General features: G+C 39.9%; 2 protein-coding genes across 2 annotated transcripts; both read left to right on the top strand.

The window, feature by feature from the left end:
• Window positions 1-12639: 12639 nt before the first annotated feature.
• Window positions 12640-48554, top strand: LOC149287559 (MAGUK p55 subfamily member 4-like). The gene is made up of 20 exons (XM_089492685.1): window positions 12640-12721; window positions 13291-13412; window positions 13689-13766; window positions 14896-14976; window positions 15780-15911; window positions 16431-16512; window positions 19152-19237; window positions 24428-24499; window positions 26633-26829; window positions 27377-27441; window positions 28055-28072; window positions 36439-36477; window positions 39004-39024; window positions 40227-40265; window positions 40714-40884; window positions 43143-43223; window positions 43527-43620; window positions 44589-44697; window positions 46916-47050; window positions 48366-48554. The coding sequence occupies exons 1-20, from the start codon at window positions 12640-12642 to the stop codon at window positions 48552-48554; spliced, it is 1893 nt and encodes a 630-aa protein (XP_089348811.1).
• Window positions 48555-52079: 3525 nt separating this feature from the next.
• On the top strand, window positions 52080-61962 carry LOC149287558 (transmembrane protein 237-like). The gene is made up of 12 exons (XM_089492760.1): window positions 52080-52117; window positions 52683-52714; window positions 54201-54257; window positions 55148-55243; window positions 58812-58920; window positions 59240-59400; window positions 59875-59998; window positions 60077-60268; window positions 60358-60431; window positions 61108-61201; window positions 61517-61638; window positions 61895-61962. The coding sequence occupies exons 1-12, from the start codon at window positions 52080-52082 to the stop codon at window positions 61960-61962; spliced, it is 1167 nt and encodes a 388-aa protein (XP_089348886.1).
• Window positions 61963-69824: the final 7862 nt, after the last annotated feature.

Below are 69824 nucleotides of genomic sequence, written 5' to 3'. Positions count from 1 at the left end.
GAAACCTTAATTCTTCGGTGAATTTCTATCATCCTTACAGTGTTACAGATGGAATGCAGAAGTACCCATATTTCTTACCAATGCAGGATGGTATATCTTAGCAAAAATATATTTGTAGACGTACATTAAATCCAAGTCTACATTTTCAAAGCAGTTTGCCATATTTACCTTAGTGATGGGAGAGTGCAGCAATCTTATTGATATTTTTCATTTGCATTGGTGTAAATTCTGTTTCATGACATAAAATAAATGTCATTGCCGGTGAACGTCAGACCTCAATTTAAGCCAGAACTTTTGTCTGGCATTCAAGCTGCTTTTGGACAACAGATCCCATAATCCATAATTTAAATCGTACAACCAAAAGAGTTGTACTAGAAAGTTTGATTGTTCTTGTCTTTAACTCCTTACTGGATTTGGAAGAATACATTACTTGTGAAATACTGAGGCAAAATATGGGCAAAAAATAATAAAAAAATAATAATTGAATTATTTATATATATGTGGTGTAGTTATTTCACATTTGTTTTAAACCAAAATGGCTTTACTAACCATTTATAGAATTAAAGGAATACATACAAAATAAGATACATCTAAGTATTACTTTCAATGTCTACAAAGCTGCTATTCTAGAATAGAACTACAGGGATGGTAGCTTCAGTGACAAACCCCTCTGTAATAAACAAGGTATTGTTTTGTCATTTATTGTAAAGCAAATTAGAAGCAAGTTTGTGGTCACTTAGAATCTACTTTACCTGATAATTTGCAGCTACTGGTAACTCCTGCCTTGCTTGTTGTTTCTGTAAGTCAAACTGTTACATACTACTTGTTATGTCCTGTCTACCCCTTGTACAGCGCTACGGAATTTGATGGCGCTATATAAAAAAATTAAATAATGGAGGTCTTTTTGTGGCTGCTTCCTGTATATTTGCATTGATATATTTGATCAGATACAGCAAAATGCTGTAGCTGTAAACATCTGTGACAATAGACACTTTTTTAATATACATTGCACCAGAAGTATAACCATAATTCCAGTTTTGCTGCTTATGTCTTTCATTTTCTAGTAATGTGCTTGAGACTAATGTAATGTATTAGAACTTCCTTGCACTGAAAGCATTATTCACTACACAGTGGTGCAAAGTATTACACATTGAATGTATATGTAGGGATACATGCATTTTTTCACGTGTAAATTTACACACAGGTGTAAGTGTAAATCTTTATGAAACGGAAATAATGTGTGACTAAGTTACTATTTAAATACATTATTTATATTGAAAATTGTTATTTTGATGAAGGAGCCACGTTGGCCTAATCACTATTAATGACAACTAAGGAATTAAGGTAAATAATTGAAGTTAATGTAATATAGAGGCATTTATAAAATGTGGCAGTGGCACCACTTCCCATCACTCAAACCATAAACTAAATGTTTATGCTGTGTGGGCATGATTCACAGTCTGGCTGCTTCTATAGCCCATCTATTTATACCCATTGTATAATCTGGGTAAAGAGTAAGACACATTCAGATTTGTAAGATTTTAACCTACACAGTATTTAGTATATTTTTATTTGGCTATAAACAATGTTTATGGTGTGGTTGTATAAATCAACATGATATGTAAACAAACCACTACACCAAAGAGTAAGTGTACTTTTCGTAGGGTCTCAAAGGACTGTATCTTTTGGTGTTCAATCAGTAAAGTGGAAGTGTGCAGGATAATTTCTCATTAGCTTGGCTAATTTCGTAATCTTCTCCTCTAAAATGATCTAGATTGATGCAAACCTAATCATTGAAATTTCTTGACAGAATTCTCACACCTTAATTGAAATTGGCATCAGAAAGGGCTTCATATAATTCATAATGTCAAGACAGAAGTTTTTGTAGAAATAATGCCAGAGCAAGAATACAAGAAGCCCACGGAAAATGTTTCCTTTTTAATCAAATTAAGGAACAGTGGTGTCATGTATTTGCATTATGTAATGTGGCATAAGACAAGACGTGAACACATTTGGTGGTATATGAATGAACCAGCACTGGTACTGCGTCTGCAGGAAAATAGTAGGTTTAAAGTCTTAAAAAGTGGTTGAAAGGAAATACATTTCAAATAAAGACATGTACATGGAGAAATGTAATTTTATGCTTTCATTTATGTATTCATGTTTTCAAAACCCTCATAGAAAAATAAAGGCATTTTTATTCAATGTGTTTTTGTTTGAAATTTGGTCAGATAATGCCATTTTATATATATGCCTTTTAATCCCCTATATGCCACTCTGCCTCCCAGATATGTTTTATACACCCATATATGCCACTCTGCCTCCCTGACGTGCATTTTAACCCCCTATATGCCACTTTGCCTCCAGAAAACCATTGAAACCCGCCCCCATCCCACTCTTAACCCCCCGACTTACCAGTGCATCCCTTTACTTATGACCCGTGTTCAGACTCCCTGGTGTCTAGTGGGGTAGCTGGTGGAGGTCTGTGCGATGCAGACTTCTGCTGCTGGTGGCTAGTACTTCTGCCGTCATTCGATGCCATCGCTAGCATGGGTCTGTTTATATCCCAGCATGTAAAAAATCCCTTTGGTTTCAATGGGAGCAGTTTACTGCCACTGATTGGCTTATTGAGCTATAAATCAGTGACCGGAAATACTCTCATTGATTTAATTGGAAGGACCGCCACTGATTGACAGCTTTAGCTGTCCCTTTGAAAACACTGGCCATACCTTTTTTGTTTTTAAAACCCTGTTACTGTTTTGAAAATAATTAGATGGAAGAAGCTAAGTTATGAAGTTATGGCTTAGTGACACATTGTGGTCAGCTAACTAGTTCATTTCCTAGCCTCCTTCTTCTCTCATCACACACTTAATAAAAGAAAAGAGAATCTAGACTGCAAAAAAAAATTGTCTATATATTTGTAGGCAATTTTGTTTGCGCAAGTTACAGTTTAAGAAAATACCTCACACACACCATGACAGCAATTGCTGTCTTTTAAAGATTTAGGCTAGGTTTCCACTTGGGTTTTTGTCCTTGCGTTATTTTCTTGATAAAAAACGCCAGGAAAAACGCCAAGAAAACTGCCACTGCATTTTCCTGCCTTTTGGCGTTTTTTTCTGGAGTTTTTTCTGGCGTTTTAGCCTTTCTGTGGAAATTGCTTTTTTGACCTTAGGCTGTTTTTCCAGCCTTTACACGTTAGAATTTTCACCCAGCTAAAATAAAATGGCAAGTATCTGCCCCCTCCTGATGTCATTTCCTTGGTAGAGTTCTACTTAAACGCCCCGGCGGACCCTTTTGTCTCTTTTCTGTGGTTTGTAAGGCGTGCTTTATTCCGAATGTCTGCTCCTCTAGGAAGATTGGCCCCAAATGATGGGCAAATTGTTTGCTGTTGCTTTTGGCACGCAGGATCCAGTTGGATATGTTTGTTTGTAATGGCATGTTTGTCCCAAACGGTGTAAAGTTCAATATGAACTTTGTTTTGTGTAAAACTGTTTGTTTCCAGCCTATTTCTCGTGGGACACACAGATACTCGGCCCATCCTCTGCATTGTAACTGTGGAAAAAAACGCCATAAAAAACGACAAGGCAAAACCCACATGGCTTTTTTCATGGCGTTTTTTCTCTCCCATAGACTTCTATTGGAGAAAAACGCCAAGATTTCCTTGCAAAAAACGCCAGTGTCAACATGCTGCGATTTTGAAAAACTGCCACAGAGCCCAAAAAAGCAGAAAAACGCCAGAGAGGACTGAAAAAACGCCAAACAGAAAAACGCCAAGTGGATATGGCATTGTGCGATTTCCTATTGAAGAACAGCTAACATCTGGCTGCAGCGTTTTTTTAGTGTGGCTGAATTGGCGTTATTATGGGTGTTTTTTGCAAAAAAAAAAGTGGAAACCTAGCGTTGGAGCCACAGCCTGGTGTCTCTTTACTTTTGTGACGGGACCGACCTGTACCCCGACTGGGTACTCCCGCCAAACGTTGCTTCCTCCTGACGGGACACCAACAAGTAACCCCTTCAGCACCGGGCAGAACCAGCGTTGTAGATAGAAGGAGGGACGTCGCTGCACCGAAGCCGCATTGGCACTGTGGCTATCCGAAGCTTAGCTACACAGTGTGGCTACAGCCCACCCCAAACATCAGGCAACACTCATGTTGAGGTGAAAGCAGGACTCATTTATTAAAACCAAAGACAGAGCTATATATACACAAGTAAGAAAAGGGGCAAGACAAATATCACATGATCTAATTACCATGGCAGGAAGGAAGTAATTAGATCAAATCCTGCAACACAATATCCGGGGGAAGGACAGAATGACATGAGACGTAAATAATTACATTAATTGGGGACGTAGACGTGGAATGACGATAGACATATAATTGGCTTAAGACAGACAATGGCCAGGACACAGGGATAACAGGAGCTCACAGGATTAACAGCTACCTGTTGTGTAATTGATAATTAGGTATGCAGCAGTGACACCTAGTCATACCTACAGGGGGTCTTAAGACAAGGGCTAACTCACAATACCAGGGGAAACACTTCACACTTATACAATTAACAATACACAGACAATCAGCCTTCTTCCTACCACAGGATGTCCAGCTGACGTTACAGTTCTGATACTCTGAGTGCTAAAACATGGGGTACATCAGCAGACTGAACCCCTGTATCCACACACAGAAGTCTCTACAAGGCCTGGGCCCATAGTCGATAGGGAGGAGGCTGGCTCTCAGGCCTCTCCAGGGGCCCCAGTGATGGAGGGTTCTGTCACACTTCTCCCCCTTCCAAATAGGACTGACACAGGAGGAAACCCCAAACGGGTTGACTCCGTAGTCAGTTAGTTCACTTAGCCCATCAATGCCCTCCCGAAACTGGTGCCCCAAATAATCTGCCCCTCCAAGAGCAGCACTCCCCCGCCCCACCTCTGACTCTCCAGAAAAATACAACTGCCGCTGGAGAGAAGTGCCTACAGCACCTTCTCTCTGGAATCTTCCCAGTCGCTGGGGAGTGATGATGCCTGCATCTTCTCCCTGGGGCTCCTGTTGTCGCTGTGGTGATGGGTTGGCAGCGCCATCTCCCAGGTCATCTGCCCGCCACTGGGGAGGAGGGAAGACACCCTCGGCTCCCTGAACTGGGATCTGTGGCTGGGAAGGGAGGACAGGTTCCTCCACTTCCGAATCTGTGAGCTGCTGCTGGGGAGACTGGCCGTCTGCGCCATCTCCTGTGCACTCACTTGACCGCTGGGGAGTGATGCCACCTGCACCCCCTCCTTGATGCTCCTTCTGCTGCTGGGAACATGGGCCGGCTGTGCCGTCTCCCGGGTCATCCGTCAGCCGCTGGGGAGGAGGGACGACACCCTCGGCTCCATCGATTGGGATCTGCCGCTGGGGAGATGAGCCGGCTGCGCCGTCTTCCAGTTCATCTGTCAGCCGCTGGGGAGGAGGGACGACACTCTCAGCTCCCTCAACTGGGATCTGCCGCTGGGGAGGGAGAACAGGTTCCTCCGCTCCCAGAGTTGTGAGCTGCCACTGGGGAGACTGGCCGGCTCCACCATCTCCTGGACACTCGCCCACCCGCTGGGGAGTGATGCCGCCTGCATCCCCTCCCTGGTTCTCCATCTGCCGCTGGGGAGATGACCCGACTGCGCTGTCTCCCGGGTTATCCAACAGCCGCTGGGGAGGAGGGACAGCACCCTCCACTCCCTCGTGCTCCTGCTGCCGCTGGGGATGTGGGCTAGCTACCGCATCTCCCTGGATTCCTGTTGTTGTTCCAGATACGGGGCAGAGGCCAGGGGCTCCCCACCCTGTTGTCGGCGCTTCAGCTGGGGGTTGTGGATCTGAGCGAACTACCCAGCATTCGGAGGACCCCGGTGGGAAGACCGCAGCCTCATCCCCCCATCCTGGGTTAACATCCTCGGATGAATAATCGACAAAATCCATGGACACTGGGGCATACTGGTGAACACGGTCAAACAGTTTTTTATATGCTTTTTCCAGTTCCCACTCCTGTGTAGTTAAAAAGTCAAAATCACCTCTCAGTGCACCTGGGAGGTCCAATTCCCTGAAATCTCGGATGTCCATAATCCGCCACTCCACTGTACTGCCGAAATCCAGGTCCTCCTGAAGACTATCCCATAACAATCCTAGGCCGCCAAAGTCATAGCCCTCCGTGGGCTCTGTACCTTCCAGGCACCAACCCGCCTCGGCTGCATACCATCGTAACGCCCTGTATCCGTCATCCCACATCATCTCGGTTTGGACCAGCCCGTCTAACTCGGACACCCATTCCTCCCTGGGCTGCTTTCCCAGCAACGGCATTCGTGCCTCCAGCTGGAACCAGTAAATGTCCTCGCTGGTTGGGAGGCACTTACCCAAGTATTCCTGTTCCCATCGCAGAGTCTCCCACCAGAGTTGCCGACGGATATGATCCCTCCACCGCAGCTCGTCCTCAGCGGATACAGGTCCATCGGGTTGGGCCCGTGCCTCCTGCATACGCCGTCTGAACTCCAGTTCCATAGCTGAGGATCCTGGCGTTGCTCCTTCTCTGCCCGAAGGGTGACCAATCCTGGTGCTTTGGATGTCCCCGCTCCGGTGTGAAAGAGGAAACTTCCGGCCCCGGAAATCAGACCATAACAAATTTCTTTAAGGAAGCATCCCACCGCTTGCCACCAATGTGACGGGACCGACCTGTACCCCGACTGGGTACTCCCGCCAAACGTTGCTTCCTCCTGACGGGACACCAACAAGTAACCCCTTCAGCACCGGGCAGAACCAGCGTTGTAGATAGAAGGAGGGACGTCGCTGCACCGAAGCCGCATTGGCACTGTGGCTATCCGAAGCTTAGCTACACAGTGTGGCTACAGCCCACCCCAAACATCAGGCAACACTCATGTTGAGGTGAAAGCAGGACTCATTTATTAAAACCAAAGACAGAGCTATATATACACAAGTAAGAAAAGGGGCAAGACAAATATCACATGATCTAATTACCATGGCAGGAAGGAAGTAATTAGATCAAATCCTGCAACACAATATCCGGGGGAAGGACAGAATGACATGAGACGTAAATAATTACATTAATTGGGGACGTAGACGTGGAATGACGATAGACATATAATTGGCTTAAGACAGACAATGGCCAGAATGGCCAGGACACAGGGATAACAGGAGCTCACAGGATTAACAGCTACCTGTTGTGTAATTGATAATTAGGTATGCAGCAGTGACACCTAGTCATACCTACAGGGGGTCTTAAGACAAGGGCTAACTCACAATACCAGGGGAAACACTTCACACTTATACAATTAACAATACACAGACAATCAGCCTTCTTCCTACCACAGGATGTCCAGCTGACGTTACAGTTCTGATACTCTGAGTGCTAAAACATGGGGTACATCAGCAGACTGAACCCCTGTATCCACACACAGAAGTCTCTACAAGGCCTGGGCCCATAGTCGATAGGGAGGAGGCTGGCTCTCAGGCCTCTCCAGGGGCCCCAGTGATGGAGGGTTCTGTCACAACTTTTACTTGGGGTATTTAGTCAAATACAATACCAAAGTAGAAAAAGGTAGAAAAAGTCACGTAAGCTTATAGGACCTAAAAGGTTTCTTCTTCAGAAATGTGTTTTACTTGCATTTCAATATATAGTGGTTGAGATTCCTACAACCAAGGACTTTAGGTAAAATGTACACGTTGATGCTTTTTTTTTGCTTCTCTTATTGTTTAATTTCAATGAAGGTCTTCTTTGTGAATGTGTGCTGTTCAGTTCAGGACAGTATCTGCTGAATATACTGTATTGTCTCCAAAATGTAGCTATAGTATTATTATTTGTTATATATAGCATCATGTTCTGTAACCCTGTACAATGGGTATTGGACTACTTGGCTGGACTAGCCCCCTGGCCTTATATTTTACAAAGTTAATAGGCATGTTGAAATAGCACCTAAAAACTAAGGTCTATAAGTTTTGACATATAGCTTAAGAACTATGATGACTTGTATGTCCAAGTGCTACAAATGTATTTCTTCACAGTGATCATTGTGGCTGTGTTAAGGAGGTAGATGTTTTATGGTACTAGTACTGTGGCTTAAAACAAAGCTGATTAAGTCTTCCTTGAGCATTTCTACGTTGACGAGGACATGGTGGGATTAGCCACTATGCTGCTAACACGTTTTGCACAGTTCTAAGTAAAGCTTAGGGGATATGGTGATTCATCTCGCTGTGTATACAGGCAAGAATTTTCATCTGAATGCTTAATTACATTCTAGGCTTTATGACATCTGATCATCTTCAAGTCTTAATAGAGATATCTGAAAACACACAGGTAAGGAAGGTTAAGTCATGAAATCTTCCAACTTTTGTTCCTCTTTAAATTCATAATAATGAGATTGTGACAATAGAACACTGAGGGTTATGCATAATGAGAATTCTTGTGCAACCTTTTAGCATTTTGTACAAGATTTGCTCTTTATACAAACATCCAAGTGTTTTCATATCTGGTGAATGTCAGGCAGTAGTTTACCTTGCTGTTTGTTTGTAGAAGCTGTGAGCTAACAGAAGAGAATCAATAATTTAACTAAGTAATTGATTCCCTTCTACATGTATAGACATTCCACATACTAGAATGTGACACCTCGCATGTCCTGACCAGCAACATGTGAATTTATATATATGTGTTTGTAAAAGAAATGAGCATTGGAGAATGAAATAATGCCTTTTTAATTGACTAGCATTATCTTACATTTATTTCCAGATCGTACGTATGTTTTAGCATGTCTATCATTAACTTTTGTTTCTGTAAATCCAAATTCCGTTATGCACTGCTTGTGATGTCCTGTTTTTCCAAGGAACAGTGCTGCAGAATATGATGGTGTTGTATAAATCAATAAATTATCTACCATGTTTAGGCTCTGGCATAAGCAGAAGAAGTAATTCTGTACCGTGCAAAAAAATATTAAAATTTTTATTACAAGTTATCAGACTGATATACTGATATTTACATTGTAAAAGTATGAGCCTTTACAGTCAGCAACGAAAGTGTAGGGCACTACATGTTTTACTCTATAAAATGCAATACTCATTTCTCACAATGTACGGTAATAATAAAGTACCTCTAGAAAAGAAACTCTCCTTCAGAGTATAACATTCTGTGTATATACCACATAATTAATCATACCAAACTTGAGCTCTATGTAATAACTACAGAAATCTAATTTCCCCTCGGGTGATAAAACAGTTAATATAGTGTTGTGGTGGGATCATTTTTGACTAAACCTAAAAGATAAGAAGATTAACCCCTCTTAGCAAAAAAGGGGGGTGGGTGATTAACACTTTCATTGTCTGCATTACTAAGAACACAAACTAAATCTCATCTGTTTCCATGGAACAGAATGAAATCATATATGTAGAGTATACCAATTCCACACTTCTTTAAGTATTTTTATGCACTATGTTCCTATGAAGCGGATATCAAGAAGATATCAAGCAGACACTTTTATATGGATTCCAGACAGTGCTAAATTCACATTGTCTTACTTTGTAGCAAAACAACTGTTTGTTTTTTAGTGAAGCTTTAAGGTCAACATGTTTCATACGGACATTTTGGAAAGGACCTAGAAATACTGAATTCGACAGCAGATAAGAACCATTTGGCCCATCTAGTCTTTCCATTTTCCTCCAGTAAAACCTCAACCGATCCTTTATCTACTTAGTAATTACTTTAGTTGATTACTATAATTTTTGATCACTACAACAATTAGAGCCCCCAAAATATAGGTAAATAAATTTACTGCTAGCAGCTTCACATCATTATAGGAAGGAATGCATTAATTTACCGTGAATGCGTGGGTATATCTATAGGACAATCACATCACCCTCCAGTATCTCAAGGACAATCAAATCATCCTCCAGTAAAAACCCAGGGCCGGACTGGGACTGAAAAGCAGCCCTGGAAACATTTGGAGACCGGCCACATACAGTTTATCTCGCAGTCGAGCGCTTATACCCTCAAGAACCCCTTATACATACCCGAGTCACACTATTTGCCATACAAAGAGCTTTAAAACATTATTTTTGTCACATTATTTGTATTAAAATGCCAGAAAGCAAGTGTTAAAAGGCCCTAATAAATGAAATACATTAGACATAATGGAATCAAAACATTTGCTACTGATGAAAAAGTTCCATTTTATTCAGTGGAACAAAACAGTGATCACATTATTTTTCACGATATTCTTGTAAGAAACTTTTGACTATTAATACCACCACAACTGTTCTAGCGCTGCATCATCCAAAGAATACCTCATCCCAGATACATTATTATTATTATTATTTTTTAATGCACACAGTTCATGGTGCAAAGTGGTCTGCCAGTATGTTTAAGTAAAAGGTCCTCTCTTAAGGGGGAAGGACTGTGAAACCAAAGGGAATAACAAACTAAATTGGGTTTCACTCTGAAGATCCCAACCACCATTCAAGTTTCTGCGATTGATCCTTTGTGATAAAATATGCAGATTAAAATAAGAGTAAATAACACAATGTCTTTACTTTTCCTCTCACTCATTTCTGGGCCTAGAAAGTTTTGTCCTCTGAAGTGACTACAAATTCAGGAGGGCGTTTTATCTCTGGATAAGTAAACATTAAATAAATCAGTTTATTACTACAGTAAGTACAGTGCACACCGACACCCAGACATACACACACCAGGACAGCCTCTACCATACTGAAGCATAAAACACTATGTTCTACGCTGCTTTGTCATTAACTCCCCCTGTCATTAATCCCCTTGTGTATTGATGCCGCAGCCAGGCCCTCCTTTAGTATTGATTACTGTCTTCCCCTCACAACACAACCTTGGGTATTGCCCCATTTGTGCATTTATTTCCCCACACCCTTGGGTATTACCCCCCCCAGCATTGATTTATGTGATACCCCAGCTAACCCCCTCCCTTGATGCCCCTAACACTTTTGTGAAGCACACTTGTCTATTATTGATGCCCCCCCCACTGCCATGTGTTTTACCCCCAGCCACCCCTCCTTTTGTATTATTTAATTAAAAAATTTAATGAAGGCAAACCCCTCTCCTTTGAATATGGGTCTGCTTTCCCCTTTAACCCCATTACTATATTTTGGTAATACTAATACCGGTACTTAAAGTTTAGTGTTTTTTGTCCTGCTCTCCTCGAGGACGTGACAGTCCTTTCCCTGTCACGAGGAACACTTCTGTGAGGCTGAGCCCGCCTCCTTGAGTGTCACCGCGCCGCCCTATGGCCGTGCCGCAGCTCTTCGTCCCACCCCACAACATGTTTCACACAGCCGCCATGTGGCTGCAGCATAAGACAGCCGCTGAGCGGCTGCGAGCAAAATTGAAAGTGGCCACTGAGCGGCCGTCACGCAATGCGCCACCCAATGGCCTTCGTCCCACCCCCACAAAAGGGGACAAGAGCAGCGGCAAGGCCATTGGGCGGCGCGTTGTGTGCACACCAGCCGCTTTAATTTCATTAGTGGCCGGTGGAGGCGGACTGGCGGCCGCGCAATGGCCGCTTTGAACTTTCCTCGCAGACGCTCAGCGGCTGTCTTACGCTGCAGCCGCACAGCGGCTGTGTTGAACGTGTTGTGGTTTGGGACAAAGAGCTGCGGCACCATCAGCCTGCCTCCACCGGCCACTGATGAAATTAAAGCGGTTGCTGTGCACGCAACGCGCCGCCTAATGGCCTTCGTCCCACCCCTTTTGTGGGGTGGGACGAAGAGCAGCGGAAAGGCCATTGGGTGGCGCGTTGTGTGCACACCAGCCACTTTAATTTCGTCAGTAGCCGGTGGAGGCGGACAGGCGGCCACGCAATGGCCGATTTGAAGCTTGCTCGCAGCCGCTCAGCAGCTGTCTTATGTTGCAGCCACATGTGTTGTGTATTTACAACACTTACGGCCGCTTTGAATGCTGGCCGACCGGGCGGAGCGGCCCACGGACTGGCCGGCCCACCGGGAAATTTCCCGGTATCCCGGTGGGCCAGTCCGGCCCTGTAAAAACCTGAAGAATATGATTTAGTATCTCATATTCCCCCACACCCTGTGTGCCCATGTTGACCAATGTAACTTTACTACATACTTTGTAAACCACATTATATATGTTTAACTGTGTTCTGTAAAGTAGTACACTATAGATAACTTTATATTCTTAACTACAGGTTGAACATTCAATTCCAAGACATTAGTATGACAGATGCAACCAAAGCCTAAAAAGAATAAAGATGCTGTAGGTGATAAGAAGTGGCTGGAATGGAACAGCTGCTTTCCAACTTGAGCCCCTAAAAACAAATGCTGCTCTCATTAAATTCCTACATAAAATCTCTCAACAATTTTATCTTACCAAGCTTGATGCTTTACCTCTGTTTGTTATACATATGTTTTAGTTGCTATTTCACTTAGTACATATTATCCCCTCTACTCTTATGGCCACCTTTCTACTTACTGACAAACTTCAACAGAGTGGATAACAAAATGATCTTTCTGCATGTTGGTCCTACTATATTGGTAAATCTAGAGCATAAGCATATATTCATTTTTGGTTTATGCCTTTCCTGTAACCTCTATTCTCACCCTTTCACTCAGCGCATTATTTCTCTTATTATGTAGCATTTGAATGGTTTACCCACAAAAGGCTGGAGAAACTCTAAGGATGAGAGAGACAATGGAAGTTACCCCTGGATGTCAGCAGGAGAACGGTACAGCTTAGTCACTAGGAAGCAATAAAAAATATTTGTATTCTACATTAGCTCCCATGAAAATGATTTATACATAACAAGGAGCATGCAAAGTGTCTGTATAAAGCCACAGAAAGGGCACATTTTTGGAGTTTATTGGTTCCTATGGGATATTTACAGACATTTCTAGCTCAAAGCTTTTTGCTGTCTACTTCTGTACGGAACATCAAATAAACATGAAACGTGAAAATGATTGTGTGTTCATTTAAAAAATGTTCATTAAAATAAAAAACAATATTCTGCACTCTGCAGGGTTTGAGCACAATTTGGTCTGGGACAAGCCCTTCTATGATTTATACCTATATATATATATATATATATATATATATATATATATATAGATATATATATATATAGATATATAGATAGATAAGTGCCAATATCAGGGTTTAAGTATTACTATTAACTACTTCTGGGCAAGTTCCTTACATTTTTCCAGTCATATCTACAGCAATTGTGTTTTCCACGTAGACTACCATTGTTTTCTGAACGTTCAGCAAAGTTGTGACCATCTCTTATTTCCCTGAAAGGTCTGTCCCAGGTGCTGAACATGGTTCTCGAAGAGTTAGGGCTGTTCTACCACAGAGATGTGAATGGGATTGGTGTACTCTATAGCTTGCTCCAGGCTCCCTGGCTCCAGGCCTTATTAAAGGTAAAGATAGAACAGGACCTGAAAGACAAGGATCATATTATTAAATCTATACGGACCCCTTTATGTGACACCTACACTATTGTTTGTCCATATATGAATGCTATATACGTCCTCATTCAAAGTGGTAATATGTAATGTTCCATGCTATGTGAGATTAATGAGACTGGACAACGACGGGGTCATAATTCACTCAGTTTGTGTCTATAGTAAATTAGTCATGTCAATAATATATGGAAGTTAGCGAGTTTCTTACTGCTGTTCCATATTATACTGCAGGTACATGATTGTCTCCACCAGTACATAAGGAACCGGCCGGCACCTGTTGTGACCAAGGCTCGTGCTCTTACCAATGAGGTCAGTGCTTTGCAGAGTATATTATGGAGTGAATTTCAAACAGAGTCTTGTACAAAGTGTTTTTGTATGTTTCTGTATTTCCAAAATTCTCTTCTGACAATGTAATGATTAACAATTATGCTTACTATGAATATTTTATTTGTTATATTCTTTCTTTGACAATTTGCTCTTCTTATGCTCTAGGACACCACTTTTTCTTTTAGCCCAGTGCAGTAATAATAATAATCCTATTTTTGTAATTAGAGGGGTGGGTAACTTTTGGCCCAAGGACTTGCCACTTGTCACTTGGGGTCTCCAGGGGAAAAGGGCTGTAGCCAAGTGGATTGGGGTTAGCATCCTGTCTACCCCCCAGTCTACTTGGAAGATCCCTGGCATTTCTACAGCACGCCTTATCAAGAGGAACAGTAACATAGTGGTCCCTACATCACATTAAGAAGACCATAATCAACCAAAGATATCTATTTTTTATTACCTTAGAAATATTTATATGTATATTAACAACAATTATAGAGGTAAACGTACAGAATGAACAGTGTGCTTACCTCTACCATAGCAAATGCAAGTAGCATCTCCCCCACACAACTCTGGTTATGCTGTTCACCATTCAGGAATTCCATACATTAAGGTCAGCCCAGTGATGGACATCTTGCAACCTGGTACTTGACCTCTACCTCAATTGTCTGAATAGTAATATTTTTTAAGTTTGGAATATAATATAGTGTTATTTTTAGATTAAAAAAAAATAGTTAACTATATTGTTTTTTGTTTAAATGTCTATGGATTTACAAAAAGGGTATACCAAGCTAAAACATAGTATGTAAGTATATATATAAACTACAAAGTAAATAATAATAATAATAAAAAACTATAAAATAAACCAAAATTAAAAAGGTTCTAGCTCACTCCAAGTGGCAAACTCCCCAGGCTTTCTTGTGTTTTTCTTTGACAGCTCTATAGGGCTTTTTATCATTGAACTATTTTATAATGTATAATCCATTTGTATATCCTTTTGTATAGAGTTTGTCAATGCATTGTATGTATTTTGATTTTGCCCAGTGTATACTAAATAACAAGTTGCCATTCTGTGTTAAATATATGTTCTAAAATCAAAGAAGCTTATGGTTGTCAGGTTGTAGACATATTGCGTGAGTGCCCTCAGTCAACCGACACGCGAGAGCTGAAGAAGCTTCTAAGGGGAGCACACTTCAAGGCAAGTGAATAAACAATTAATAAGCCATTTCTAAATGAAATTATAGAAATAAGAATGTACTTGATTGGTAAAAATGCAAAAGATAAATGCAGTCACGCAGGTAGATTTGATGGAATTGTCTCTGAGCAGATTTTACAAATGTGATGATAAATTACACAGAATAAAAAAACTGTTGTGTGGCTTTGGAGTTAGAGAATGACACTTCTGCTTGAAGTGATTTCTCCTCCTCCCTGTTTCTTCTAAAGCAGGCAATGTACTTAAGTATATAGATATTCAACCGAATTGCGCAGAGAACTTAAAAGACGAATACAACATTGAAAATAAGAAAATTAAAAGAAGTATAGTGTAGTATTAGTACACTTGGATATCTTCCCCTCAATAGTAAGATACATACTCACAAGCTGTCAATACTTCATCAAGGCTTGAAAATCAACGGTATGAATATTCTGTTCCTACTGGAAAAATACACATTAACACAACAATAGAGAAGTTTTCTTCAAGATAAAATGAGTAAACAAGACATATCTGTATGTAAATGGTACCACTCATCTCCATCACTATGCAGCGTGACCTTCTAAAAAGTGGAATAAATAAAGTCATGCGCCTCACAAATTAAATAGAATCTACTGGTGCCTTCATGGTCTCCACACAGATAATACACAGCTCAGCAAAAAATACAATTCAAAATTATGTTACAGTAGGGGATTCTATTGTATGGGAATTCAGGGGGAATTCAGGAATTTTCCACCTATTGCCTCAACATAAATCTGCCCCTAATTAATTAATCTTTTTCTCTCGCCCAGGCGCTGCTGTCTGCACATGATACAGTTGCCCAAAAGAATTTTGAGCCCATCCTCCCACCATTACCAGATAATATTCCAGAAAATGAAGAAGCGATGCGCATTGTGTGCCTGGTGAAAAATAAACAGCCTCTGGTAAAGAATGATATTGTTAAGTATATTGTTTTTAATCAGAATATTCACGATCCTTAGAGCTGAAAAAAACCACGTATACAGCATTTAATTGAATTCAACTAAATCAAGGAAAATAGGGCCTCATATACAGAATTATCTATGTACATACATACATACACACACACAATATATGACATTGCATTCTAAATACATAAACATTAATATGTCTTCTGGAAAGGCTTTCCACAAAATTTTTCTGGAGGAAATTGTTGTCCATTCATTCAGTAGAGCATTTGTGAGGTCAGGCACTGATGTTGGATGAGAAGGCCTGGCTTACAATCTCCGTTCCAGTTCATCCCGATGGGGTTGAGGTCAGGGCTCTGTCCGGGCCGGTCAAGTTCTTCCACACCAAACTCAATCAACCATGTCTTTATGAACCTTGCTTTGTGCAACACAATATGGACAAAAGTATTAGGACACACCGCTCATGTTACCTATACTTCTTCCTTTTAATGGTTTTCTTCCCTCATTTTCTCAAAGGGTGCCACCATTAAGCGTCATGAGATATCTGGTGAGATCATTGTCGCTCGTGTAATCCATGGTGGACTAGCTGATCGAAGTGGTAAGAAGTACTTTTTACTGCTATTAGTGCCCATTTTTATTAGCAGTCATTGTTCGATATCAATTTTAGGAATAACTAACATTTTTTTTATCAAGGATAAAATTAAATCTCAGATTCTATGATAAATAAACGTGTATAATTTGAAGATCAGGGATAGGCAAAGTATCCGTAAGGCTTGTGAAGTGCCATAGAATCTCATTAAATTGTCCACCACACATTTCAGTAAATGTCCACCTTGAGTAATGTACTTGCCTACCCCTGGTGAGGATTAAGCAGCATACAACAGTAACTGATAACAGATTATACTATCAGGAAGATGGGGCCTGAGTGCTGCAAGTTTGGTTTCTTTTATTGAATATATAGAAAAGATGAAAGAGATACCTTGCCCTGCTACACATGAGTTAGAGTAAACCTTATGTGGCAAACTCTCTCTATATAAATATATCTCATATTCCTATTGAATAATTATTAAACCATGTTAGCATTCTACAAGGTCCGTCTAAGAGTTTTATCACATGAATTAAATGCATGTTCTTTGTGGTCATGTTTCACCCATACCTAATAAATATGTATATATGGCAAAAAGGAAATATTACCATTGTCCAAGAACTCCTATGTATCTAGCATTCATAACCCCTGATCTCTAGATCTATGTATTCGATTTCTTCTTAGACTTCAGGTATTGGCAAGGAAGTAAAGAAGGAACTGCTTTTTAAATGACTATGCATATATTTAAAACAACTATGTATGTATGTCTTAAATATTTTAGTTTATCCTCCTGCTTATAATTGCAGATTTGACTTTTGGTTTTCATTTTGTCCGTTATTCTGTTGTTACTGTTTAGGCTTTGATTTCTGATTCCTGAAATTGGTCTCTGGTAAAGACCACACATTTCCTTTACACTGACCTAATGTAATTTATTATGTTTAGGGCTGCAACTAACGATTATTTTCATAATCGATTAGTTGGCCGATTATTTTTTCGATTAATCGGATAAAAAAATTAATGTACATTTTTCATTTATTTAAAATAATTTAATAAACAAATGATGTTAAATACAAAACTGATAAAATGCATTTCTTGTCTTTATTTCCCAACCAGCCCCCCCAATTTATGCACATTTGAGCACAGGCTTGCCACGCTGCCTCCCAGACATGCCACGCTGCCTCCCACATATGCCACTCCACACTGCCTCCCACATATACCACTCCACGCTGCCTCCCACATATGCCACGCTGCCTCCCACATATGCCACGCTGCCTCCCACATATGCCACGCTGCCTCCCACATGCACATTTGAGCCCAGGCTTGCCACGCTGCCTCCCAGACATGCCACTCCACGCTGCCTCCCACATATACCACTCCACGCTGCCTCCCACATATGCCACGCTGCCTCCCACATGTGCCACGCTGCCTCCCACATGTGCCACTCCACGCTGCCTCCCACATGTGCCACTCCACGCTGCCTCCCACATATTCTACTCCATGCTGCCTCCCACATATTCCACTCCATGCTGCCTCCCACATATGCCACGCTGCCTCCCACATATACCACGCTGCCTCTCACATATGCCACTGTGCCTGATACGCCTTATACCCCCTGATACACCACTCCATCCTCCCCAGACATGCCACGCTGCCCTCCCCACATATGCCTTATATATCGTATATGCCTTATACCCCCAGATATGTCACTCCATCGTCCCCAGATATGCCTTATACCCCCAGATATCTCATAGTCCCCTCAGAGTCACAGACCTGTTCGCATCACACTGACACCATACTTTTATAAATAAGTACTGGGTTAATCTTCACTGCCCCCAGGATTTAGATTCCCCTTAGTCTGCCCCCCTTTACCTCTAACTGTGCCTTAAGTTAACTTTATTAAATTAACCCTCAGTCCTCATCATTAAATTAACACTAAACACCCCATTAACCACAGCATCCCCTAAATTAACCCTAAAGACCCCCATCAACCACAACAGCCCCTAAATTAACCCTAAACACCCCATTAACCACAACTGCCTCAAATTAACCCCAAACACCCCATTAACCATAACTGCCCCTAAATTAACCCTAAACACCCCATTAACCATAGCTGCCCCTAAACACCCCATTAACCATAACTTCCCCTAAATTAACCCTAAACACCCCATTAACCATAACTGCCCCTAAATTAAACCCCACCTCCCCTAACTTTCAGCAGCCCAAACTTTCAGCAGTTGGCAACGATTTTCATTATCGATTATTATCGATTTTATCGATTAGTTGTTGCAGCCCTAATTATGTTCATCTAAGGAAAATCAGTGAGTGTTCTATCCATGTATTATTAATACATTGACTGAATTACACTCTTACTTATCTTGCATCTATTTTAACTATAAAAAAAAACTATACCGGGTCTATGCTTGGGAAACATCCTTCAGATGAAAATAATTTTTTGAAGTTGTTCACCAATGGGTTTGAAGAAGCGATTTGTTCTAGTACAGCACTGACTTTTTCTATCAATTAGATAAATGAGAACTCAACTCACAGAATCGAGTAATTTTATGATTGGATGTTGTTCACATTATCAGAAAAAAGGAAGCATGTTCATTGTACTATACAGCAAACACAAAGTATGTGTTTTTCTCCACCAGGCTTGTTGTATGCAGGTGATAAACTGGTGGAGGTAAATGGAGTTCCTGTGGATGGACTGGAGCCAGAACAAGTCATCCAAATATTGGTGTGTATGTCTAGAGTAGATATTGGTCCTTTAATCATTTACATCCTGGACAATTTAAAGCAGTGTATTGCTAACCTGAAAGCTCAGAAGATTAAAACATTAATGACCACTTTCATGACATTTCAATATATACATTTTGTTGGCTTTTCTGAGATGAAAAGATAAGAAAAATATAACCATTAAGTCTGAGATGCAGGATAAAAGGGATTGACAAGAAAAAAATACCGTATTTACACATGGATGCCTAGAGATACATCACTTTTTCAACCCTTAGATAATAGGCTTTTATCAAGGTAAAGAGATAAAAAGCAATACAAAGGATAGTATGAATATATATATATATATATATATAATGTAAAAGGGTGAAGCCGTATTAGTCCAGTAGACACGAAGAAAAATATTGCACCCCGGTAGGACATCATTTCACACAAAACAATCACTCCATCCAAAACCTAAAAATTTAAGTACTCAAAGGAAATTTCAGAGACTCTCAGGAAAGAAAAACATTTGAGATGAAAATGATTACACATTTTAACACCATAAAAGAGGGACTTAATGTGGATTCTGGTTTCCTTACACACTACCAGAACTTCATATGAACTTCATCTAGTCATCCAATGTCTAATTGCTGTTATCTTTGATGTTTTACTGTGGTTATTGGTTCCCTAAGTTTATTTGTTCTGTCCCTGGGTTATCTCTCTACCTCTCTGCATTTCTCACCTCCAGACCTATTATTAATTACGACACCCCACTCAACCCCCCCCCCTTATACCATCACTTGTTTTAAGTTGTAACCTCTATCATGTTGATTAGTATTGCTTCAGACCTGATGAAGGGAGGATAACTCTCGAAAGCTTGTCTTTTTAATATTATGTCAGTCCAATAAAAAAGGTATCACCGCATACTGTGCAATACTCTATTTTTTGACATCGTATATATATATATATATATATATATATATATATATATAAGAATGCAAAAAAACAGAATGTTGCAGAATCTTGTAATACCTTTTTTATTGGACTAACAGTATTTAAAATAATAGACGAGCTTTCGGGAGTCCTCCCTTTATCAAGTCAAAAGCATTTCTGACCAAGCAAGTGAAAAACACAGTTTAAAACTGACCAGTACATTTTCTGATACAGGGTTAAAACAGGGGTTAAAACAACAAGGTAGAGAATTTGCAGACAAAAAACTAAGAGGGTCGTAAATAGTAAATAGTGGCATATACTGCACAGATAAGGCTAGAGGGGGAGCAGGGGTGAGCGTGTAGGAGAGAGAGAAGAAGAGAAAGAAAAAAAAAAAAAAAAGAAAAAAGCACAGGTTATAGGAAGTTTTGATAGTGTGCTAAGAAGCTCAAATCCACATTAAGTCCTCTGTTTTTACAATCATAAAAATGTATCATTTTGGCTTCAAATGTCTTTCTTTCTTGGGTGTTTTTGAAATTACCTCTCAGTACTATGGAAGATACTGCATATAGCCGTTTAACAAAGCAATTCTTCAAAATCACCACAAAGGAAACACAGCTCAACAGTGACATATACTTCTTATCTCACTGTAAGAAAAGAAGGCTCATCCCCAATGGACTGAGGATCAAAAATCCAGTCGCTACAACGCATAACTCACAATATGCTGAAAACCTCTGCAAACGCACCAGTGAGAAACTTAGGAATCACCTTATCCACCTACTATATAAGAAAAAAACAAGCATTCAAAATGAAAAACAATCCCTGCTTCAGAAACTACGGGGAATGAACATACACACGACTGTAAAAGTGGAAAAAGAAATGCAATATTTCAACGCCAAACAAAAGAGAGAGCTTTTCATGAAGAAAAACAACAAACTTAACAGGCTTTCCCAAAATGTCAGCAAACGCCATACAGAGGGAGAGACCAGGATCACCACTAAAGCACCCAGAGCACCTGAAACAGCCGATGGTCTCATTACTAACCCGGACTACAACACAAACAGCTCAGGAATTATAAATATTTCAGATTACGAACTGTCCACACCTGAGATATCTGTCCTCTCCAAAGGATTATCATTTTGTCCAAGTACAAAATTAGATGACATTGAACTGTACTCAGACCTGGAAGAATTTTTTAGGAGACTACGATTAAAAGAGTTCTTTCACAATAAAGAGAAAACAACCACAACGCCGGATTACAATATCAAGAAAAAGAACTCTCAATTCACTCCAGCACCAGGACGCAACAGCAAATTGGACAGTTACATTGAAAGTTTCCGGCTAAGAACTGCATCCTTAGTCACAAAGCAGCACCATAATAAAATCAGAGCTAATCTTTCACCAATAGAAAGAGATGCAATCAAGGATTTAAGGAATAATCAAACCATCACAATCAAACCAGCGGACAAGGGAGGAGCAGTCGTTATTATGAACACCCAAGATTATATAGAAGAGGGAAACAGACAATTATCAGACAGCACATACTATAAGAAACTGATCAAAGACCCCACCAAGGAATACACTGCCAAACTGAGGAAGCTGATCAGATCTGTCCCAGAGGAACAGCAAAAAGGATTGGAAACGTTCATACCCACCAATCCCAACATAGGGACATTCTACATGCTTCCGAAAATCCACAAACCAGGGAACCCAGGCAGACCTATAATAACAGGTATGGACACACTAACCGAACCAATTTCAGGCTTAGTGGAAAATATTTTAAAACCCTTTGTTAAAAACACTAGGAGCTTCGTACAAGACACCACTGACTTCCTTAACAAACTCAGTCAAATTACAAACTTGCCTGCCAATTCTATACTTGTAACCATGGATGTGGAATCTCTATACACCAACATCCCACACGTAGATGGAATTGAGGCCTGCTCTCTGTTCCTCTCAGAACATACTCATAACCAGAAATACAGTCCTCAAGCCATTACTAAACTCATAGAATTCATCCTCACACACAACTACTTCAGTTTCAACAACAATATATATCTGCAAACCATGGGCACTGCCATGGGGACGAGAATGGCACCACAATATGCCAATCTATTTATGGCTGACCTGGAACAACGATTCTTGGAAACACAACTTCACAAACCCTACAAATATTATCGCTACATTGATGATATTTTCATTGTCTGGACGGACGGAAAAGAAAACCTCAGAGAGTTCCATAACGCATTTAATAGATTTCACCCATCTATCAAACTCAAAATGGACTTCTCCACAGAAAGTGTAAACTTCTTGGATACAACTGTCACAATAAACAAGGACACACTACATACATCCCTATACAGAAAACCTACAGACCGATCCAACTACCTGCACAAATCCAGCTTCCATCCATCCCACACAAAGCAAGGCATCATCCATAGCCAAGCCACCAGGTACCACCGCATCTGCTCCAACACTGATGACAGAGACATGCATCTAAAAACACTGTCTGAGACACTCAAACAAAAGGGATACAAACCTAGGATCATCAATAAGAAAATTAACTCTGCTCTACAAACACCACGTGAACACCTCACGCATACCTCTAGTAGCCACATACAATCCTGCCCTAGAAGAAATCCGAAAAATCATCAAGGATCTGCAGCCAATGCTAGCAGAGGATGTGGTGTTAAAAGAAATTTTCCCTGAACCCCCCATCTTGGCCTTCAGACAACCAGCTAATCTCAAACAAAAGCTGGTGAGTAGCAAACTACATACTGAAACTACACACACAGATAATGGAAGCAAACCATGCAACAAAGCCAGATGCAAACTTTGCCAACACATCTGTACCAGCAACACAGCCACCCACAACAACAAGACATACAATATTAAAGGATCATACTCATGCACTTCACAAAATGTTGTATACATGATTCAATGCACCAAATGTACTATAGGGTGTTACATCAGTGAAACCTGCCAGCAACTCAATAAAAGGATGAATCTGCACAGATACTCCATCAATCATCATGATGAAGAAAACCTTTGCACTCCAGTTGGGCACCACTTCACCCAAACCGGTCACTCCATACATGACCTTAAAATCAAAACACTGAGAGGTAATTTCAAAAACACCCAAGAAAGAAAGACATTTGAAGCCAAAATGATACATTTTTATGATTGTAAAAACAGAGGACTTAATGTGGATTTGAGCTTCTTAGCACACTATCAAAACTTCCTATAACCTGTGCTTTTTTCTTTTTCTTTCTCTTCTTCTCTCTCTCCTACACGCTCACCCCTGCTCCCCCTCTAGCCTTATCTGTGCAGTATATGCCACTATTTACTATTTACGACCCTCTTAGTTTTTTGTCTGCAAATTCTCTACCTTGTTGTTTTAACCCCTGTTTTAACCCTGTATCAGAACATGTACTGGTCAGTTTTAAACTGTGTTTTTCACTTGCTTGGTCAGAAATGCTTTTGACTTGATAAAGGGAGGACTCCCGAAAGCTCGTCTATTATTTTAAATACTGTTAGTCCAATAAATAAGGTATTACAAGATTCTGCAACATTCTGTTTTTTTGCATTCTTATACACTGGACTAATACGGCTACCCCAAACTACAGTATATATATATATATATATATATATATATATATATATATCAACAGAAATGTATGTATATAAGGGTGTTTAAAAAAAAATCCTCAAACGGAAGGTGGGGGAGCGCAAGGTCTTTAACATCCACCAGCTCCGTGATGTCATCCAGTGGCAACCTGTGAAGCTTTGGTGAACTCCATGACCAAGAGGGTTAAGGCAGTGCTGGAAAATAATGGTGGCCACACAAAATATTGACAATTTGGGCCCAATTTGGACATTTCCACTTAGGGGTGTGCTCACTTTTTTTTGCCAAGGTTTAGACATTAATGGCTGTGTTGTTATTTTGAGGGGACAGCAAATTTACACTGTTATACAGGCTGTACACTCACTACTTTGCGTTGTAGCAGAGTGTAATTTCTTCAGTGTTGTCACAGGACAAGATATAATACAATATTTACAAAAATGTGAGGAGTGTAGTCACTTTTGTGAGATACTGTATATTCAGTATTACACTGTACATATGAAGTGTGTGTTAATGGGATCTATAAGCAGTCAGTGTGTGTATGTATGTTAGTGTGGGTAGGCATGGGGTTCCCTACAAACGTTTACAAGGTGACTCTAGTATTTCCTGATAAACCACTACTTACCAACTGATTGCAACTATAAATATCCCAATTTACAGGTTCATTCAAAAGGGACTATTGTATTCAAGCTCATCCCAATCGGTGACCGTTCTGTCAGCAGCAATACAATGGTAAGACTACAGAAGGCAAGAAAAGGTATTTATATAAAATATACATAAAGTGACAAGTAAAAGTAAACCACCCGTTTGGAATTACCTGGTTTTCTACTTTAATTGTTCAGAAAATGTGATCTGATACATATCCTGCATAGTATAGACAAACACAATGTGCATTAACAATGCTAATGTTTCATGTATTTATTGAGCAATACACTCAAACACACGTTTCCAATAGTTTTGGATCAAACCTGCAGAACTTTCAGGAGGAACGACTCTCTTGAGGTCATTCCACGGCATCTCTAATGGATTAAGGTCTAGGCTCTGACTGGACCACTCCAAAAGGCGGATTTTCGACTTTCTGTAGAATATTTATTTTGATGTTTAGGGTCATTGTCCTGCTGCATTACCAAACTTCTACTAAGCTTTAGCTGGTTGACATCCTGTATGATACTTTAATAAACTTGGGAATAATTGCAAACAGAACACAGGTTTATAAAAAAAAACAAGTTATAAATGTGTGGCACAATTATTGGCACCCCTATGAATTCATATGAGGAAAATATGGTTGACATATATTTTACATCTTGTTGTTCACCTGGGTGACCAGGAAGTTGTTCAAGCATGACTTCCTGTTTCACAGGGGTATAAATATTAGGTGACACTTGGGCAAAACTCTTAGTCATTCATTGAGTATAGCTGTGATGTGCAGCAAAACGTTTTTGAGCTTCGCGAAATGGGAAGCGAACTGGAAATGTTATGAATCAACCTGGAAATCTGTATTTGCAATTAGTTGATATTGAGGAGAGCAGAGTATTTTTGTTGATTTTTTGCAAATAAGGTCAACAATGATCATCTTTTGCCTCTATATCCACTTTATACATGGATCCCTTTAAGGTAAATGCCCGCTGTGCAAGACAGCCTTTAAACAGAACCCGGGTTAAGAGGTGCAGTAGCCAGATCACCACTCATGGACACTCAAGGTGATCATTGATGACCTTATTTGCATTTGCCTACCCAGAATTCTTTGTGATTGTGGCAGCACATTGGTATTTCTGGGGAAAAAACAAACCTTCTGACTTGTCTGGTAGATGTGGATGAATGTTTAATACTTCTACTACCCATATATATATATATATATATATATATATATACACACACACACACACACACACACCAATCAGCCTTAACATTATGAGCACTGACAGGTTAAGTGAATAAAAATGATAATCTTCTTATCATGGCACCTGTCAGTGAGTGAGATATATTAGGCAGCAAGTAAACATTACGTCCTCAAAGTTAATGTGTTAGAAGCAGGAAAAATGGATGCAGCTCCAAAACTGCAGCTTTTGTGTGGGTTATTAAAAGTGGTCCAAGGAAGGGAAAGCGGTCAAACAGTGACAGAGTCATGGGCAGCAAAGGCTCATTAATGCACGTGGGGCGAAGATTGGCTCATGTGGTCCAATCCAACAGACAAGCTGTTGTAGCTCAAATTACTGAAAAAGTTAATGCTGGTTCTGATAGATAAGGTATAAAAATGCACAGTGCATCGCATATTGTGCTACATAGCCACAGACCAGTCTGTGTGCCTATCCCGTGGGAATTTCAGGCAAGGGAGATTGTTAAAGTGCATCGTGCAGACGTGCCGGCAGCGGAGGTTGTTTACGCGCATCGCTGCAGCCGGTGAACGTCTGCACGATGCGCTTAGACAAACTCCTGTGCCGGCACTCCACCCGTGGAAAGTGCTGGCAGGGGAGGCTGTCTCAGCGTATCGGAGAGTAGGATGCAGGTCCCCTGCAGCGCTGTGGGGGATCTGTATGCTAACCCTGCTGCCTGCCCGGCGCCCGGAACTGCATGTCCCGGGCGTCTGGCGATACGAATTGCGCATTCCTGCACTAGACCCCGAATATAGGCTGCACCCCCAGTTTAAATACTTAAAGTGGGGGGAAAAGTGTGGCCTATATTCGGGCAAATACGGTAATACGGTATACCAACAGAATAAATGTAATGTTATACAGGGGACTAACTGCAACCATGTGAAACCATAGTATCACATTAAATTTATATTAATAATTTATCAATTACATAATTAGGTCGCTCTACTTTTATTTTAATGTATATAAATATATATTTTTATTCATAAATCAGCTTTTTGTCCGTGCGATGGCAGATTACTGGCCCCAACAGGATCCAGCCATACCCTGTGCAGATGCTGGACTGCCCTTTAAGAAAGGAGAAATCCTACAGATTGTTGACCAGAGTGATTCTTTATGGTGGCAGGCAAGAAAAGCTTCTGATCTCAGCAGGTGTGCTGGGCTCATTCCATCTAACCATCTGCTGAAAAGGTAAACCACAAGCAGCAGAAGAGGCATAATGCACTTTTACAGATCTGCTCTCACTACCTCTTTATTGACAAAATGTGTGCACACTGAAAATATGACAGTGGAGGTTTTACCAGAGAGAGAATGTAGTTGCTACATCTCCTTTAGGGAGTATGGCCCTAGAAGAAGAAGATTGAGACCTGGTGTTCCTTCTGTGGCACAGGCACAGTCACCAACTACACTGATATTCCAATACAGTGCAAGACAGGAAGGATGGTTAGAGATACATTAATTATGTAATATACAATAAAACCTCCAGATCTTTCAGGTAGGATCATGGTGACACAGTCAAGTTGATGAAGGTATTAAGTAAAGTGAGACAACAATGGACTAAGACATTCTTGTTATTGATTGACAAACCCTACCAGTGTCTGCTGCCATGACAACATGTAATAATTTGGTTTCTAAAATGATGTATAAAGAACAACGAAGATGGTATGCATGATTTCACAGGCCTAAGCTAGAGATGTGAATTATGACTATTAAAATTGTAATTTTTTTATGTATACAGAAAACAGAGGGAATTTTGGTGGTCACAACCGTATATGTCTCATTCCTGCCTTAAGGCCTCACAGTGTGAGTACCTGGATAATCTGGACATTATTTTTAGTGTCCTGTGTAGATTGTAGGTTCATAGGTAATTCTCCCTCCCATTACAAGTTGTTAAATTTGTTTGCCAATTATCTGTAATCTGTAGGAAAGGTGGGTAATGTATCCTCAATACAGGCATGAGTTCCTTTTTCAGTTCCCAGTTGTTGGGAGTGCAGCTATACCCCATATTAACGTACACAAGTGATGCACTACCTTTTTCATTCATCAATGCTACATGCACTATAATTGTGAGGTTATTACTACCACAACACTCAAAAGGCACTAAAAAAAACCCCAAAAGAACCTCAAAAGATGCTCTGACGTTATACTGTTATATGTCTTTTCTCGTAAACCGAGCCTATATAAACAGGGGAATGGTTGTGCTACAACTATGTCCTTAAAGTGAATGTCCTTAAAGTAGGGTATGCCTGTATTGCAGATACGATAACCCCAATAACCTGTGTTACCTTTGCATTAATCCATTCATTTTACAAAAATAACTGCAGCCATATGTATTTAAACAATGGCTGAATTTGGTAACCATTTTGATGGAAAAAATATATATTTGTTTTTTAAACTGCTGGATTCATTGGAACAGTGAGTACAATTGGAGAAGGTAATTAAGTGACTATTATTTTACAGTTGTCTTTGCAGTTAGTTTAATGTGTTTTGGTTAGTGTCCCCAGCTCCTGAATAAATCATCTCTGTCTTCTTTTCATGAAAAATATAAACCCTGTATTTTAAAATCTTGTTTCCATTTGCCAGTTGAAAAGTATAGTTAAATGATACCATTTATTGACTTACTGAAAGTTTCATTGCAAGCTTTTAAAATCAAGTTGTTAGGTCACTTAATACAAAAGCATAGTTCACATGTTTAGAAAAGGGCAAAACAAACACTGGGATATTGGAGAATTTTCTCAGCAGTAACCTAGCTGGTCTAACAGAGATCTAATAGATGGATACAGTTCAGTCAGAGCATCTTTGATCAGTTTACTCCCTGGTTAGAGGGGCCAAAAAGTCATTTGACACATGTCAGGTCCATGAAGGTGTCAGATGTTAGCAAGAATAAGTTAGTTGTACTAATTCACTGTTTGTAAAAGGATTATTAATTTGTAAGGTTATGTCAGGAGATGAATTTGCATTCGTGTCTCCATTGAGGCCAGTGAGTAGGGCATTAATTTGAAGTCTAATATTTTTCTCTCCCTCTGGGTGTGGAACAGTCCCATCAGTACTAAGAGTTTCACGTCCTGTATGCTGCGCCCAGGTTGACAAAAGTGCTCTCCTATTGGTGTATCTATATTTTTATGGTTGATTGTTTGTCTATGGGAATTAAACTGTTTGTTTAATGCTTGTCCTGTTTCTCCCACATACATTACAGCTGGGCATTTCACTCACACCAAACCATGTTCGATGATTTTTATGTAAAATGGCAATTGATTTTGCGGTGCAAGTGTGAGCCTGGTATTAGTATTTTATCTGTGGATGTGTGCACAGGTCTCATATCTCTTTTGTTGGCAGGGAGAGGTACCATTTACTATTTGTCTGTAAATGGTGCTCCTCACCATCCGTTGTTTGAGGATGAGAGGCTTTTTTAATGAAAGTAGTGGGGGATGTGGGATCATTGTCTGGAATTTTTCATCAGTGTGTAGGATTACTTGTAGTTCCCTCAAGATCTCGCATAGGGCTTTCATTTGTGGATTGTAGGTGACCACTAAGGATACTCGATCTCTTTTTTGTGACTGCTCGTATCTCAGGAGATTTTCTCTGGGGATATTAATGGCTTTCTGTATTTGGGAGTCTGTGATTTTCTTATACTGTACCCATGGTTGATGAACCCTTTCCTGGGATTCAGAATATGTTTATCCCAGTCCATAGATTTGAGCAAATGTGATTATATATTATGACTTGACAGTAGATGATTGAGTTTTTGGTATGTCTGGGATGGAAACTGTTGTGTTTCAGGTAGGTTTGTCTATCTATTAGTTTGCGGACTGAATGGACTAGTTCTTAACGTAAATGGTAGTTTCTAGGAAGTGGATGTTTGTGTGAGAGTAACTCAGTTTCACGTTTATGTTGGGATGGAAGGCATTATAGTCTTCCTGAAATCTGAAATCCTGTACAGATAATTAGGTTATTGTCTGTGTGTATATATATATATATATATATATATATATATATATATATATATATATACCAGTGGTTTGGTGTGGCAGTTGAAGATGTAATCCTCCTCTAATTTGGCAATAAATAGATTGGATTATTGTGTGCCATTCATGTGCACATTGAAGTAGCCATTTTTGGGGGATGAAAGCCCTGGCCAAATATGAAGTAGTATGAAGTTGAGTATAAACTATGTTAGTTGTGTTAATGGGTTTCATTCCTATGTTTTTCTGCTTCATGTATTTGTGGCATGCAGCTATACCATCAAAATGGGGAATGTTGGTGTAGTGGGATGCTCCTGAAGTTGGACATGGTGTTTGTCATCAGAAAGTTGTCTGTGTGATTCTTTTATGTAATCCTTAGTGTCCATAATAACCACAACACCCCCCTGGTCCACTGGTTTAATTGTAATATCTTGGTTGTTCTTCTTCTAATAGTCTTCTTTTCCTTAATGGTTAGGTTAGCAGTCTGTTTGGTTGGTTTCTCTAATATTTCCTAGCTGGGTCCGTGTCTAAAGCTCTCAATATATCGGTCAAGCGTGAAGGTTTTGGAGTCCAGGTGGGGGTATTTGTAGGTATATTGCTGAAAAAGTTATTGAGTCTGAGTTTTCTCAAGGATTCATCCATGTCAATGCACAGTTTTTTTGGGTTTTTTTGCACAGGTCTTGTTGGGCAAAATTATAGACCTTTATAGAGTACAAGACAGTTCATCCTTGCTTGGAGTGTAAGTGGAGAGGTGGATAATACCTTTCCTTACGAAATTCTTCAGCTTCATTTCTGCAGGGTGGCACTGGCAAAACAGGAGAAAAGTATAGTTAAAATTATACCACAGTTCACTTGTTTAGGAAAAGGCAAAACAGGGAAGGGGTGGGGGTTACATAACGTGACGCATGCAAGCTTGTATCAAGCGGTGGAACCCTGGGGTAATGCTCTGGATGTAGTGGAGATAGCACATCCTATCATCCTCTAATCTAAGTGACCATGGGGAAACCCAGTTTAACACAAGGTTTACTTAAGTGGCAGTTACAATGTTTGTCATCTACCACCCATGCTTTAGATTCCTGATACCACCATCATATAGAAAGTAGAGGAGAATGCTAACGCAATGGGAGCAATCTTGAACCCAAAGCAACATTGCTGGTAATCTGGATATTGGCCATAACAATATTGAAGAAAACAAGTTTCCTAACAAAAAATCTTAATTACAGTTACACTGTTAAATTTAATGAAATGTGCTATTTCTAGAGAAGCACTAACACGAAGGAGGCCTTTTTAAATGTTTCTAATTATTCAGTGTTTTCAGGTCTTGATGGGCAATCTTATTAAGTTTTGCACAACAATCTCTTTCTAATAATACATCTAGGATTAAGGATTAAGGATTTCCTACTGAAATGTAATTAGAATGACTAGCATGGTGATAATCATAATTACCAACTGACTTTATATTATTCTGGACTGAAGCAACATTAGCAAACAAGCAAATTACAAAGTAATTAGAGTAGAAGATATTATTTGTTGTGAAAAAATAAAGAATACTTATTTTGTGCAGCACACAGGGGCGTACCTAGAGTATTTGGCACCTGGGGTGGATCCTGTATGTGGCACCCCCCCACACACACACACTTTAAAACTGCATAGCTTCTACCATTATATACCGGCGCAGACACTGAAGGTGGTACAGCATAACACTTACTGTTATCATTATATACTGAGGCAGACATCGACGGTGGTACAGCATAACACTTATCACTATATACTGAGGCAGAAATTGACGGTGGTACAGCATAACACCTACCACTATATACTGAGGCACACATTGACGGTGGTACAGCGTAATCCCTATCACTATACATTGAGCCAGACATTGACAATAGTGCAGCATAACTCCTATCACTATATACTAAGCCAAACATTGATGTGGTGTAGGCCTACCACTTCATTAGTAGTAGGGATGCACCGAAACAAATTCTGGACTGAAACCGAAAATGCAGCATTTACCTGGCCGAAACCGAATATGACCCCCCCACACCATAAAAAAAAATCTAACACTTTTATTTAAAGTAAGTAACACACCAAAATAGGACAAAACAATAAAATAACAATATTAATATATATATATATATATATATATATATATATATATGATTGTTAACAGCAATCACATTCCTATCATGCCCAGGCATACCCAGATTCCAGGATGTACTCGCAGACTTGGCATGTTAGGAGTATGATTGCCCTATCTACCCCTTCTTACTCCCTTTTGTCCTACCTAACCCTTCTCACTCCCTTCTCCCTATCTACCCCCTATCCCCCCGTCTCACTGCCTTCTCCCTATCTACCCCCTCCTAACTCTCTACCCTCTCCCCCTTTGAAGTTCACTTACCTTTCAGGAGTCCTGCGGTGGGGGTGCAAGGCCTCTGTCTCCCAGCTCTGCCACTGTATGGAACAGTATAGAGTGATGGGAGTTATGATGTACTAGAGCATAATTATATAATGAAAAATACATTGGAAATGGTACAGCATAACACCCATCACTCTCACACACTTACCAATCCGCACATATACCAATCCGCACACATACCAATCCACACACACACCAATCCACACATATACCAATCCACACATAAACCAATCCACATATATATCAATCCACACATATACCAATCCACACATATACCAATCCACATATATACCAATCCACACACATACCAATCCACACACATACATACCAATCCAGACATATACCAATCCAGACATATACCAATCCACACATATACTAATCCACACATACCAATCCACACATACCAATCCACATATATACCAATCCACACATATACCAATCCACACATACCAATCCACACATACCAATCCACACATACCAATCCACACATACCAATCCACACATACACCAATCCACACATACACCAATCCACACATATACCAATCCCCACACATATACCAATCCCCACACATATACCAATCCCCACACATACCAATCCCCACACATACCAATCCACACACATACCAATCCACACACATACCAATCCACACACATACCAATCCACACATATACCAATCCACACATATACCAATCCACATATATACCAATCCACACACATACCAATCCACACACATACATACCAATCCAGACATATACCAATCCAGACATATACCAATCCAGACATATACCAATCCACACATATACTAATCCACACATACCAATCCACACATACCAATCCACATATATACCAATCCACACATATACCAATCCACACATACCAATCCACACATACCAATCCACACATACCAATCCACACATACACCAATCCACACATATACCAATCCCCACACATATACCAATCCCCACACATACCAATCCCCACACATACCAATCCACACACATACCAATCCACACACATACCAATCCACACACATACCAATCCACACATATACCAATCCACACATATACCAATCCACACATATACTAATCCACACATACCAATCCACACATACCAATCCACACATACCAATCCACACATACCAATCCACACATACCAATCCACACATATACCAATCCACTCTCACTCACTGAATGTTTCCTACCTTTCCTCTTTTCTCCTTACAGCTTCTTTTCCTCCTCTTCGCTCCTCTTCTTCAGTTCTTCTGTCTTCTTCCGGTTCAGTGGGTGCGGCTTCAGTGTTGTGCGCCGGGATCTGACAACAAATCCCGGCGCACAGCAGCTGTTGCCGCGCGGATCGCAAGGGAGCGATATCGGAGGTCTTTAACAGACCTCCGGCTCTCTTGAGTGATTTTAAGCCGGGTTCCCTTGCGAGCCTGCTCCTCCAGCGGCGGACATTACTGTCCGTCTCTGGAGGGGTGCCGGGTGCCTGCAAGCTGGCTACCCCCTCCTAACTCTCTACCCTCTCCCCCTTTGAAGTTCACTTACCTTTCAGGAGTCCTGCGGTGGGGGTGCAAGGCCTCTGTCTCCCAGCTCTGCCACTGTATGGAACAGTATAGAGTGATGGGAGTTATGATGTACTAGAGCATAATTATATAATGAAAAATACATTGGAAATGGTACAGCATAACACCCATCACTCTCACACACTTACCAATCCGCACATATACCAATCCGCACACATACCAATCCACACACACACCAATCCACACATATACCAATCCACACATATACCAATCCACACATAAACCAATCCACATATATACCAATCCACACATATACCAATCCACACATATACCAATCCACATATATACCAATCCACACACATACCAATCCACACACATACATACCAATCCAGACATATACCAATCCAGACATATACCAATCCACACATATACTAATCCACACATACCAATCCACACATACCAATCCACATATATACCAATCCACACATATACCAATCCACACATACCAATCCACACATATACCAATCCACACATACCAATCCACACATACCAATCCACACATACCAATCCACACATACACCAATCCACACATACACCAATCCACACATACACCAATCCACACATACACCAATCCACACATACACCAATCCATACATACACCAATCCATACATACACCAATCCACACATATACCAATCCCCACACATATACCAATCCCCACACATACCAATCCCCACACATACCAATCCCCACACATACCAATCCACACACATACCAATCCACACACATACCAATCCACACACATACCAATCCACACATATACCAATCCACACATATACCAATCCACACATATACTAATCCACACATACCAATCCACACATACCAATCCACACATATACCAATCCACTCTCACTCACTGAATGCTTTCCTACCTTTCCTCTTTTCTCCTTACAGCTTCTTCAGTTCTTCTGTCTTCTTCCGGTTCAGTGTGCGCGGCTTCAGTGTTGTGCGCCGGGATCTGACAACAAATCCTGGCGCACAGCAGCTGTTGCCGCGCGGATCGCAAGGGAGCGATATCGGAGGTCTTTAACAGACCTCCGGCTCTCTTGAGTGATTTTAAGCCGGGTTCCCTTGCGAGCCTGCTCCTCCAGCGGCGGACATTACTGTCCGTCTCTGGAGGGGTGCCGGGTGCCTGCAAGCTGTCTTCTTCCGGTTCAGTGGGCGCGGCTTCGGTGTTGTGCGCAGGGATCTGACAACAAATCCCGGCGCACAGCAGCTGTTGCCGCGCGGATCGCAAGGGAGCGATATCGGAGGTCTTTAACAGACCTCCGGCTCTCTTGAGTGATTTTAAGCCGGGTTCAAGGGTTGAACCCGGCTTAAAATCACTCAAGGGAGCCGGAGGTCTGTTAAAGACCTCCGATACCGCTCCCTTGCGAGCCTGCTCCTCCAGCGGCGGACATTACTGTCCGTCTCTGGAGGGGTGCCGGGTGCCTGCAAGCTGGCTACCCCCTGATGAGCGGCACCCGGTGCGGACCGCCCCCCCGCCCCCCGCTAGGTACGCCTCTGGCAGCACATTATTTTTCAAGGATGAATAATATCAGTAAGAAGAATCCCAGAATCGGTTAAGCAAGAACATCTGGAATCCTTCTTAGTCAAATATTTTGCCCTTTATAGATCTCCAGAGAAACTTGATCCAGACCCTTTGGATTGCTATAATAGACCCCCAAAGCCCAAAGTTGATCCTTTATACCCAAGAGATGTCATAGCAAGATTTTCTTCATATTATACAAACAATTTAGTAGTGCAAGCTGCACTGTAAAAAACAATTAGAACACAGCCAATTGAAGAATCTTGGGATATACTTAATTAGTAAATAAGAAATTACTTTACTCCTAAGAAAATATGTATAAGTGGCTATTCCCCACCACCATTTTGGTATGCTATAAAGACATTAAGTAGCTGAAACTCTGGAGCTAAACTTAATCACTAAGTTTTAAATATTTTTTTTTCTTTTCACACAATTCTATTACATTTATATTAATTTCACTATAGACTTTAATATAATGTTTCATATGTACCACTTGTTAAGGATTCTTAAATGGGTAAACTGTACTAATTTTATTAGTGATAGATTATACTTCTCTGTGGAGTTAATTAATCAGCACAATTACTTGATGACACTAGAGGTTTTGATGATTACGCAAATGATTATGATCGCACTCTACATTTATGACCTTCCCCAATTGATGAACATTGAATAAAAAATTGATTGACCGTTATTAGTAACGGTTGAAACAAATTATTTTCTTCTACAGTTTGTAATAACTAAAAATTGTAAATAAAGAAGATAAAAAAGGAGAAAGGAACAAAACAAACACAGCGGTATTGGAGCATTTTCTCAGCAGTAAATTAGCTGGACTAACATAGGTCTAATAGATAGATACAGTTCTATCTACAGTATCTATTAAGTATCTATCAGATCTATTTTAGTCCACTAACATAGTCCAGTATTTGTTTTGCCTTTTTCTAAATGTGTTAACCGTGCTTTTGTATTTAGGAAATTCTGTTTTAGTGTCATTAATGCCTGTTGAAGGTACCTAACAACTTGGTCTTTAAAGCTTGCAATTAAACTCTCAGCTAAAAAAATTATATCATTTTAACTATACTTTTCTCCTGTTTTTTCGACGGCTAACACGTTACAAACATTTTGACCATTTGCCAATTGACAGTCCTTAAAACAGAGACTGACCTGCAGCATATTTGCCTATGGAGAAAGTCCACCCACTGCATCCTGTAATGTAAGCAGTTTTGCCTGTAGATGTAGGCTCTGACCATCAACTTTTATAATGTTTTTAATATTTTTTAAATATGTTTTTTATATTTTCCTCTTTATGTTGCAGAGGAAGATATGAAGATTGATGAGAAATTTGTGGAAGCTGGTAATTATCATTATTTTTAACAATTTAAAGGACTACATCATATTTTGTATTCATGAACAATGATTGCAAAGCCATATTAGTCATAAGGGCCTGTCCTTTTTAAGAAGACAGAACAGGAGGGGCTTAACTATTGTTTTTTACTTCTAGTGCTAGGCCAAAAGGAGGATGCCAGGGCAATATTAAAAATATCCATTGTTTTTAATGAGTTTGTAAATTTCTTTACTAATTTTCTTTTTCTTTGCACTGTAGTGCAATATTGCCTAGTGCAATATGGATAGAGATCCCTTTGAGGATCTCTCTTATATTTTATGGATGCCAGTGATCAATGAGCTCCCTATATAGTTTATTTATTTGACTTTTCTTATATATTTAATTTAAAAAAAGTCAAACTTGAAGAGAATACACAATCATGTAATCAGGAATTTTAATGCCAACAATGTAGTGGCACTCACACTAAGCACTGTGATACCCAATTTGTTAGCAGGAAGACAGTAATGTTGGGGAGAGTCCAGGCTGTCATTATGTCTATAGGGTAGTGAACAGTTGAAGAACTTCCCATTTTGAACATGCCCCACCACTCACTGTGCTTTGTGCTTTGAGTCAAACTTAAAAATTGAAGATTTGAGGGGTTTTGGAAGTTATTTCATATTTCAGGCACTCTGTAGAAGAAAGTGACTTGATCTGCTTCTATCTGATAATGTAAGACTATGCCAAAGTTGCTGAAATTAGACCAGAGGCTGTAGGAGGTAATCTGGGTCTAGTTTTGTCATATCCCGCTGTCTGCTACACTTATGTCATAGGTGACTGCCAGCCTTAAAGTGTCAGGGCTACCTAGTCTTCCACAGTCTGGCCCTGTTAGGAATATTTTGTTTTTAGTGATCCATCTTTCAACTTCTGCAAATTGGTGATGAATACAGCTTCAAGTTGTGGAATGTTTATTTTTATAGTGTAGCTCAGACCTGGTCAGCAAGATGGTAACATGCATACTGACACAAGGCCAGATTATGGCACTTGGGGCCCTGGAACAGTTAAACATAAGGGTCCCTCTTGCTCCTCCTCTCGTGAGGTACTTTTCACATCCACTGCTTTCCTTCTGGATGTCCTTCATAGCTAGTCCTTCATCCTTCCTCACTGACCCTGCAGTACTGTGGCCTCTAGCTACCTCACTGTGCACCCAGAAATATTGTCACCTTCTGGGAGGGGGGGAAATGTCAGTAAGGAAGCGACAGTCCACATCCTGCAAATACTGTAGCCTGTAGTTCCCTCACTGTGCTGTGCACCCATAAATGCTGCCACTTTCCAGGATGGACATGTCAGTGAGGAAGCTACAGGCCACATCCTATAAATACTGTGGCCTGTAGCTCCCTCACTATGTGCGCCCGAAAATGTCTTCACTTCACCATGCGCATTGTTAACGAGGGAACGGCAAGCCACACCCTATGAGTACTGTGGTATGTAGCTCCATCACTGTGCTGTGCACTCTGAAATGATGTCACTTTCTGGCACGCAGTGTTAGTGGGGGGCTACAGGCCACATCCTGTAAGTTCTGTGGCATGTAGCTCCCTCACTGTGTCAGCAGGGGAGCATCATTGCCAGTGCTGCATTGCATGAATGGTATGGGCTTCTCAAACCCTTGGGGCTCTGGAGCAATTGCTCTGTGTGCTCCACCATTAATCCGGTCCTGTACTTACACTTACTGCTGCTCCATCAGCAGCTCGGGTCCTACAGTGAGAAAACACATGGCTGCATCTTGTGGAAGTATGAGAATGTAACTTGTGGTAATGTATAAGCAGTTCCAAGCCACAGACCTTAAAGTACCATGACCGCTTAGTTATGTCAATTCCAGCCCTGGTGTAGATTATAGTGTCTTCTGCAAATATGTGCATAGTGAAAGCATTTGTTGACTGTATGTAAGTTATTTAGAACTAGCGAAAAGTAAAGGGTCCCAGAACAGAGCCTTGTGGGAATCTATAAGTAACTTACCTATGGGGGGGTGGATTTACTACAGTAATCAATATGACCAAAACCACCTTAGTGAGTGATCACTAAAACCTGTTTTTTTTTATTTTTAAGCTAGATCCAATCCTTTTAAAAACCCTAGGAAGGTAAAGTTGCTGACTATTAGGAGAACATTAATTGTGAAGAGATTTAAACAAATATTAATGGCATCCTGCCATAGAGGAATTTTAAGAAATAGATTTTATTTTTTGAGAATCTTTAGTTTTCCTTACCCTTTTTTTTCTAATGAGGTCTTTTGTCTATAGTGTGGTGGCAGATTAGTTCTTGTTCTTGTCTAGATTGTATTCCCTTTTGTTGACTGGTTTTATCAATGAATGTAATTGGCTCAAATGTTCACAGCTCTGACCAGTTTCTTGGAATTTCCATATAAATTATCTTGTTATAAATTCTGTTTTCAGGAAAATATATGATGTCCATCTTCAAGGATCTCTAACGATGTTACTTAATACTAATAATGTTTTTTCAATGCTATTTATCACCCACCTACACATGTGAACGGGAATGAAGATGAAGAGACATTTGAATCTGGTAAATATTTTTTTTTCCAAAACAAGTATATAGTAAGGGTAATGTGACCATATTCATACTGTCTGTTGTATAACTTTTTATGTGTCACTGGAATCTAATTGGTCTGAGTAACCCCAAACATGTATGCAGTCACTCTTCAATCACTGCCAGTTTAAGATCATTTTGGAAACATAAGAGAACCCTATTGCTGGTATGGTCATTACCATGATACCAGCAATTATGTTTTGAGCTTGTTTCCTGAGTCTTTAGTCAACACCATGGTCAAACAAAACAATTAATTGCAGTTTCAGAGGATGGTAATGACTTTAGATACATAATGACATTTAGATAAAAACGTGTTGCCATTAACCATTACTGCTTTTAATAGGAGAGGTATCCTGGAATGAACTCTACTAGCTCAACTTTAACACAAACTAATATACAAAATGCGACGCAGTGTCGAAACATCCTAGACAATTCCATATCCCTGAATGTCCATATTCCACAAGATTAAGAAGGTAGAAAGGAAAGCAACTGGAAATGGCAAAAAGTCTTATATGTGAAAAAAAATGCTATATAGCTAAAATCTCTTTCTTTTAATTTGCAATCTTATCAGAGGAATTAAAAGGAGGTAATGTAAAACTAGCCACAACTTTGATTTCATTTAATTTTGTGATCTATTGATTAATGATTGTTGCATATATTTATTAGGTATTTAGTTTTGTCGGGCATCTGACTATGAATGGCGTTGTGTGACAAAAATATCAACACTTTGGGGCTCCTTAAACACCAATTCATCTCAGCCCCTTTTACTGGAGTAGCTTAACGGGCACGGCCATCTATAATGCATAGCGCAGTTAGTCAATTTTCACCTCGTGAATACGCCTTTATTAATATTTCTAGTTCTTGCAGCAATATTAGAAAAAAATATATAATATATTATAAATTATGCAACACCTTAGACACACCTGAGTAATACCTACATCCTGGACTGTTAGGTGTGCCTTGAGGAGAGGGTTGAGGAGCACTGCTCCATACCATGTATACTCTATATGCCTGACACTACCCAGTGAAACTAATTATATCAGAACTTGAAGAGTGATATACTTCAGTCAGGCAGAAAGAGTGTGTAACATATTGTCAAGAAACATATAACATTTGTTTATGTTTTCTGTGTTCTTCTTCTTCATCCTTTGCATCTTTTTGGATTGTTCCCTGCGAAGAAGAAGAAGATTATAGCGGCGAGCAGGGGCATATTATTGGTATGGGAGTCTAGTGTGTTTACATAGAAATATTTGTATTAAATGAAACCTAAAGAATAACAGTGACAATAATCATGAAGACCTTTGCTAATAAAGTACAACCAAATCCCCTTAGCCTCCCTGTGCCCTGCAAAAAAATCCCCGTTCCATGATATGGCATGTTAGACTGTTTGTACACCGTTTTAGAGCATATGTTGATTGTAGAAAGTTAGGGGGAACTATGTTCGATAATATAAATAGTGCCACTAGGTAAACATCTAATTCAAATTACTCTTCCTTGGGTTATTCTTAGAGTGAGCAGAAGCACCTTTATATCGCTTACTGTAGCCCGTATGAAATGTAGTGAGACAGCTGGTGCTGATTACAATGTAAATATGTCTCTTGGGCTTTTTTTGTATGTCTGTTATGGTGTCTGTATATGTTTCACAGTCATGTGTTTTCATCGCAGCTGGCTTTAGAAGAAGTATGCGCCTTTGCCGCAGAAAATCCCACAGTAACCAGTTATCTTGTTACTCTCGCTGTTCTGGCAGCTGTTACCATTCTGTGGCTGCCCCATATGAGGAAGTGGTGAGATATCAGCGGCGACGTTCTGATCGTCATAGGCTGATTGTCCTCCTTGGTAAGTTCAGATTTTAATTTATTCAACAAGTTAATTGAGTAATTAATATGGAAATGCTGCTTATCTGTCATCAAATTCTGCTTTTGTGGTTAGGGCATAGGTAAGATAGGATTGGACAAATGAAATGATAGTACCTGTTTGGGCATAATAAATGCAGTTGGTGTATCTACAAAACTGCATGGAGCATGACTGAAAATATTTGAGACAGTTTGTGCATCAAACCCTTGTGATCCTAGCCTTACCACGTACATAAGCAACTCAATATACACAAATCATAGAGAGATTGGAGAGGTTTCCACGCACCCTTTATACTATATGCAATTTGCCAGTTTTGTGAGTTCACATCTTTGAGCTGTGGATGTCTAGCCCCTTTGATAATTTTCCTATCATACACAGAACCCAGGGGGTCACAATGTCTAAAATCTACAGCTTCTTTAGACCAGTGTTGAATCTGTAATTTCATACTAATTTCATACTGGTTTGCCTCATTTATGCCAATAGAATGTGTCTTATCAGATGCCCTTACATTTGACTCCTAGGTGTTCCCCATGGAAGAAAATCAGTTTGTTATTAATTGAGATGTTATGGTGGTTCCTATGTATGCTTTGTAATTTGCATATACTGCTTGACCACATCATGTTTCTTATCCTACTACTCGATAATTTAACCTTGTATGAAGACCATGGTACAATATCACTCTGTTACATTATTGTGACATTACCACTGTTCTTTTGTATCCTTTGAAACCTATGTGTACGTTTTGCATATATATATATATTGTCCTCTTGCAAATAAAAAGTAAAAAAAAAACTTAATATACTACTTAAGAAAAAGTGAAGCACAGTCAGTGAGGTCTATTCGCTAAAGGGAGAGTTGGAAGGAGAGGTATGTTTCAGCTCCTATACATTTTGAAGGCCCATCCCCAGTGAGCATCTAATGGAGGTAGAACTTGGTTGGCCCAGTGAGCATTTTCCAAGGTCTCCTTATCCATTAAAGTATGCATTCTTGAAGGGGAAACCATCTGGTGTTGGCCAATTCATAATGAATAGTGAAGCTAAAACCACAACTTTCCTGTAAACCCTCCCTTAAGTGAATAGACCCCAATGTATCTCGCACCACCGATGCTCTTCAGCACTCCAATATCTTAGTCAAAACCAGTGGGCATTATGAAAGTCAGTTATATGGCTTCTTGGTTCACCTTCCCTTCTTTATCTTCACCTCCTTGGCAAATAGTTTTGAAATAAAATATTTACTTGATTGTTAGACTTTTGTTAAAGTATGGTGTAGTAAAGCATTAGGCCTAAACATTTTATCAAGCTGGCAACGATAACCTGGGATAGAGTGGTCACCCTGGTCCCCGTTATATATGACTTTAGTATGGCTCCTATTTGCTCCTATTTTACCTATTCCACCTCTAGATCCTTGTTTCACATTTCCTACATTTCTGTCAGTAGAAATCTCAAAGCTGATGCTCTTTCTAGGTAATCCTACCTTTGCATTCTTCCTGTACTCACACCACTTAATAGCCTTGCATTTCTTATTTACTACCACTATAATTGACAAAATAAAAACTGTATCACACAATTCACCAGCAAATCTAGTTCTGAAGTAACTATCACAACAGAATATATGTTCCAGATCCTTTCAGACTCAATATCTTGAAAATGAGAAAATCCTGCATTCTAGACACACAAACTAGAGTTTTTATTAAGTGGAAATGATTTGCTTCTGATGAAAACGATTAGGAAGTAGTTAATTATGTCCATGCTCAGCAATTAATCACTGGGGGTTAAGTCATGCCCCTCACTGATTTCTTGCTCCCTTACTTTGATAACTATCATCATTGCCTTTTCCATTGCTTCCGCCATTGCCAGCATGTGATTTGCTTGTGTTCCACACGCATTTCATCTGCATTTTGCCTGCATTCCACTATTTACCAGTTTCTGATTGCCGGATTTAACCTTTGGCTTTGATATTAGACTACTGAATTTTGAAACGTTGTGCTTATTGCTGACCACTCTGATTATTCTAAGACCCTCTGGATATTGATAATGGGGCTTGGATTTGACAGTAATTTTTTTTAATGTGGCGAGTATATATACATATTTGCATTTTTTGTGTCTTCCAAACTAACTTTATAACTGACCTCTGTGAATTTTACTATTTCTGGTATCTACTTTTACTAATTTTTAAGCAAAACATTCTGAGTAATACAATGATTATAACATTTATGATGCATTACTTATTTTATAATGTAGGACCCTCTGGAGTTGGTGTTAATGAACTCAGAAGGCAACTTATTTGTTTAAATCCCAGCATATTTCAAAGCCCAGTGCCACGTAAGTAAATACTGATGACTAGGAATTGGCTCTGCTAAGGTTTAAAAACGGTTTGGTGTAGCAAAATTACATTATTAGTTACATTACATTATGTAGACACAAAATCTTTTGTTGGTCAGCGATTCTAACAGAAGAACACATAGTTGATGAGCCATCCAGGACACTTAATTGGTGTGACCTTGAGTCCGGCCATGTATATTACTTCAGTAATAGTTAAAATTTTACAAATAGCACATTTTTCTATACATTAATATTGTATGCATCTGTTATTGTATTTCAAGTACCATAACAATGTCTCAACAGACACCACGCGCAATAAGAAAAGTTATGAAGAACATGGTCAGGAGTATTTCTTTGTTTCAAAGGAGACGTTTGAAAGCATGGTATATAGTCACAGGTAGGTTCATGTTGGCGTAGCACTGTAAGTAAATACAAAGTACACTAAGTAGAAGGCATGATTCAACAAAACATGATGTTCTTGAAGGACTTGGGGTTTATTCACTAAAGAGTGAGTTGGTAGGAGCCTTTGCAAATTTGTTGCAGGCCAGCTCAGACCCTCTGCAGAGAAATTTGCCAGAAATGGTCCTTTATATGCATAGTGAATTCAGAAAGGTAAATCCAGAACCCACCTGAAAACTCTCCAGCCAATTCCCACTTCAGTAAATTAACCTAGTTAACGTGTTTTGGGAAACAAAAGTATCAGTCTTGTTTTTTTAGAAAAGCATGTCCATTGTTCATGTTTATAATCCTTGTGGATCCATAATCACTTGGTTTTCAACAGTTGGAGCATCAATTCTCTTACGTTACCTGCATGACACACCTTCCTTTTAGTAGCATGTGTAATATCTGTAGGAAATGGACCTTTGGACAGACTCGTGATGTACTTTATATGTACAGCAGCATCCACCAGCAGATCCCAAAGATCTCTTTCTGACCCCCTTTAATTTATATTTAGCTTGTAAATGTGCAACCTCTGGTGCCTCTGTACTCAAACTGCACAGTGGAAGAAGAGATATGACCTCATATGCTGGTCTCTGCACACTACAGCAGTGCGAGTTAGTTAATCACACCTGATGTACACAGACCTTTGCTCCCTTGCAGATAGCACAGTGTATATGACACTCCCTGATGGCGTAACTCTCAGAATTTGGGCTAATCCTCATGTAAAGTGTCAAAACTCTGACTCTCATGTTTGTAACAAGACTTGTTAAAATATCTAGTACATTGTGTAAATTTTTTGTCATTAAGCAGATTGTTGTCTACTGCGAAAACCAAAAGTTTCTCAAAGAAAAAAAAATGTTTATATTAAAATAAAATAAAGCAAACCAGGTTCAAAGAGCTTTATCTTTTTTATGTTAACCTCAGCTTCCTTGATTATGGCGAATACAAAGGGCACATGTATGGGACCAGTGTAGATGCAGTGAAAGCCATATTGGACGCAGGAAAAATCTGTATTATCGACTTGGAGCCACAGGTGACAACGCAGCATCTGCAATGTTATACAAAACGACATTCTGAATCTATATTGACCAAAGGTTTAACTATAGGGAAATCTTACAAACATGTAAAATGCTTTAATGGATAGCCAAGGTTTACCTATGATGAAACTAGTCTACTAAGAATGTTATGAGAACCTTCCAGGCTGCTTTAAAATATTAAGCCTCTTGTCTGTGTCCTCATGCAGTGATGGTGATTGTGATACTGTCAGTGTATCCTCCCCAAACAGTAAAGCTTCCATGTTCCCCCTTCTTAATATATCAGTCAAAATATACTTCCCTTCTTCACTCTGTTCTTTAAGATATCCGATCAGGAGTTCACTCAAAGTGCCTGATTTCGCATAATGCAGAGTAGGGATGTGCTTTTGGTGATATACTCCAGGGAGTATATTGGGTAATAGTATTATCTGTACTTAGAGGTGCCCAAAAAGTAAATCTGACCCTCAACAACCTGTATCCCCTTAAAAAAAAAAAGCATACATGCATACATACATTCGTCAAAGGTTTTCATGACCCAAAATGCCAATATCAATTTCACTCAGGGGCGTACCTAGAGTATTAGGCACCTGGGGTGGATCCTGTATGTGGTACCCCCCCCCCCACACACACACTTTAAAACTGCATAGCTTCTACCGTTATATACCGGCGCAGACACTGAAGGTGGTAACGCATAACACTTACTGTTATCATTATATACTGAGGCAGACATTGACGGTGGTACAGCATAACACTTATCACTATATACTGAGGCAGACATTGACGGTTGTACAGCATAACACCTACCACTATATACTGATGCACACATTGACGGTGGTACAGCGTAATCCCTATCACTATACATTGAGCCAGACATTGACAATAGTGCAGCATAACTCCTATCACTATATACTAAGCCAAACATTGATGTGGTGTAGGCCTACCACTTCATTAGTAGTAGGGATGCACCGAAACGAATTCTGGACTGAAACCGAAAATGCAGCATTTACCTGGCCGAAACCGAATATGACCCCCCCACACACCATAAAAAAAAAATCTAACACTTTTATTTAAAGTAAGTAACACACCAAAATAGGACAAAACAATTAAATAACAATATTAATATATATATATATATATATATATGATTGTTAACAGCAATCACATTCCTATCATGCCCAGGCATACCCAGATTCCAGGATGTACTCGCAGACTTGGCATGCTAGGAGTATGATTGCCCTATCTACCCCTTCTTACTCCCTTTTGTCCTACCTACCCCTTCTCATTCCCTTCTCCCTATCTACCCCCTATCCCCCCATCTCACTCCCTTCTCCCTATCTACCCCCTCCTAACTCTCTACCCTCTCCCCCTTTGAAGTTCACTTACCTTTCAGGAGTCCTGCGGTGGGGGTGCAAGGCCTCTGTCTCCCAGCTCTGCCACTGTATGGAACAGTATAGAGTGATGGGAGTTATGATGTACTAGAGCATAATTATATAATGAAAAATACATTGGAAATGGTACAGCATAACACCCATCACTCTCAAACACTTACCAATCCGCACATATACCAATCCGCACATATACCAATCCGCACACACACCAATCCACACACACACCAATCCACACATATACCAATCCACATATATACCAATCCACACACATATACCAATCCACACATACCAATCCACACATACTAATCCACACATATACCAATCCACTCTCACTCACTCACTGAATGCTTTCCTACCTTTCCTCTTTTCTCCTTACAGCTTCTTTTCCTCCTCTTCAGTTCTTCTGTCTTCTTCCGGTTCAGTGGGCGCGGCTTCAGTGTTGTGCGCCGGGATCTGACAACAAATCCCGGCGCACAGTAGCTGTTGCCGCGCGGATCGCAAGGGAGCGATATCGGAGGTCTTTAACAGACCTCCGGCTCCCTTGAGTGATTTTGAACCCGGCTTAAAATCACTCAAGGGAGCCGGAGGTCTGTTAAAGACCTCCGATACCGCTCCCTTGCGAGCCTGCTCCTCCAGCGGCGGACATTACTGTCCGTCTCTGGAGGGGTACCGGGTGGCGGCAAGCTGGCACCCGGTGCGGACCGCCCGCCCCCCGCCCCCCACTAGGTACGCTACTGATTTCACTAAACTACTCTTGGGAGTAAAACTGTAAATTTTGCAAACTTTTTTTTTAATCTTCCAAAACCATTAACTTGTGTTCCTTTTACAGGGCATTACAGGAGTTCGGACACATGAACTTAAGCCATACATTATATTTGTTAAGCCACCCAGTAGAAACTGCATGAGACAAACCCGACAAAATGCCTGGATAATCACAGACTATTATGTGAACATGAGGTTTAAGGTGAAAATTGTATTTATTTGATTTAAGATGTTTAAATTATGCTGATTTTATCATTGTAATTGATAAGAGGTAATTGTACAAGATAGAAAAAGAAAGGAGCTGGCTTACAGTTGTCTTACCTAGTATTCTACATAACAGCAAGAATAACAACTTTTCTTCGAAATGATTATCACCTTTAATTTGTATAGCACCAACAGTTTTTGCAGTGCTTCTTACAGTACAGTACATTGAAATGGTATTACAAAACAAGAATTGGCAAAGAAAAAATGATACAGCAAATAAAGCGGGCTCTATTTGAGTTGGAAGAGCTCTGAAAAGGGCTACCAAAATTACAGGATACAAATTATCAGTAAAGAATAAAGGAATTCAATATGCATAGCTTGGAGGAAAGAGGAGATGCGATAGAAATATTTAAATACTTATTTAACAAAGCACAGGAGGGAAATTTATTAAAAGGAGAAATGTTAGAACAAAAGGTCCTAGTCTAAAACTATAGAGGGTCTAGAGGGACAAAGACATTTTAGACAATTGCTTCCAACTTTGTGACACCAGGCCCTTTCATGTTCCAGCATGACTGTGCCCTTGTGCACAAAACAAGGTTTCTAAAAACACGACTTTTGTGTGAAGGGGCTCAAGTGACCTGCACAAAGCCCTGACCTTAATTGCACACCATTGGGATGAATTAAAATGCAGATTGCGAGCATGACCTTTTCGGCCCACAGTGCCTGAACTCATAAATGCTCTTTTGGCTGAATGGGCACAAATTTCGACAGACACACTCCAAAATCTTGTGAAAAGCTTTCTCAGAATAGTGGAGGCCGCAAAGTGGGGAACAACACCATATTAATTCCCTATAGCTTTAGAATAGGATGTCCAACAAGCTCATCTCGGTCAGGTGTCCAAATACTGTGTCATATACTGTTTGTGTAAAAGTATGTAATATAAGTTATGGTGGGTAAAGGTGATGGAAACCCTTCCATTTAAATTTAAGGGGTAGTAGAAGTATTATTAAACACTCATCTACAGAACACCAGAAGGCTTGTTTTTCCCTCAGAAATCTCATGGTGCTGCCGCAACCACAAGGGATTCTGGGTAGGTGCATGCAAATAAGGTCAACAATTATCACCTTTGCCTCTATATCCTTAATTGTTAAAATGATATATATATCTATATATGTATATATTAGTGATTTAGCCTGCTTAATGTTCAGAGTCAATGAAGCTGTGACAAACACACTTTAAACAGGTTTTGGCTGAGTGCTAGGTTGTAGGGTAAACATCTTGTAAACATAAGTTGCTGTTCTTCCTTTCTGCAGGAGGAAGATTTCCAGGAAATTGAGGAATGTGCAAAGAAGATGGAGGACCAGTTTGGACAATTCTTTGACCAAGTCGTGGTGAATGATCATTTGCAATCGGCCTGTGTCCAGCTAATGTCCATCATAAGGCGTGCTCAGGATGAGCCTCAGTGGATTCCAGCATTCTGGATCTGCTCAGATTCTCAATAACCATAAAATCACATGAAAAAGCCAAAACCATAATGCTATAGTATTCTGTACATGTATCATTGGATTATAATAGTTAAAGTTACAACATTTTAATTTACATAAATAAAAGTAACATAAACAGCACACTTCCAATCACTACTAGTTTAAGAAATGAAAACTAATTTTAGATGTTAAATCTGTAATAATAATTATTTATTTTGAATTATTATTTATAGCTGGAAACAAGAAATGATGAAATAAAAGGATATGTATCCTAGATGCTTTGAATTTCTATACTGAGGTTCCTTTTTGTTGGGAGGGGAGGGGGGGTGGAAGAGAGAGACTCTTAATTTCAAATCATTTGTTCCCTGCAGTTTATACTCTGATGCGCTTCTACGGCATGCAAAGCAGCACAAACCCGTCCACTGCCTCCCAAATAACAAACTGCTTACATCCGCTAATTGCACAGACTGCTGTACATTAATAGTATCTGTTATATTCTAGCATAATGTAGGCTATGATTTCTTTAGATTTTGTATTCACACTTTCAATGTATAAACACATTTTCTGCTGTACATATTCCTGTGACCCGTGGGGTGTAAACACTGCGATGCACTCATGCCCAGACCTTCTGAGCTCCTGAAAAAGATTCAATCAATGCCGCTGTCCGTGAGGGGCAGGAGGCGCAATACACGGAATGCAGTAAAAAAAAACCAAAAAAAAACAAACTGCAGAATATCTCCATGAAATAATTCCTTACAGCCTGAGCTCCTGGAGGAAAAGAGTCACAAAGTATGTAGGCAGCCATTAGACGATAATATACTTTCCTGAATACACACATCCTCGGCGTCATGCGCACTACAAATGCGTAAGAAATCACGTGGTACAGGATTAGCGTTAACCCCGGAAGAAAATACTGTGCAGGGCGTTCATAGCAACCGTTTATCTCTCTAGGGGTTGTTGTGTGCAGTGATTATTTCGCGATCCCGATGAGGCCACGGTTCGGGCGGTAATGCGATAATGCAAGACGTCCGGGTGAGCTACAGCAACTGAGCGGTGTAGTTCTTTATAGAGTCGTTTTATCGTCAGTCTCGTTTAATTTCCTGAGTTTACCGGTGCCAGGCTGGCTTTTTTCCTCAGGCATCTCCGTTACCGGGGATATCGATGCATTTATCGCTCCCATGAAGCTCAGTCCGAAGGCGGGCAGAGCTCCACGGGAGTCGTGGCTTATACCGTATATGGTGCCGTTGTCTGGGTGGCTTAAGCTTTCTGAAGAGGGTAAATTCTTCGGTGACTCCTCGGTGCCTCATTTACTAAACTAAATGACAGCCCGTGTATTCATTAAAAGCCAACTGTTGGCCGTTTGGTATTCTCCCCTAATGTAATAGCGGTATGGAATCTGCTGGCGCTCTAGAAACAAAATGTTATTGACTTGTATTTATACCAATAGCGGACAGCAGATCTAAATGTGAGGCGATCCGCAGTAACTGTCTGTTGCCGTTCATATTGATCACATCGAAGATTTACGCCGCTGTATAGTGCAGAATAAACTTTATTTTTGCTCATGGACTGCGACATTTCCTGTGTCAAAAACGTAATCAAATTAATGTTTAAAATGCTGTAACGCCCCGGGCCCATGGCTGGAATTATGAGAAATAATCACAGGGTGATCGTATGCTGAGCAATTTATAAAGAATGCAGTGAAAGCGCAAAAATGAGTTTTTATGAGCAGCGCGTAAAATGACGCACGCCGATGTTTGGACCGTAAAGTATTATTTCGTTAGCAATATAGTTAGTCCTATATAATTCTGCTAGGGCTGTTATATGACATTTGAGGGGGGTGAAGTTATCTTTATCCCCTTAAACCTTCGTAACCCAATGTGCTAAATCATGATGGCATGGAACATCATAAATAAAGGCAATCCTCGCGAACCAACATTAACCCTTCCCACCCCGGAAGCCTTGCGCGATCAAGCGTCAAGAACATAAATAAAAAAAAAAAAAAATATCCATGGAAAAAAAATGATTGCTGCCTGAAGGCATGCATGGAATTCTTGTTTTGTTTTGTGTACTTATTGGTTATAATTATTCTAACAGCAACCCAGGAATCTGAATTTTTATGCCATTTATGATTTTTAGGTTGTGTGCTCCTTTTGTTTTTGTATATTTTTTGTGCAGTACTTAAATCAATGTATTTTGGAAAACTTTGCTACTTTACTGATAATTATCATAGCAACATCATACACAGATTGGAGTATACATTTAAAAGTAGTATCAAAAGAAAGCCCTACTGATCCTTGGAAAAAATCATGTATAATTTGTATGGCTGCAGTAAAATAAGGAAAGGGCGATCATAGCTAAACAAACATATCGTAAAAACATGAGAAAGCTCTAGGTTTTTGGCTACAAAATACCCTCAATAAAGAAGGGGTTAATTTACAAAGCGCCAACATATTCTGCGTCACTTTATAATGGTTACACAGAGAATAACACATTTTAAACTTACAGAAAGACCCAGCTACGGTGGAGTCACTTCATCAGATGACGGTGCAATTAGAATGTACGATGCATGCCATTTAGAAGAAGAGGCCCGAAACAATAGCACTTAGAGCAGGGGCGTCCAACTGCGGCCCTCCAGCTGCTGCAGGACTACATCTCCCATAATACTCTTTCAGCTAAGGGGATTGGTGAGGAGGATGGGGGATGTAGTTCTGCAGCAGCTGGAGGGCCGCATGTTGGACGCCCCTGACTTAGAGCCTTCCGAGCGTGTTTGGTTCCTAACACTGTATGAGCGCTCAAATTCAGAGGCATGAAAACAAAAAGCTATCTTTTTTTTTTTGTTTGTTTCTTCCTACCCTACTAGGTGATCACGTGATGTCTTTAATCTATTCGGGAAAAAAGCTATAGCTCAGATACCCCCGTGTCTCTGCTCGAGCAGACGGTTTGCAGAGATCACAGTTAAGAGGCATGTGTTTTTTTTTTAGCAGGATGAAATAAAATATAATGCGTAAACCCCCCCCCCCCAAAAAAAACCCCCACAAGATTGTCAATAACATCTTAAATATTTGACGCGCTTTAGTCTAGCATTGATTTTATGTTAATATATCGGAGTAAGCGATAAAGGAGACGGATACAGCCATATGAGCCATAAGAGAAGATGTTGTCTTCTTACGGGGTTGATGCCTTTTATTGAGCCGATATAGAAAAAGATGTAAAGCTCTCGGGACCTCATTGGTCTTTCCCTCAGAGTTCCAGTTTAAAATACGCACAATGTGAATAGAAAGAGACATGGGAGTAATGTTAACATCTTCAAAGGAAAGATTCTGTTTATGTTGTATTGATATACTCGATAGAGCAAGTACTAGTTAAACGCATATGCGCTGAGGGCTTATTCTCATGTTTGTACAAAAGCTCTGAGCTATGCATTAAGGTTAGAAGGTTATAACCTTTATAATCCCGGACTTTATCCGGAAGGGTTATTCCTGTGGGGGAATTAAGAGGATCTGTATTAGCGCTGTTGTGGAAAGGAACCGTCCGGCATACGACATGTATACTGACTTTTGGTCATGGGAAAGAAGCAAGAGGTAAATATTTCATCTTCAAGCACATACACATTCAGCAACTCACACATTCATTGTTTGTGTTATCGTTTACAGCGCTGGCTTCTTATAGCTCGTCGCATGAAATGGAGGAATATCTAATACACATCTCCTGTTTTAATAGCAGTTAAGGAGAAATCTTTCAATGTGATTGAACATTTGTCCGAAGATTATTTCTTGCCTTTCTCACCCTGTGATTATTGCTGTTTATTGGTTTCATGACACTTGCATTGATTTTGATGGATTGTATACAGTGACCCATCATCTGTGTCTGCTGAGCTAGCTGATCTTTCATGGGTTCTTTAATCTCTCGTTGGAATGAACCCACTACAGCTCTCTCTGGAGCCAAGAAGCCTGAAGTGTTTGTCAAATCACCCTGTGCTAAATTTCATAACGTACTATACTGATTTTTTGGGGAAAGCAAAGTGTCCAAAGGGTTGTATTATTTTCCAAATGTAAATACATTTATCCTACGTGTATGTAACATCTTAAAACACTTTGAATTCAAAGATATGGTATTTAAACTATAATCACCTTTTCTGTTTTGCAGTCAACACCACGTGTCCTTCCACCGATACCAAGGTATGTCTCTATTAACTGTACCCAAAATGCAGACGTAAAGCCGGTATTAGGCAATTATTAAGCATTTCATTATGCTTAAACAACTATTAACCGCCTGATGTCTGCATGCGTATTTCTCTATGAATGCTAGACTTTGGTTGTAAAAGAATCTTTGATTTATACCACCAACCATACTGAACTTGGTACGTATTGGTGCTGGACCTAGAATGGGAACTTACAATACAAGACATTGGCAGCCCGGCCCTGATGAGGGTTATTCTAGTAGCTGCAGCGCTGAAAGTTAGCCATGCTTACATGTATTTACAATGTACAACGCATAGTAATAAAGCCTGTGAAGGATGGCCTGAGTCCATATTGGTTTTACCAGAAACAAAATATTTTATTACAAGACCGTACACTAAATTGATAATGGATGACAAAAAGTAACATTCTGTTTACTAATTAGTTATGCTATGAATTTTCCATAGTAAAAGAGAATATTGAAGCTTAACCTGCACTCTTTGACAAAAACATTAAATTCAATTTAAAATGTATTCACATAAAACAACATAGATGGGTTTTCATTTTCTATGAAAAACAAATATATCAGTGCTTTGGGTGTGTCACATGACAATTATGTATTCTCTGAAAATTTCGTGAATGAGACATTTTACATGAGTAACCTCTTAGGGACCCCGTGTATGCAGTGTTACTTCCAAAAAATGTTGACAGTGTGACCTTATGGAGATAATAGTACATCCAGGCTTTCCTGTGCCAGCAGGAACAAGTGTTGCTGGCTCTGTGTTGACATGTCTGGGGTAATGGTGCACTGTGTAAGGGCTGGTTCACCATTTCTGTTTAAATGTCCAATTGTTAGGTTACACTGCTGGCACCTGGAAGGATTCAGGAGAGTAGGAGTGATTGTCCAGACCCTGCTTGGATCTCTGATTACTACACTTGCTAGTGTGATTAGTACAGAGGAGATCAGATTCATAAAAAAGTCATAAATGCAATAAGATATAAATAAAAAATAATATCCACAAGATACAAGAGAGAAGCCATAGGCATTAAAAAATACAAAATAGGGTATTATTTAGAACATAAACATTTATGTGTGTGGGGTATTGGTGTTATCAGATTATGTTGCTAAACATAAGTTCGGTTATTGTTAAGCAGTGGCACATACTATCTAGAAGAAATCCTAAACAAAATTTCAAAAAGAAATATATTAATAAGAATTGGACAGAAATATGATTATGAGTAATAGTAAAAATATTTTTACTTTGACATAAGCATTTTATTTTGTAATTCATGATTACATTTGTGTCATTTATTTTTCATGTTTCCACTGAATCCCATGTGAAATTAAAGTACAATTCAGGGTAAGTATGTTTTACCTGTATATCTCATCCATATGCAGTTGTTTCCATTTCTTAGTTTTTGTGTGACTTTTTTTTCTGTATTTCTATGCAAAAAAAGCTATTTAGTATATATTTTACCTTTTAAGATGAAATTCCACTCAGTCGGCCAAAAAGAAAAAAAGCAAAATCAAGTAACACAACGGGTAAGTGGAATGCTTTCACGTTCTTTATTCATATGCTTCAAATGTGGCTTTTAACCATTGTTACCTGCCATTACTATGTACTTTTCATAGACAACAGTAGCCTGACATTAAAGGGGCACTTCCGTTTACTTTTACATTGTGTGCCCCTTTGCCCACCCCAGCTATAATCTGTGTATGTGTTTAGCTGAATGCGTACCCATTGATTTTAAGCAGCCAATTAGTGAAAAGAAATGTTGGACGATCGAGGAGGCATGGAGCTGCAGCTTCTTTGGTAAGGCTGTCCGGCATAGTAAGCTGTCCCTTTTGTTCACATTGACCAGGGCTGAACACATTTCCTGACATGTGATATACTTAAGGCCAGTCATCTCCAGGGGTGGATCAGGAAATGTAGCAGGAGTGTCTAACTAGACCCACCACACGCATTGATTTTAAGCAGCCAATTAGTGACAAAAAATCCTGGATGAAAAGCAAGTTTGTCACAAGTCTTGTGCTTTCCAGATGCATACATTAAGCAATATATATTTTTGAGCACCTTGTATAAATAGCATGTGGTATACTTATCTAGGGGAAAGAATTCTAAGCCCTTCATGACCAGGGTTTTTTCACATCTTACTGACCATAGGTTTGTTTTTTAGTGTTACCTAAAATTAGTTGGATGATCTGAAACATTTAAATTTGACCAATAAGTAAAAAATAGAAGAAATAGGGAAAGGGGAAAATTCTTTTTCACAACACTGTACTGTGTGTGTGCCTCAGAATCCAGATATTGGCAAAAAGTGATGCATAATACAAATGTATGCAAAATATTGATATTTATGCTAAATTAATTGTTCACATAATCAATTATGATTATAACAAAAATAATTTGTGGCTTGATGTATTTTGTGCAGAAGATATTGGGCAGGATGCAACATTTAGGACTTCAGAGAGTAGAGATCCTCTTACACCAGAAAAAAGAAAGAGGAAAAAAAAGAAGCTACCCCCAGGTAAAAAATAAACAACTTTCTCATTTCTAATCCCCATCTTCATCTTTATTCATTGATGTAGATGTCCATTGGATTAGCCAAGTACATACATGTTGTGACACATAAGATGGTGAAGATGTAAGGCCATGATGACGGTAACACCCTGGACCTTATTTTTTCTAGCATGTGCTCTCTCACTAACCTTTCAAATTCCTCTTTCCCCCTCTCTGACCACCACTTCATTTCCTGCTCTCTAATATTGCCTCATACTCGCCCCCTTGCACCCCAACCCCACCTAACCAGAGACCTCAGCTCTATTAACCTTCAGGACTTCTCAATCAGTTTACTCCCTCTCCTCTCTCCAATCTCAAACATGTCATGCCCTAACAACGCTACCTCTGTCTATAACGCCACTCTCATATCTGCTTTTGAGCATGTAGCACCAGTTACTACTCGCTCCTCACGACGTTCACTTTTCCAACCATGGCACACGACTGTAACCCGATACCTACAACGATGTTCCCACACTGCCGAACGTAGTTGGCAAAAGTCTAATTCCATGTCTGACTTTCTGCACTATAAATTTATACTACGTTCCTACTACTCTGCTCTTAACCTTGCTAAAGAAACCTATTTCACCTCCCTCATTTCCTCCCTGTTCCACAACCCTAAACGACTCTTTAATACTTTCAATTCCCTGCTTCGACCGATCCCTACTACCCCTTTCACTAACCTTAATCCATCTGACTTTGCCACATTCTTCAATAATAAAATTCAAACTATCAGAGGTGACATATCTGCACAGTCACCTCCCTCTGACTATGCACCCCCCTTCCCACTGACCTCTTCTCCCCTCACTGTCACTGAAGCGGATGTACATGCTCTTCTTCTTTCCTCTTGTCCAACCACATGCCCCCTTGACCCCATCCCTTCCCATCTCACCCAGTCTCTTTCATCTACCCTTGTCCCTACTCTAACTCATATCTTCAACCTCTCCCTCACTACTGGATCTGTCTCATCGTCCTTCAAGCATGCTACCATTACTCCTATCTTGAAAAAGTCCGCCCTCGACCTGACTGGTCTCTCCAGCTACCGTCCCATCTCTCTGCTTCCTTTCACCTCCAAGCTTCTTGAAAGAATTGTTTATATACAGCTAAGTTTCTAGACTGCAACTTCCTGCTTGACCCTCTTCAATCTGGTTTTCGCCCTCGACACTGAGACCGCCCTTAATAAAGTTAGTAATGACTTACTCACTGCTAAATCCAAGGGCCACTACTCCATGCTAATCCTACTGGACCTTTCTGCTGCTTTTGACACTGTGGACCACCCTCTTCTCCTTCAAATGCTTTATGATCTCGGCCTCATGATACTGCTCTCTCATGGCTCACTTCCTACCTCTTTGATCGTACCTTCAGTGTCTCTGTCTCCAGTAACACTCCCCCTCCCTCTCTCAGTTGGGGTACCCCAAGGCTTAGTTTTAGGACCCCTTCTGTTCTCTCTTTACACTTCCTCCCTTGGCAAACTGATCTCATCCTTTGGCTTTCAATACCACCTGTACGCTGATGACACCCAGATCTATCTATCCTCCCCTGATCTCTCTCCCTCTGTCTTAGATCGTGTAACTAACTGCCTTGCATCTGTCTCTACCTGGATGTCTGAACGTTTCTTGAAACTCAACCTCTCCAAAACTGAACTCCTCATCTTCCCTCCCTCCAATGCTAAGATTCCCCTATCTCCCTCAATGTTAATGGTGCCATCATCTCCCCGTCTGCTCATGCACTCTGTCTTGGTGTCACCCTTGACTCTGACCTTTCGTTCACACCCCATATTCAGTCTGTCTCTAAAAACTGTCGCCTTCATGTTAAAAACATTGCCCGCATCCATCCCTTCCTAACACAGCATGCCACTAAGGCTCTTGTCCATGCCCTGATTATCTCCCGTCTTGACTACTGTAACTCTATCTTAGCCGGTCTCCCTCTTAACCGTCTCACCCCTCTACAATCTACCATGAATGCTTCTGCCAGACGTATCTTCCTCTCAGATCGCTTTACTAACGTTTCTCCCCTCTGTCAATCTCTTCGCTGGCTGCCTGTGCGCTTCAGGATTCATTTCAAAATCCTAACTCTTACTTTCAAAGCCCTTCACAGCGGTTCCCCTCCCTACATCTCCTCACTCATCTCTAAATACACTCCTAACCAGTCTCTCCGTTCATCCAATGATCTCCCTTTATCCTCTTTTATTCTAGCTCTCATGCCCGCGTACGAGATTTCTCAAGGGCTGCCCCTACCCTCTGGAATGCCCTCCCCCGGTCTATCCGTCTCTCCCCCTGCCGTTATTCCTTCAAAAAATCCCTCAAGACCCACTTCTTTAAAGATGCTTACAACATAGCACACTAACGCCCTCCCATACTCCCATTTTCCTTTAGCTCACCTTTCCTACTCTCTCTCCTGCAATACTTTTACTAGTGTGGCTGGTCTATCCCTAACAGCAGCACTTTTACCTATTGTGTAATACAACCCAACTCCCTCTAGACTCTAAGCTCATTTGAGCAGGGCCCTCCTCACCTGTTGTCTCTGTCATTTTGTTATGTTGCATACTACTTATGTCCTGTCTACCCATTGTACAGTGCTACGTAATTTGATGGCGCTATATAAAACAATAAATAAATAAATAATAATAATAATATCTATTGACGACAATTGACGTGTCTGGGACATTATGGGGTAAAACGAGCATAGAAAGTGATCAACAATTGCTGTCTTTGCTCAGCTGGTCTTGCTGCAATGCCTCAACATAGAGACAGAACCCCCATTTTATTGCTCATAGTGCAAAGAAAATATTTCCAATTTTTTTAGCAAGCCCTAAAATTGATGCTGTTTCTCCAAAACATGGCATGGAAAGAGTTAAAATTCTAGCACTTGGAGTACCCTGGGTAAATTGACTGGGTAAATTAAATTGGCCGGCTTTATATCATAAATAACACATGTGGGCAGGATGACCAGTCTTTTTTCCAGGACAAATAGTAGAAACTATTTAGCAGTTTTTCATTAGCTTTTGTAAATAAATAAAAGATTTCCTTAATAACAGTTAGATTTTCTTAATTTTTCACTATATTATTATTTTCTTTATAGGAAATTAGATGATTTGATCAAATAATGGTATTGGTAGTAGAATTAGTGCATGAAATATCCTGGGGTGTCCAGTTTTCAAAAATATATGGTTTAATTGGGTAAATTGAATTGGCTGACTTCAAAGGTATGCCAAATAGGACATGGGGGCAGGATGAACAGATGCAAAAATGCCAAGTTGAGAAACTGAGATGCACAAACCTGTACACCGGAAATGTTGCTGAATAAATATTGGGGTGTTGTTTGGTAATGTGTGTGGGGAAATAAAACACAAAGAAATGACTACCATGAGGTTTGACGAAGGCTAGTTGTAGAATTAGCCCATTTAAAGAGTTAGAATACTAGCATTTCAAATACCATACTGTGTCTAGTTTTCAAACATATATGCTATGGCTAGCATGGGAATCTAACATAATCCATCAGTGTTGGGTATAATTTAATGTTCTCTTTTACCCAACCAGAGTCTGAAACCTCATTTAATCAGCATAATTTAATGGTGCAAAATGGAAATGAGCCAAACTACCAGACTGCTGATGAAGGCACTACAAGAAAACCACGCCGGAGGCCCAAGTGAGTTCCCCATTTCTCTTTTCATTCCAGGGATCATCAACACAAGCTGTTTTTACTTTACTGTATATTTTCTACCAGAGCGCTGGGTAGTGTTTCCTTAATTCCTTAAAAGCTATTGTCTTAGATGAGTGCCTGGGTAGCATATTAAGGCTTTGGAGGTGTGTTTCCAATGTACCATATACCATGCTAATTACAATTAGTGCAAAAATGTAAGTATGCAAACACTGAACATAAGACAAAGCTAAGGAACAAGTAAGGTTTGACGTCTTGAAACAAGCAGTAAAAGTAACTCATGCGGTAGTCACTGTTTTTAATACAGAAAAACACGTCCAGCTGAACAGGAGTTTCCTAATGAGTTGGGTGTCGAGGAAGACGATATAATCCCTGATGGACAAATAAAGGTTGCAGATCCACATCCTGTTTTCATTGCACCATCTGGATCCAGCCAGCCAGTTGGCAAACTTTTTGTGGAGAAAAATCGTGAGTAGAATAGGAATATTAAAATGTATACTAAGTCTTTTATTCTTATGAGAAGGCCTTAATCGTTTTTCTAAATGGTTAAAATTGTTTGGAATAGTCTCACGAAAGGATATATGTATAACAAACGGCAAAATGTACACTGGATACCTCCCAGTTACTAGACACAGTGCTTCTTGGGAAGTGTATTCATGTATGCAAAGGCTCATTTGTGGACGTAACTCCTAAGAGCAATGAAACCCTAATAGCAAAACTTTAACCAAATAAACTACAGGTATCCTACCTATAAAACATAGCATTTATCGTTATAGACTAAAATAATATCTAAAGTTAGTGTTGATATAAGATACCGGAGCATGTATAAGAAATGCCAAAAAATATACTGGACAGTTTGGAAACCTTCTAATTCCTACAGCAGTTCTTTGAGGGAAGAGGTTCATGTTTTATTTCCAGTGAAGCAGATTGTTTGTCCTCCAGGCAGGTTCCAGGCTGCTGACCGCTCAAGTATAATCAAAACGGCAGACCAGTTGGATATTTTCATGGATGTAAAACCAACACGGACCAGTATGGATGTATCTCTCACTGTGCACCGTGTCTTCAGGTAATTCATACAACCCACTCCAAAAGGCACATGATCCGTGTACATGATTTGATACCTAACATTATGCTCTGTTTGCAGGACGATTGGACTGTTCAGCAGTGGATTCCTGGCTGGTTACGCTGTGTGGAATATTGTTGTGATTTATGTACTCTCTGGGAACCAGCTGTCGAATGCTTCTGGTCTACTAGAGGTTTACAAAGATTTGGCATACCCGTCTCAATGCCTCCTGTATTTCCTGTTGGCTCTTAGCACCATTTCAGCCTTTGACAGGTGATTTATTTATTGGATAAGTGGTTTTACTTAATCCTTCTTATTGTATATTCTAAACAGCAATGTTATTGTATTATTTCTGATGTCAGGGTTGATCTAGCAAGTGCATCTGATGCATTTCGTGGGCTTCTCACGCTTGACCAGTCTGCTTTGGCTTCATTCTGTAAGTACAACTACTTCCCGGTAACACTAGATTAGGGACTTCAATCTTTACTTTAAAAGTAGTACTTTTTATATTCACATAAAGATATTTCCAGTTATCATATAGTATAGATATAGCCTTAAGCCAAACCTGCAAAAGAAAAAAAAACAATCTGCATTTTAATATCGAGCAATCAAGAGGCTGCATAATTGATTGGAGCCCCAAGTCTGTTTTGACCTATTTTAGAATCACATAGGAGAGCCAAGTATTACCATTGCTGCTCTATAGATGAATGGGGGTTACAAATTTGGTATTAAAAAAATGTAACACAAAACAACCGTGGCCATTTAGAGAACTGTTGTAAAATGTAGTGTTTGCCTTACGTTAGAAGTGCAGTATATCTTAGAGGATCATTTCCTGTGACTGCCAGTGTTGCCTTGGTCATGTTCTGATGGTTACCTATGCTCCCACAGCTTTGGTGGCTGCAGATATGTGTGTACTTGCACATTGCAATTATCCATCACATATATATGCATTGTTCTGGAATGCTAGTGGAAGGTCTGGTTAAATCACCAATCCCTATTATCACAAAAAAGTGTTTTTACAACTGAGAAGGACTGTTAAAACAAAATATGATTTGTTGCATGACTTTTATTTGGTGAAATATCTCACTTATACATAACCTTCTGTTTTATAGTGTATTTTGTGGCACTCATCCTTGCTTTAAGTCAACAGATGACAAGTGACAGGATTAACTTTTACACACCACCATCAGAGAACAGCAGCTTGTGGTAACATGTTTTCATTTAATTCAAACTGAAATAGACTGCTTAAGACACTGTAAAAATTTATGTTTAACCATCCTAATAACTAATAATAATCTGTGTTTAAGAGAACAATTGGCCACCAATTAAACCAAAAGAAGTTTAAGAATTAACGTCAGGCGCTTCAGACACCGTGTGCTCAAAAATCTAGAGCTGATGTCAGATAAAGAACGGCTTTCTAATTGCAAACAAGGATTACTATTTCCATAAACGCACTCAAATAATGCTATGTATATATATATATAATGATTTTGTAGTGACTGTTCTTATTGTCTCTCATAGGCAGGTGGGTGCAGAAAAGCAGATTCTCCAGCCATGGATTGTGGTAAATTTGGTTGTCACACTCTTAGTTGGCTTGGCCTGGTTATTTCTATCATGTCACCCAGATCTGGATCATAGTGAAGGTATAGAATTTTTCTTACTACTGCAAAATGTTGTTAGTGTTGACACTGTAGAATATTTTTGAACACATAGATTTTCATGCTACTTTTTTTAAGGGGAATTTATATTACATATTTTAAGTGGATTTCCTTTTATTTTTTGTTTGTTTGCTTGTTGAGGTTTTGTCAAGTCGCTCAACAGCAGTGTTTGATTTAACTGGTAGTTACTTCTTGTTTCATCTCTGCAAAATTTGTGAGTTTTCTGTTTCTTCCTTTGTAGAGTCTATATTTGTGCCTGAAGAGGAAGAATATCCAAGCTCAGAAATAGGGATAAAAATTCAAGCCTAAAGCCTAACTTTTCGATACTGTGCCTTTTTTAATACTATTTTATGCATTTTGTAAACCAGTCTATTTTTTTTATCTGTTTTTATTCCTTTTTATATGTTTGGGTAAATTATTTTGAAATATATATTGTATCCAATGTTGAATTGAATAAATGCAAACCTTTTTATAAAATGCTATATTCCAAATGCTTTATGGGTTATAATGATTTATACATTATTGTAATCTGTTTAATATCACAAGAAACCTTTGTTCCTTACAGACGGTTAAGCCACCAGAAAAGGGTAATTTCTTCCCTTTTCATATATATATATATATATATATATATATATATATATATATATATATATATATATATATATATATATATATATATATATATATATATATATATATATATATATATATATATATTAGTGTTACAAAATACTTCCAATATGGGGCTTTCTGGACTAATCAAACCTTTTGAACAGAACTCTTTCAAGCAGAAATCTGTCTTATAGTTCAAAATTGACTTTTTAATAATTTTTTTTTCTTCTTCTTATTCATACGGTTTGACTGGTTGTGCTGACACGCAAGAAAAAGCATGAATGACTGTCTAAAAAATCCAGTGCGCTAGATGATGCCTGGTGGGTGACAATCATATTCCCTATGTGCTAGCATTATGGCTGTTTGGACTAAGAAACATGAAAATTATTAACCAATGACACTAGGAAGCTCCCTGAAGTAAAATAACCCCAAAATATTTCTGTACATGTTACAAAAAAGATAAATTAAAACAGATTACGACCTGGAAAAGTACCAATCTGCTTTAATATGGATGATTTATTTGTGTTGTAGGCTTTGATTGTTCTTTTCTAAGAAGTGCATGTTCTTAATCAACTTCAGTTTATACGGTTAATGGCCTGCTAGAGAAACATTTTCCATGTGTTTCATGTCTCTTACCTGCCTTTTTGGCAAAAAGGAAAGATCCCGTTTTATGTAGCAGTGGCTTTTATCTGTCCAATCTTCCATAAAGCTCAGCTTTGTGGAGTTTCTTGGCATCCCTTCGATGGTTACTGCCATGTCAGCTGTTGATTTTCATAATCGATTAGTTAGCCGATTATTTTTTCGGTTAATCGGATAAAAAATGAATATAAATATTTAATTTATTTAAAATAATTTAATAAACAAACAGGATGTTAAAAACAAACAGTAGAATACATTTTTTTAAATAAAATGCATTTCTTGTTTTTATTTCCCAACCTACCCCCCCCCACAGTGGTGCACATTTGAGCCCAGGCTTGCCACACTGCCTCCCAGATATGCCACTCCACCCTCCCACATATGCCTTATACCCCCTGATATGCCATTCTATCCTCCTCTGATATGCCACTGTGCCCCCTGACATGCCACACTGCCTCCCCCACATATGCCTTATACTTCCAGATATGCCACACACACCCATATATGCCACTCCGCCACTATATGTCTTAAACCCCCTGATATGCCTTATATCCCAGTATGCATTATACCCCCAGATATGCCACTCCGCCCTCCCCACATATGCCTTATATGCCACTATATGTCTTATACCCCCTGATATGCCTTATATCCCAGATATGTCACACTGCCCTCCCCACATATGCCTTATATCCCTGATATGCCACTGTGCCCCCAGATATGCCTTATACCCCCAGATATACCACTCCATCCTTCCAAGATATGCCTTATACCCCCTAGATATCCCATAGTCCCCTTCACATCACACTGACAATACTTTTATAAATAAATACAGGATTAATCTTCACTGCCCCCAGGATTTAGATTCCCCTTAGTTTGCCCCCCCCCCTTACATTGAACTGCACCTTAAGTTAACTTTATTAAATTAAATTAACCCTTGGGCCTCAGCATTAAACCACAACTGCCCCTAAATTAACCCTAAACACCCCATCAACCACAGCTGCCGCTAAATGAACCCTAAACACCCCATTAACCATAACTGCTCCTGAATTAACCCCCACCTCCCCTAACTTTCAGCAGCCCAAATATTAATTTCATACTGAGTTAGATGAGTGTCACAGCCATGTGGTTGCTATAAGGAAAAGGGCGGGGCCAATCTGCCCCTGACTGCAGGGAGGGGCTGGAAGAAGGAAATAGGCAGGGCCAATCGTCAGTGAGTGACTGCAGGGAGGAACTGTAAGTAGGAACTGCTGCTGTGTCATTGAATGAAACGGATTATAAAACAAGGGGTATTTTTCAGAGCATTTGCTCTGAGAAAAAAACCCTCATTTTATAATTGATAAAAATCGATTCAACTAATCGATAATGAAAATCGTTGCCAACGAATTTCATTATCGATTAGTTGAATTGATTTTTATCGATTATAAAATGAGGGTTTTTTTCTCAGAGCAAATGCTCTGAAAAATACCCCTTGTTTTATAATCCGTTTCATTAAATGACACAGCAGCAGTTCCTACTTACAGTTCCTCCCTGCAGTCACTCACTGACGATTATTACTTTGCTGCAGAGGAATTTAGATAGCGGAAATCTATGCACTTTAGGTTAAGGAATGCACAAGCAATTTACACCCTAAATGGTAGTGAATTAGGAATAACAACAAATGAGAAGGATTTAGGAATTGTTATAGACAACAAACTAGGCAACAATGTGCAATGTCAGTCAGCAGTTGCTAAGGCCATTAAGGTATTGTCATGTATAAAAAGGGGCATCAATTCATGGGATAAAAATATAATTTTAATAAAGACAGGAGCCTCATATTATGCTTAAACATTCTTTACTACTCCAAAATAGCAGCAAAGTAAAAAAGGAAAAGTTTAGACAACAACCCAACATGTTAATGAAATAACTGTGTAGCCAATCAGCATACAGTCCACAATGTATAAGTTACAGTCATTAAGAAGTATTCCTCTCTTTGATACTCCTTGAATAAGATAAGTATTGTGCTATGCTACATTTCTAATTTATTTAGAGCTGTTTTTTGGTGCTCCTTATCTTAAATTGTATGTTTTCTACTACCTATTGTTCTGCTCATTTTCTGCTATTTTTACCCCCCTTTAGTTTTTTCTTTCACCCCCAATTTCCCTTACCCTTGCAGACTATCCTGTATCTTTTTCTGTTTGTTCCTAGCTTTTTTTTTTAGTTTTCTGTGGCGGCCATTTTTTTGGTGTCCGGGAACACTGCTGTGGATGTGCGAGCTGAACAGAGCGTGCATTCCCTCTGGATACAATGTTCTGTGCTCAGCTGAGTCTGTCAGCTGTGAGCCTGGTCTATGAAGACAGCGTTATCTGTTCTCTGCCCCCCCCCCCACGCTTGGTGGGTTTTTCTCCGTGTTTCACCTCAGAATTTATTGTCATTGATATCTATTGGTTTCTTTTTCCCTCGGTAGTACCATAAGTATATATATTGAATTTATCCTTTGCCATATTTCTATTTCTCCTCACTGTACAACTGTTTTGTGCATATTACCGTGGCTGAGAAACACCCCCCTCTGGTGTTGCTAACTTACCTGAGGAACAAATTCAGGTCATACTAGATGAAACCGTGAATAAAACTGTTCAGCAGGCTATTTTTTCAGCCATGCCTATCATGCAGGATTCCTTGACTAAATCCTTTACCCTTGCTATTAAGCAATGCAATACTGCAGACAGTGGCCCTAAGAGCCGTATGTCCTCTGACACATTTCACACCTGTCATAACCCCGATAGACAGGGAACAATTTATCAGCCCAAAAAGGTGTCTATGAAACATAAGCATCTTAATATAGAACCATGCAGTACGCCTTTTAAAGCGAGCTCTAGCCTGCTTAAGGATCAGAAATCCCGAAATAAAACGTTACTGCCTGGCAAAAGCAACAAGGTCTAAACCACCTCACGATGACCCCTCTCGTAGGTAAGTTTCTATAGCTCCCCAGGAAAAACTCTGCAAAGATAAACCGACTTTTGATACCTGAGATAGTGAGGAAGCATAGGAAGAAGGTTCCATTTATTTGGCTTATGACTCATCAGGCATATCTGGTGATGAATCTTGATGTCTATGTTGACAAGGATTTAAAATCCGACAGTGCAGATCCACCTGAATTAGTTGCACCCTATGTTTGACCCTGAATTCATTAAACATCCTAGATCAGCCGAATGGCTGCCTATACCCCATGTATCTAAATTTATTGAACACTGGATCCGCAAGCCTATGGATAGGGCTGTCCGTAACAAACTGCGGGCTGAATGCCCTGCCCCTACCATCGCTCCTGACTTGAAACCTTGTATCGTTCAATACCTAACCAAGTTGGGTAAAGATCCCAGAAAGGGAATTGACAGATCCTTTAAGGGATGCCAAGAAAAATGTTTAGACACTATGTCGATCTAACGGAGGCTGCCTTACAGTCTGGCAAACCTGTGGATACTCATATCCTACAGGGATGGGTAGAGATTAATTTGCTTTATGGGCAATACTAATACTGCCTTATGCACAGAAAGGCGTAAGTCTATTCTAATGGGAATAGATCCCCAACTCACCGAACTGGCTACTAAGGAACCAGGCCCTTCGGCTGAAGGATTGCTGTTTGGTGATGCCTTTATTAAAGACATCGGGAAATATGTGGGAGTCTTTTCTTCCCTAAATAAGGCTCAAACCAATCTGAAAAAGTCAGGGAAAGGTTTTTGCAAAGGGCGGATGTGCTCTTCCGGCCTATTCTCATACAACAGAGGTGGATCCAGAGGCTCTTATGCCTATAACAGAGACTGTTTCCAGTCGGAATCCTCGCAGAGCAACCCCTTCTTCCCCCAGAAGACTAGACCTTGAAGGGCCAGGGGCCAAAGAGGTTGTTCTAAAACAGGGGTTCTCAAACTGCGGCCCTCCAGCTGCTGCAGGACTACATCTCCCATAATGCTCCTTCAGCTAAGGGGCTGGCTGAGGAGTATGGGAGATGTAGTCGTGCAGCAGCTGGAGGGCCGCAGTTTGAGAACCCCTGTTCTAAAACAAGACCCTTTACAGGTAAGTCCCTACCATTCTTCTCTTCACAGTCAAAAACTGTGTGGCAGGCTCGCCCATTTTTCCCACTAGTGGTCCCTAATAACCTCAGACAAATGGGTTCTGAGCACCGTGTTGGGATTCAAGAGATTTCCTTTGCTATCCTGTGCAAAGACAATACCAAATCCTTTCCATCTTTCCAAAGATCAAAATCATTTGACAGACATAGAGATGTTGAATCTATTTTATAAGAAAAGGGGCTATCATGGAAACACCAAATGGTGTTCAGGGTTTTCTAAGCAATATTTTTCTTGTCAAGAAAAAGGGCGCAGGTATGAGACCTGTGATAAATCTGAAGGGTCTGATGCGTTTATCCGCTACGAACATTTCAAGATGGAGGGCATCCATCTCCTAACGTACCTTCTACAACCAGGAGACTGGCTCACTTGCGGTACCAATTTTCCCGGATCATCAGAGATTCCTTCAATTTCGTTGGAAAGGCAGGATCTGGCAATTCACATGCCTTCCCTTTGGCCTCTCCTCAGCACCTTGGTGCTTCTCGAAGCTTCTGAAACTGGTGGTTTCTCTATTACGGAGCAGAGGGGTCAGACTATTCTATCTGGACGACCTTCTCCTCATGGCACAAGACAATCCTCTCATCACATTGCATTCCCAGTGGACTCTGGATCTGCTCCAGAATCTCGGATTTGGCATCAACTGGAAGAAATAAGTATTGATTCCGAGTCATTAAATGTAATACCTCTGTTTTCTGATCAATTCCATCGATCAAACATTGAGCCTCCAAGGTCCCAAATTGAGATCCATTAGAAAGGAAATCAAGACCGTACTGCAAAGGGATTCTTTATCCCTCAGGACTCTACCACGCATTGCAGGTCTATTATCAGCTTCAATTCAAGCTATATTTCCGGCTCCTCTCTATTACCGAGCTCTTCAGAGATTGAAAGCTTTCCATCTTCGGAGAGGACTACAATACTCGGACAAAATATGTATTTCGCCAGAGGCAAGAGAGGAACTGATCTGGTGGCTACGACACATCAGTGCCTGGAATGGGAAGGCGATATTCGGCAGCCAACCAGACCTAGTGATAGAACCAGATTGGGGTGCACGATGCAGATCTTCAGAGACAGGAGGACGCTGGTCAGAAGAAGAAAATCACCTCCACATCAATTGTTTGGAACTTCTGGTCGGTTCCTTTGCAAGCAAGAGCTTAGCAAAAGGCAAGTTCAACATCCGCATACTACTGAAGATGAACAATATCTCTGCTGTCCAGTATATCAATCGCTTGGGAGGCACAAGATCCAAACATCTAGCAGACATAGCCCAAGACTTGACATTATTGCTTAGAGCGTGGAATTACTCTCAAAGCCGAATACTTACCGGGATTGAGCAATTCTGTGGCGTATTGGAACTCCAGATACCTCACCGACTGGAGCAATTGGATGTTACACAAAGAAATATTTCAAGAGATTCTTGGCATACGGGGACCACTTCACATAGATCTGTTTGCTTCCTGTCTGAATCGACAACTGGATCAGTTCTTCAGCTGGCGACCTGGAAGCGATATCGTTAGACGCTTTCCTTCAGGACTGGTCCAAGACACGGAATTATGCCTTTTCACCCTTCACTGTGAAGGCCAAGCCAACCATGGTTCCCGAACCTCCTAGAACTTGCCATGGATTTTCTCCGCCTTCTACCGAACTGGAAGAATTTGCTAACCAGTTGCATCTTCTAGCTTGGTTGGTGTCAGGATCCCAACATCAGAGTTTCAAATTTTGGAAACAACTCAAGCTATCCTATCAGAGGCCTGAGCACCGGGTACCAAAATCATTTATGGATCGGCCTGGAGACTATGGTCTATTTGGTGCCTGGGACGATGTCTGGATCCCTTATCTACAAATATTCCCTTGATCCTGAATTTCCTATCCAAATGCTTTGATGAAGGTAAAGCTTACAGAAACATTAATATCTACAGATCGGCTTATTCGGCAAACCATCACCCCATTGGAGGTGCAAAGGTTGAACAACAACCTTTGGTCCGTCAACTAATGCGAGGGATACGAATTAGACGACCTCCTCGTCCTAGATATTCCGATACTTGAGACGTTAACCTAGTCCTTAACATGTTTGAATCATGGACTGATAACTCTAACCTATCATTAAAATATTTATCCTTGGAACTGACTATGCTATTGTGTCTTTTTTCATTATTCCTGAGCTTGTTTTTTTTTATGTCTCTAGACAAACTAAAACTATGCTACAGTCTGTTTGTTATCCAGCTTTTTCAACCAAGCCTAAATTATGCATAGTTAATTGTCAAAGAATATGGAGAGAGAACCTCCGGTTTTTTTTTCCCCCTGAAGCACTACCTTTTTCACTTATCTGTGTATGTACTGTACTGCAATCAGGTCATTTCCACCACACAACATGAAACACTCGAAAGACAAACTAAATTGGCTGCACAGGAAACAAAACGAATTACAAATGTTCCTACAAATTATAGTATTAGGTATATGTGGGTAAACCAAATGCTACATACATCAAAAATAAGGCTTGAAGAACAATTACTTATCTGTTTAGTATGCATCGATTTTGTAAATGCATATTCTGAGTGCACTACTCAAGATTTCACAATGTTTTGTTTTTTTTAATATTCAGATATATAAACGTACATGCATAGAAAATTCTGCATTTCAATAAGTATGCATTCCAGCACAATACAAAAAAAGGATGCAGATATTCTGTTACAAACAACTGTTTTCAATAGCAAAGGCATACGATTTTGGCATTTTCTTAAAGCTTACATATTCAATAAGGCACAAATATTAGTGGTTTCCGGTGAATTTCAAAACAATGGCATTGGACTTTACATTCATCCCTTT

The sequence above is a fragment of the Sceloporus occidentalis genome, unplaced genomic scaffold (genome assembly GCF_023333645.1).
Source record: "Sceloporus occidentalis isolate IW3139 unplaced genomic scaffold, rSceOcc1.0.p SCAF_59, whole genome shotgun sequence".
Classification (NCBI taxonomy): Eukaryota; Metazoa; Chordata; class Lepidosauria; order Squamata; family Phrynosomatidae; genus Sceloporus; species Sceloporus occidentalis.
The sequence above is the reverse complement of the archived record's forward strand: the minus strand, read 5'-3'. Positions and strand labels throughout refer to the sequence as shown.

Excerpts from the sequence above, each read along its gene's own strand:
- LOC149287559 (XM_089492685.1), top strand. The coding sequence starts at position 12,640 with ATGGTTTACCCACAAAAGGCTGGAGAAACTCTAAGGATGAGAGAGACA. Across the intron at positions 13,413-13,688 it reads GGCTCCAGGCCTTATTAAAG|GTACATGATTGTCTCCACCA; the intron begins GTAAAGATAGAA and ends ATTATACTGCAG. Across the intron at positions 40,885-43,142 it reads TAGGCTGATTGTCCTCCTTG|GACCCTCTGGAGTTGGTGTT; the intron begins GTAAGTTCAGAT and ends TTTATAATGTAG.
- LOC149287558 (XM_089492760.1), top strand. The coding sequence starts at position 52,080 with ATGTATACTGACTTTTGGTCATGGGAAAGAAGCAAGAG. Across the intron at positions 55,244-58,811 it reads AAAAAAGAAGCTACCCCCAG|AGTCTGAAACCTCATTTAAT; the intron begins GTAAAAAATAAA and ends TTACCCAACCAG. Across the intron at positions 59,401-59,874 it reads ACTTTTTGTGGAGAAAAATC|GCAGGTTCCAGGCTGCTGAC; the intron begins GTGAGTAGAATA and ends TTTGTCCTCCAG.